Source organism: Seriola aureovittata, chromosome 3 (assembly GCF_021018895.1).
Source record: "Seriola aureovittata isolate HTS-2021-v1 ecotype China chromosome 3, ASM2101889v1, whole genome shotgun sequence".
NCBI classification, from domain to species: Eukaryota; Metazoa; Chordata; class Actinopteri; order Carangiformes; family Carangidae; genus Seriola; species Seriola aureovittata.
Genome location: NC_079366.1, coordinates 8795079 through 8856026, shown reverse-complemented (window position 1 = coordinate 8856026; position 60948 = coordinate 8795079). Strand labels below are relative to the sequence as shown.

At 45.0% G+C, this 60948-nt stretch overlaps 2 protein-coding genes across 12 annotated transcripts; one reads left to right on the top strand and one right to left on the bottom strand.

Annotated features, from left to right (window-relative positions):
• Positions 1–408: 408 nt before the first annotated feature.
• cep170ab (centrosomal protein 170Ab) lies at positions 409–15510 on the bottom strand. Of its 11 annotated transcripts, none has more exons than XM_056372178.1 (20): positions 15401–15510; positions 14080–14166; positions 13625–13770; positions 13410–13499; positions 12183–12261; positions 11913–11971; positions 11372–11534; positions 10586–10723; positions 9744–10199; positions 9236–9606; positions 8985–9113; positions 8651–8783; positions 6345–7820; positions 5965–6193; positions 5596–5704; positions 5244–5378; positions 4572–4660; positions 4090–4183; positions 2418–2469; positions 409–2278 (listed from the first exon to the last, which is right to left on the bottom strand). In XM_056372178.1, exons 3-20 carry the CDS (start codon positions 13727–13729, stop codon positions 2049–2051), a joined length of 4137 nt encoding a protein of 1378 aa, XP_056228153.1. In that variant the 5' UTR covers positions 13730–13770; positions 14080–14166; positions 15401–15510; the 3' UTR covers positions 409–2048. The 11 variants fall into 11 exon arrangements, with proteins under 11 accessions (XP_056228153.1, XP_056228156.1, XP_056228154.1 ...); XM_056372181.1 differs by having other exon boundaries at positions 13625–13767; XM_056372179.1 differs by having other exon boundaries at positions 14087–14166.
• A 4287-nt stretch (positions 15511–19797) lies between these two features.
• LOC130166518 (B-cell lymphoma/leukemia 11A-like) lies at positions 19798–54200 on the top strand. Its single transcript, XM_056372187.1, has 3 exons — positions 19798–20170; positions 22940–23332; positions 50961–54200. Exons 1-3 carry the CDS (start codon positions 20116–20118, stop codon positions 52940–52942), a joined length of 2430 nt encoding a protein of 809 aa, XP_056228162.1. The 5' UTR covers positions 19798–20115; the 3' UTR covers positions 52943–54200.
• Positions 54201–60948: the final 6748 nt, after the last annotated feature.

Here is a 60948-nt window from a genome sequence, read left to right as displayed (position 1 = left end):
GAGTTTCAGACCTACATTAAATAACAAAGAGCGTTGTTTTCATGTGTGGGTCCAAATTTTGTTTGCTCTTGTAAAAGTGCAGTAAGATGCAATGCACGGGCATGCACATGCGGGAGGCACAATACAAATATCCCACTGATAAACCTGTGGCAGTATCATATCAAAATACACAGTAATACAACAACAAAGGCAGGGAGGAAGCCTGCTAGCATGTAAACATGGATGTAAACCACGCAGCAAGTTTAAGGAAAAATCACCTTTGCAGCTGTTTTATGAGGAAAGAAATGCATTCAACATGTGGAATATGTAAAACTTGATTCTGTCATGTAGCTGGTAACTACTGTGTCAAACCTGTGAACTTGCTCTGCAGCAAAATGTATGTAATAAAAAACAAGCAAAAAAAAGAGCTCATGATTATCATGCATTTTATTGGAAATGAGACACAGGTATTGCAAGGTCAACATTTAACCCAACATCATTACTAAGAAAAAAGGAAAAAAGAAAACTTCATACAAAACATCCAAACAAAAATTTCTTCAAATGCTCAAACAGAATTAAAGACAAAGTACAATAGGCGCTGAGCACAAAATGCAGTTATTAATCTTTATTAAAGTAGTTTTGGCTAAAATGTTGTCAACAGTTCTGATCAGGTTACATTCATGTGTAAACATTGGTATGAGGCAAGACATTGGAAAACCCACAGTCATTACACCGTTCTTCCTTCCATTGCATCGTTAATGATAAAATGCAGCTGCAGGACTTGGAGGTAGCCCCTGTCTATGCTGGTTCGAACATGACATTTTGTTTGTGAGCGTAAAGAAATTGGACAAAGCGTTCGTCGACAGACAGCTGGCTTAAAACCCTGCTCTGTTTTTGGTCGAGGACATCAACACGATAAAGGAGCATCATAGGGAAAAGGTCATGTCCTGGTCCCTCACGGATGAGCATCGACATATCTCAGCGTTGTAATGTGCAAAGAAACAAATTTCACCTCTTTCGCCATCTCGTATATACTGTAGCTTCTCTCATCTCTAACTCTAATGATTGTTTGGTCCAGGGCACTTGTGACAAAATACATTTGGAAGAGGAAAACCCTTTTTTTTTCTGGGAGCTACATTTGATTTCATGGTATCTATTAACACGCAGGGTCTGTCTTTGATACACTGATTTCAAATGACATCGGCACAAGGAAAAAGAAAGAGGCATGGATGGGTGTTTTTAATTTAACTATAATAAACATTTACACAGGTACATACTGTACATACCCTTTTCTTTCCCCAGCAAAGAAGCGCTGTGGCCTTTTCTGATGGAAAATCATTACTGAGACGGGCTTGGGGATTGCAACTGCAACAGGCCAACGATATATTATTCTTTTTTAATATATAATTCTATGGCAGGATAGAAGAACAATTTTCACACACGCACATACACCTCTGCTGAATCCTTTTTTGACACCATTGCACGTTTCTAGTGTGGGTTTTCTGCACTGGCTGACTAGGTCAGCTGACTGATAAGCTTGTGACTTGTACTCGCACACATTTCAAGGCTTGTAATTAAGGAGGCAAGACTGAGTTTTATGCTCCGATTTAAGAACAAAACGCAGTCAAAGAATCAAAGAGTTTCATTTGGAAAGTTTGCCTTTAACATTATGTCCTTTCATCTTTTACATCTGTTCTTTTTTCAATTATTTTTAAGGTTAATAAGAATGAGCGGCAAAACACAAAAACACAGATGGGTTATTGTATGTTATGTCATTGCTTCTTCATAAACCCACCTGTAATGTTTTCGTATTGTATATCTGAAACCCCAAGAGCTGCTATTTGAGAGTGTAGGACTTTAACAGTCTCAACGTGATTCAGTTTGACTGACAGGTAGGACAGTCGGTCTGTCCCATGGAATAGGCATCACCTATCCTTCCTTCATCTCGCCTGAAGCCAAATACTAAAAAATAACCTGACCCCGAGGTCTGCTCCATGGGCTTCTTCAGGGTGTGTCTACAGTAAGGGATGCATTCTCAATTACTTCCATAGTGTTTCAGTTCTGGGATCCTAGCTCTGTTGAGGCCCTTGGTCTCGCTCTGCCACCTCTGCGTGGTCTGAGGATCCACGGGGTTCAGAGGTCAGTCCCTCAGGCCTGGAGGCTGAGAGCGTGCAGGATGCGGGGTGCAACGCCCCCTGCTGTGTCCCAGCGCTGATCTTCGGGTCGGCCAGAGGACTGGTGATGCCCAGGTTGGACAGGGCATCCAGGGTGCCGTCTGGGTCCACCATCATGTCGATCACTGTCAGATTGGAGCAAAAAGTAAATAAATAAATAAAGAGTTTGAAATGAGTAAGTTTAAACTAAACTATAGTCAAAAATGTTTTGTTTTCTATTCAGGAAGGTTTTGAGCCTGAATACTAAAGAGAAGTATTAGATACCAAGCAGTTGCCGTTCCACTCTCTTCAGGTCTTGAATAATGGTTGAAATCTCCTGTTAAAAGAACATAAATAAAAAATTAGGGCTGGTCTAGGAGGTGATTAAGTAAGTAAAAGTTCATACACCAAATAAATCAGCTCCATTCTGCTCTTCATTGCTGCAGGAATAAGTTTGGAGCCGTGCCGTGTACACCCAGTAATGCTTTACGAGCCCTGTGACTTGCGCCGTGAATAGACATATCTCTCTTGAGGGGTTCAAACGAGGCCAGACTGGGTTAAAGGCAGAATTTACGACCCTGCCCCTCGGAGAGGGAGAAGTTTTGTGGACTCTTAACTTTTTGCACCCACAACAACAGCACATAAGTCTTTTTTTTTTTTCTCCATCAAAACAATCATCTCTGGTGTGCTTTGCTATCCAAAAAAGGAATTTACCGGGTAATATAAATGGTATGCATAAGACTGAGGTGTCTTGGATTTGATTCCCCAGACAGCTGTAATACTGTCAGCACTCTCTATGATTGCTTCAGTAAGTAATCAGATATTGTCTGGTTTGTAGGGAAGGATTTGATACTGTGCGGCAGTACTCCAACCCAAAGAAAAGCTAATTGATTACTGACATAAATAAATTCTTAGGCAAAATATGTAGTTACTGTAGATATATCAAGTTGCCTTTCAGTTTCTGTCTCTCTCTGGATTATAATGCTAAAAAGAAAGCATTATGCTGATTAGACTTCCTGAAACCCCAGTATCTGATGACTGTATTAAGATGCCTCCCAATTTACCACAACATTCTTTGCACTTGCAAAAAGTGAGGCCGAGCAGATTTAGTATTATAAGAGTTTGCAGTAAATACCTTGTGCTGTCCTTTGGTGTTCTTCCAAAAACCTCAGCACATTATAATCAAATATATAATAGTCGTAAAATACATACAATGACACACAGTCATACACATGCAAATCCACAGGCAGACATTTATTCTCTTTTTCCTATGACCTTCTTTCTTTAGAGCTACTGCCAGCGGAGGTTAATACCACATTCAGGCAAGCATTAAAAATGAACTGTGGTTTTCAGGGAATTTTTTTTTTTCTTTTTTCAAATGAAATGTTTTAAGATTGTAGTGAAATTTTTGCCGCACACATTTTTAACTGTCTGGGAGGATGCACTTCAGAACAGCTGCTTAGCAATGAATGCTGCTGATAGCATAATAACATGGTGACAATGACAACGCTAACATGCAGGTGTAATCGTTACCATGTTCACCCATCTTGGTTCCGCATGTTAGTATGCTAATATGTCCGAATTAGCACTAAGTCCAGCTGAGGCTGATGGGAATGTACTGGACAAAGTGAGATTTAAACCTGACGATGGCGCTAGAGGAAAAGTTAAGGGATCATTGAAGTTAAAGCTTATAGTTGTTGAGACATTTCATTTATGTCAGTCTCATGGGCGTGCTAGAAAGAAACACAGGGGAACGCATTAAGATTCCCACTCTGGAAACAACAGATATAAACGTTACATCGCTGTGCGTCTAGTCCAACCAACCAAACGACAGACTACCGCTGTCACTCCTAGACCCATACTGCTAGAGCGGCTAAAAATATCACTAGCGTGTCTATTTCGCAAGTCTTTAGCAGAAAAAAACAGACAAAGTGTGAGAGGCGGACATGTTCATCACCTTGTTGGAGCTCTTGAGTAGTAATGAGTCGTGTTCCACCTGCAGTGTGTTCTCAATCTCTTCCCATTTCCGTTCTCTATCCTTGAAGAGGATCCTGGAGGCCAGGTTGTTACAAAAATAGATGAAAGTAAAAATTCATGAAAATATGCTTAATATAGCTCTTGATAGAAGTGTTAGCTGACCGTTAAAGTGATTGAATTCAGGCACTGTCTGCAGATTGTAGGAATGAAAAAGGGCCTTTGAGTTGTCATCCTGTGAGTTATAATGAATAAGATCTGTAGCAGGTTGTCAGAGTAAACCTCTGTGATGTGCCACTCAAGATTGCGCTAGTTGGCCTAGTTCCAACATAAAACCAACAGTCATTTTCAAACAACATACAGTATATTCCCATTTGCTCTTCTTCTCAGCGCAGTATGTTTTAAATTTACAGCAGACTATAACGGCGGCAGACTTCCTGTTTGGCGCTGTAGCACGATGCTCACCTGATCTTGCAGGTTGTTTTGTCAACAGACTGACGTATCCTGGCTGAGAGTTGATTCACAGATGCTAGGAGCAAACTGTCAAGCACCGCCTGATGGATGATATAAAAGTCACACATGTGGTTAACAGAGGCAGGTAAAGACCGGGTAAGGCAGATGGTGGAATTCTAGAGAGAAACTACAGAAGGTAACTCAACCTTTTTCAATGCTGTTGCTCAATTCATCCAAATTATAGCCGAGAATATTAAAATATTTTCTTTCTCTAGCTCTGGCTCCACTCAGAAGTTTGTCTGTTGAGGAGCGACTGTAGTTGGCATGTAGGGAGCGCCCTCTAGTGGCACAGACTGACATTCATAATTTACTATTACTACTCAACGAACATCCTCCAACTGTATGTCAGTGTCAGCATTAACCAATTACAGAGTTAGGGCAGAAAATGAACTTTTACGTGACCTACATTTTCAGACTTTCATTCATTTCAGATGAGCTTTAAATACTTTGCACATATCACGTTGTGTGTACTACAGTACGTTGTGTATACTATGTTCCTCTTTACTCATACTTGAAATAAAGAATTGATAGTGGAAAAACAAACTCTAGAACAGCCCTATGGTTTGCAGAATATCTGTATATTTTAATGACAGCGCAGCGTTTAATACTGAAGCACAGACTCACGTCGTCTCTGTTCCACGTCTGTCGGCGGATGGAGCGGGCGCCCTGTCCACCAGAGCCTCGGGGTCGGAGCTCCACAGACCGCTCAGTGGAGGGGCCCCCTAGGTCCAAGCTGTCATCGAATACCCTCTCCTCCAACTAAAACCCAATTAAAAGACATCAAGGAATGTTATTTCTACATATCCTATAATTTGACTTTTTAAGAATCTGTGTATCATTAAATGTAATATTTGTGGTGCCACGCTAATAAGAATGAATATATTTTATTATTATCTAATCCAGCAGATAAAGAAGCCATGTTTTAGTGTAGTGTGTAGTGTAGTGTAGTTGATTGTGTGCAATGTGTTGACGATACCAAAGCTCCAGGATCAGTGGCCGCAGGGCTGACTGAGTCGATCTCTCCTGCCACATCATGAATTTCTCTGGCGAGCATGGCGAGGTCCTTGGCGAGGTCTTGGCTGATCCTGACGAATAAATACAAATCAATAATGATATATGTGCAACAAATCTTTCATCTTGTTTTTTCTTTAGTTGTGTTTTCATATACTTCATACAGGAGATTAATGTATAACTGTCTGCAAAAGTAAATCATTCACAAACACGTATAAACAGCAGAGGCTTGGGGACACTGGCGGTTTTACCGGGGGCAGAAGAGGCGGGGGCCTGTGTGCCTCATCGCTGCTCTGCAGCTGCACTGGAGCACCTACTGTTATTTCTTACATACCTGGCTATTTCCTCGCTGTGTGCTGTCCAGTCTCTCATGTACTCGTCCTGTTCTCTGGAGTGCTGCTTCAGGGCGGCCAGGCTCGAAGGATTGGGTGTCGCCGGGGCCGAACCTCCGAGCTGGGCGGCTCGAGCGGACAGAAACGGCTTGGATATGTGGCGGTTTGAGCCGTACTCGTCTTCCGAGGTGGATGCATACTCGACAGGCACACGGCGCCACCGAGTGCCAGCTAAGGCATGAATAGAGTTGAGACGGTGCTTAAAATGTGACATGTTGATATTTTCTGGTGAAATAAGTGTGGATCAGTGAGTTGTAGAAGCAGTTAATTGTGGATGATTGCATAATGTTTAGGCCGTGAAAACAGAATTTGAAGTACTTACATGCAGATGTGATGTGTCCATGTGAGGAGGTACCTTTACTCTTGTCAGGCAGCTTGGAGGCGCTGTTAGCTCTGGCTCTGGGTCCAGACACCGAGGTCGCACTGGATCCTCTCAGTCCATGTCTGACGGCATAATCTCCCGCCACACTCCGGGCCCCCAGACCTCTACTCCTTGTCACCGTGGCCTCTGAGTCACTCTGGGCTGACGGGGAGCCCACCCTCTGCCTCCTTGGCTGTGCCAAAGCCTCTATCCTGGACATTCCCCTTCTTGCCATCCCTGTCCTGGATGTGGAACTAGCAGTGGAGGCTTCAGAGGCGACTGACATCCGGTCAAGATCAGCAGGTTCGGTGTCTGATGAATCCCCAAGCCGGGCTCGCCTCAGCAGGGATGCCCTGGTGGGCCTGGGCTTGGGGACACTGGCGGTTTTACCGGGGGCAGAAGAGGCGGGGGCCTGTGTGACCTTAGCCCGACTTGACTTGGTGCTCGCCCCCACTGTTGTGCTCCCCATTTGGGCTCTGGTATGTGAGCTTCTAGAGTCCTGTGTGGAGGTGTGCTGCGAGTCTGACAGGAGGGAGTTGGAGTTGATGTCATCATCAGTGAGGTCCAGGGAAGTCCAGGGGCGGCTGGGCTGCGGAGGACCAGATGTTCTGGTCTTGGGCCTCCTGTCCTGGGTCTCTCGGCCCCCAACAGGCCCCTTGCTGGATGAGCACACTACTGTTCTCTCCTTCTGCTGTCCTGCAAGGGTCCGGCGTTTCTGGACAACTTTCCTCGCTCCGTCAGCCTGACTGACCGTGCTCGTCGTGTCCACGTCTGACTCAGGCGACATGGAGCCCTCGATGGACTGGCTTGGCGGATCACCTTGGTCTGAAACAGTGGTCTCCAAAAAGGCTGCCACGGCTTCAGAGTCTTTCTGCAGTGTGACACTGTCGATGCCAGTCTCCCTACTCTGACTTCTGCTGCCTGTGAGCCCATCAATACGTGGGATGAGCTCGATGGGAACATTGGAGCTCGGCTTCTCCACAGTGAAACTCTCCTGCCTCAACAGTGGTTTCCCACTACTTTCACGAGCCTTCTCCTCCTCCTTTTTCCTCCTCCGCGCCTCCTCCATCCTCTTCTCCCCGCTGGTCAGGGGACGAGGAGGGAGCTTAGTCAGCAGACCTGACTGACCTGACCTCCCGCCACCACTGTCCTGCGACTTGGCTGGTGAGGAGCGACTGGGGCTCCCACCGTGACTGCCCACACCTCCTGTACTGTGACCAGGCCGAGTCTTCCCCCTGGCTGTCTTCTCCTCCTGGTTCTCCTTCTCCTGTAGCTCGGTGTCCTGTTTCTCCCCCATATCTGTACGCAGGCCCGAGCCCGGAGTCCTTCTTCCCAGGGCGAGCTCCTCTCCAGGCAGCTGGGGCAGGGTTCTCCTCTTGCGCTCTGTGTAGCCTGAGGAGGCAAAGGAGGCTGAGTGGCTGGACTCACTTATTTCAGCTGAAAGGAAAGAAAATCTATTAATAGTAAAGTGAGTTGAGATGAATGTATTACATATCAGTGGTGGGTGGTGTGCCAGTAGAATTGACGCACTAGTAGCAATCTGTGCTGTGGTTTCCATTCAGCCATTCTCTGTCTACCAGATGAACCATGAAATGTCACTTTTATTCCTCATACGCTAATGAACTGTCAAACAGCCTGTCATTTTACTGGAGCTGAAAAATGTCTGTAAGGATCATTTACAGAAAGCACCGATGTGAATCTCTTCATTTGTTCAAGAACTTTGTAGCGATAGGACGTTAATGGGCGCACGCTCGGAGAAGGAAAGCCAGCAGACCAAAGATAAAGAAATAACTTTCTACTGAAAGGGGGAATAAAATGTGGTTATAAAAACAAAACAAAAAAAACTATCTTCTATAAGCTTTGAATGAAAAGGGCCTCAGGGGTAGAGAAATGTTCCGTGTATAATATGCTACAATTCTTTAATGTGAAACCTCTGCTGAAAGTGAGACTATATAACTTTTGCTGAACAGTGGCCTCATGCCATAAAGTCAGTTATATAGCAATCTATCTAGAATTTACTAATATTAGCCACTTTATGCCATTTTTCATACCAGTCCCTGAGTGTATTGAATTAAACAATGGTGTGTTTTATTTGCAAGAGGTCAACTGTGTTATTTCTTCTTTCAAAAGCTACACAGTGCAGCTTTAAAGCCGAGCTATGTTACACTACCAGTAAAATGAAAAGCTGAATTCAATCAGTAAAATGCATCCTTGCTCAGTTAAATTCATTTTGCAGCTACTGTTCACGTGAGAGTTTCTGTAAGCACCTCTGTCCTCTGTGACCATGATGTGACACTCCCCTCCTGAGCCCTCAGGGTCCGTCCTAATGTGACTTGCAGCCAGAGTAGCCCACTGCGAGACCCAGCGAGGACCACCCACCACCAGTTCCTCAGATAGTACCTGGACACAGACAGCATGAAAGACGCAAGAGAGAAAAAATGACAGTATTTCAACAGAGTATCAGAAGCTGTTTGCCGGTTTTATCTTAGTTAAACTTACAATAAAAGACATGAGACACTTGAGACAATTTTTTTGACAGTAAGTTTAGACTGCAGATGACTTTTTGACTTGATATTAAAAGGATGCGTTTGTTTTTTTCACCTCTGTCTCCATGCGTCCAGGCTTCCCTCTGTCTCCGGTTGCAGACCTCTGGGAGGTGAGCCTCTCTCTTTGGTCAGCACCACCCAACCTCGACACACACACAGCCTCCTGCGCATCCACACCAAACACCTTAAAACATACACACACAAGTGTACAAGCATACACACAAATGTATGAAAATAGTTCTGTGATATAATCAGAGGCTAAGTAGATATAGGAGATGGGTATTTTACAACTTCCTTCTTCCCCACCTTGTCGATCATCTTCCTGGCCTCTTCCTCTTCATGATCTCCATTCTCCAGCTCAATGGTGTACGTCCCTCTGTCGCTATAATCATCTCCATGGTGATGGCACTCGTCACGTCCATTCTGCTGGTGTGGTGCTGAGCCACGTCGCTTCTCCACCAATCCACTTGCCGCTTTGGAAGTTGAGGACTTGCGACGGCGCGCAGGACTGTCCTCCTCTGCGAAGAGCCCCTCCGGTACGTTCGCACGGCCCTCTCTAATCTTCATCCCCGCACCGCCCCAAAGGCCCCATGAGCGTTCCTCAAGTGCTGCAGCCCTGCGCTGCTCGCCAAGTGCGTTCTCTGAGTCACTCTGTGTGCCGTCCTCATGTTTACTGCCTAGCATGGGGGGGGGGGTAATGGATCAGAGGGTAAAGACAGAGAGCAAAGTTAAACTAAATAAGCAAGACGCTATACATGCCACGGTACAGTGAAGCAGGTGAGCTGCTCAGACTAACTGCTGCAGAAACACACACCTTTAAGACTCCTCAGTTGCACCGGAACATCACTCTTCACACTCTCCCCGTCATCCTCTGCAACCGTCTCTTTGAGAGCCAATGGCAGCTCATTCTGGGCCAGCCAATCAGCAACTTTGACCTCCGCTGCAACCATGGCTGTCTGAAGTGGACTCAGCTCCTCCCCAACAGGCCGTTTGGGACGTGGCCTGGTCTCCGGCCCGGCCTTCGCCACTCGGTCTTTGCCGGTGACTTTGCCTGTCGCTCCGGGGTCGAACTCAATCGTGAAGGAGGCGTGGCCATGAACGGACTCTGCAGCAGCAGCAGAAGCAGCAGCCTCTTGTTCTCGTGAGGGGACCCCACCACCCACTTTACCCGCTGACGTAGTATCCTTGGTCGGGATCTCGAAGTAACTGGGCTCCTGATTGGAGGGTGTTTGTTGGGCGGACTTTGGGCCTTCAGCACTTTTCTTGGTGTCTGTCAGAATGAACGCAGAGATATCTAAGCAAAGTGATAACTGATATTTATAAAAACAGAAGCTATTCAAAACTGCTTATTTACGATAACACAATCCTCTCTAATTACCTCCTCAACTACACCATGAGATCTTGTACAGAAGGCTCTTTCTTGTAATCTTTTTTATATATATTTTTTTGGGCTTTTGTGCCTTTATTGGACAGGATAGTAGAGAGAGACAGGAAGTGGGGAGGCAGAGAGAGGGGGAATGACATGCAGCTAAGGGCTGTCCGATGTGGGACTCGACCAACTGCAGCGAGGACTGCACTGCACATGGGGCGCCTGCTTAGACCACTACGCCACATGACGCCCCATTTCTTGTAATCTTTATGCAACATTGTTAATACCTGTTTCAGGTTTTTCACGCTTCCTGTCTGAGCTCTTCTCCTCAGGCCTCCCTGGTTGTTGCCCATCAGTGTCTCCATCTCCCCACCAGGCAGGCTGTCCATAAAGGGGCGTGCCCCTGTGCAGAACTGCTACATCCCCTGGCAAAAACAACCAGTCAGTTAGTTTTACAAGAGAAGACATGCCTGCATTTGCCAGAACTAAGAAATTTGGCTTGGCCTAGGGACTAAGGAGTCGTTTGAGCATGAACCGCAACGTCCACAGTTCACATTCCAGCCTTTGTCCAACCTTTGTTGTGTGTCATCTGCCATCTACTTTTCCTGTCATCACTCTACTGTCTGCTGTCTAATAAATGCATTAAATACCCAGAGGATCATTTAAAAGAATTTGAAAGAATGATAGACACTACCATCAACGCAGGTGTAATTGGTACCTTTACAACATGGTTCAGGGCTGCAACTAATAACTATTTTATTTGTTGCCTAATTTTATTATAACGTATTGATTAATTCTTTAATCTATTTTGTACTTTTGTTACCAAACAGAAAATTCACTTTACAAAGACGCAGCAAATCCCTGATATTTTAGAAGCAAGAACCAGCAAATGTTTGGCATTTTTAATGGATAAACAAGTTTGACATTTATTAAATTATCAAAACTGTTGTTGAGGACATCAATATATTATCCTTAAATTCAGGCAGCTGAAGATTGAGCTCTTCGTTGCGTTGCTGTGACCTGTAGAGGAACAGTTCGCCAGTGTCACTGTATCTCTGGACATCCAGGCTCACCTTGGGTCTTGTCCTCTGGCCTGCTAACCTCTGGGGGCTTAGCGGCGGCCCCCTCCCACACTGGTGCCGCTGCAGCCTCGGAGGATTTCACCTCTGATTTAGATGAATCCCCCTCCGCTCGCTTCTTCTGGTTCAGCTGAAGCTGGCTGCTGTATTTCTCATGCTGATAGATTAGGACAAGAGCAAGGAGAGTTTACACAGACGGAGGCAAAACCTGACGGTCAAACGCTGCTAAATATGGGATATACCGAACATGTTCTTTCTTTTTTTTGATCTCACTCATTGCTGAGAATTGAGGAGACAATCTGAATATTAACGCTGAACTTTCATGCAGCTCATTTAGATGAGATCCTGTCGATGAAACAAGCAGAATCATCAAGCCTGAAAACTATTTTTTCCCAGTTCAGCAGAACTCTTTGCCCTTTGACTACCTCTGTAACGTAACAATTTATATATATATTTTTTTTTACCCTGTCAGTTAACATATGAACCCACCACATGCAGAAAGTTTTCTCACTACATGCACAATGTAGCGTCTAACCTTGAGGGCCTCCTCGGGAATATGCAGCTCTCCTCGGACCACAGTGAACAGGTTGGTATGTGAGGCGGGTTAAGGTAAAAGACAGTGAGCTCTTTGCAGGGGTGGGAAGCATGCACTGATAGCCTTATGTATTATGCAGCAGGCGGAGTGCAGTGAGCATTCACAGCTACCCCTGAACAGATACAGTTACTGTGTTGTCCGTGTTCACTGACCTTGTGCTGTGTGTCACACGGTTTTCACAGATAATACAAGACCATATTCAAAGGATATCGTACCCAAACCTCAGTTTGTCATCAATTTTCAGCGTGACATATATCTGCTCCTGTATTCTGACGTCATTGACAAACGTCTGCAAACAAAATGAGAGTTTGGTTAAGAACAGATTAGGGACTGGTGCTGAATCTCACTAGTGTCTGTGTGATGACTGAATTAGACCTGATACTGAAAACAACCATTTACCGAAAATCTGGTCCAGATACTTGGTCTACTTTGTTTTAAACAGATACTTCCTGATTTGAATCATTATTTTGTTATTTTTTACAATTTATTTTGACAAAAGTCTGTTTGTGTAAAAATAGCATTAAACATATTTCTCCTTATTGTAACAGAATAGAGTTTTGTAGAAAAATGTACACACTCATTCAACATCATTTTACGATTGGTACCAGAACATAAGTATCACGCTGGCTCCAGTAGTTATGTCAGTTCTGTTCATTTTCTCTTGTACAGTCATTGGAGGCCAAAGAAATTAGACAAACTGTAATTTGTTTTAACAGAACAGAAAAGCTCGATTCTTGTTGCTGATTACACTGAGAACATGATCCATAGTGATGTCATGAACTATCCAGCTTTGGCTTTAAAGGATAGTTTTCTGTCGGTCTTTAAGTCACATGCCCACATGGACATTAAAACAGTCTCTGCTCCTCTTCTCCAAACTGGTCCTGAGAGGATTTAAGTGATTTCAATGTAAGTGATGAGGAACAATATCCAGACTCCTCCCTACAAAGTTCAGCAAAAGCTAATATGATGCTTCAAAATTATTTGAGAGACTTCAAAGTTACGATGTGTTAAGTTAATTATGAAAGCTCCACTTTGTGCCAGCAAGTTTGGAGGATATCCACTTGATTTGTCGGATTCTGAATGCTGAAGCCTCATATGAACTTCAGCTGAACTTATAATTTATTTTAACAGGAGGAGGACTGTAGACTTTGTTCCCCAACACTTACATTGGAATCCCTTTAGGAAGGTATCTATTAATACTCATTAAAGGCAAGGATAAATTATTTCAGCAACCAAAATCCATTTCTATCTACACATGGGCATGTGAGAATGTTGTTTTAAAACAGCCTTGATTTATTTATCATCATTTTACATCTGGACGTTTGTACAAATACATAAAGACTCTGTTTTAAAATAGAACATGTCCATTATAGGATCAGGAATAACTACTTTTCTAAGAAGTGAGAAGGTGAAGCAGTAGATACACAACACACTCACCCCATTTAAGCTGCCCAGGTCCTTAACTTTGTGTTCGTCTGTATTCGGCTCGTAGTTGATCACAGCGTGTTGTTTGTCCACACTGCGGGACTAAATCACACAAAAAGCCGTCAATCACTGTCATCCATGCTAATCTGCAGTGCTTCAGTTAATAATCCGGCCGGATGAAGAATGACAGCTCGGAGCTTGTGTCCTGTGGAGTTACAGTACTGTACCTGCAGCATGAGCTCGCAGTCGTCCCTCCCAACAAAGATCATCTCCCTGGGGAGACGATGACGTGTCCCCCCGCCACTCACCAGGAACCAGGAAGTCAGACTCATCTCTGCCTCACTTGCTGACCTTTGACCCTTAACACATCCTGCTGAAAACAGGAGCAGCATTAGACTGCACAGTTGTCTATTTATGTATATCTATCTATCTAATTATCTATCCGGCTGTTTCGTCTTATGAGTCACAGTTTGATCGGTTAAAACGATAAGTTCTTACAGCGCTAATGACGCCTACAGCTTCATACAGTTACAGTACATTACTTCAACATCTGTGCATGTGTGTGCGTGTGCATCATATGAACAGTAGCTATTTCAGGTATCACCCGAGGACACTGACATGCTTATCTCAGCCTGTAATTCAGCTAACAACATTAGAGCCATAAGTGTAGAAATCAACTAACAGCTTACAGAAGCCCAGGCATCCTACTAAACTCCCAAATTGAATTTCTCAGCAGAGTTGCCCGGTCACCAGATCCAGTGCCTCACCACTGAAAAACAGAAGAGGAGGAGTCAGATATTCTACAGGAGGAGGGACGAAGTGAGAATGACTTGGGGTAAATTATGAAAGGAAGAGAGAGAATGATTAATTTGTGATAGGACAGGTAATTTAGTTGGATGCTGTGCACAAAATCACAGCACACACACGACACATGAAACGCACACGGGCCAGAAATAGGCAGGAAGTGAGAGAAAAGGACAGAGAGGAAAAAAGAGAACAATAACATTTTTTCTTGAAAACCCTCATCACTGCTCCCCATGATTCTCTCATATGATGTTGTTGATGCAGTTGTCAGGGTTCACATGCACTTACAACAGCACAACAGCTCTTTTCAGTGGGACACACAGCTGGTCCTCCCTCTGTGGGAGCACCATCCACACACAGGCCCTGCTGACTCACGCTCTGAAGGAGCCATAGGTGAATTAGTGGGATTTAATTAGGCACACTCTGTCATATCTGGGGGCTCCTGTTTGTGCATCAACTCAATCCCCATGGGACTTGACAGCCTCCCTTCCCTCCTCTGTTGAAGGGATGGCCGTGGTTAACCCTTTCTGTGGGCCTGCCTTCCCGGCTCCTAGTGGCCCAGTTTTCCTCTTGGCCGCACACGGCCCCCTCCACTCTCAGATATGAATCTCTTCTGCAAATGACAACACATCAACTGTGCTTGCAAGCGGCGGCGGCTGATGGGTTATAGCCAATGACAGAGGCTGGAAATTAGCCCAGTTAGGCCATGTCTCGGTCCGGCGTTTATCGTGGAGCCATTTCACAATGACATCATTGTAGTGAGGAGCATTCGGTTGAAACAGAATAATGTTATAGAAATATCATGCACATTATGTTGAAAATACCTACATACCCAGCTACAGTGCGTCTGCCGTGGATGCTGATTACCGACTTGTCATCTGAAGCGTATTGATCATTAACGTTCTTCATTTACACACGCTCTGCAAAAACCAAACTACAGGCTGATTTAGACACATTTACAACAACACTTATCACGTGTTGTTGTAAATCAGGTTATGGAGGCTGTCTGCTGATGTGCAGCCAAGTCTCCCCGTTATGGACGACATACTATAGGCTAGGGTTTGTCGCACAAACACAGCGATGCTCATTTCACCGTCTCCATCTTCAGAGCCAGAGGAGGCAGCAAAAGACACCAGGGCCGACTTGTTAAAACAAACACACAGACACACAATAGGCAGAGGAACATACACGTCACCTACCAGCAGCTCTACGGTCGATCAGCATCCGATATGTGGAGGATTATGAACAGCGCTCCTGCTGCTGCTCCCCGCAGCCCGCCGCCCAGCCCAGCTCCTTCAACACTACCGTGTCTTGGTCTCACGGTGGCGCTGTGTGCTCGTGGAGGGAGAGCACACGAGGTTATGTAATAGTATAGTGACAGCAACACATATTAGATAGTAAGTGAGTGAGTGGTTGTAGATTTTGGACAGTGATCCTATAAATTATACACTGGCTAATATAGCCTGGCTATTAGCCTATAACCTAGCTGAAGAGCAGCTTGAAAGGATAGCCTGCGTCTCAAGGGGCGGATTTAAGATAGTAGGGAAGAGCAGGCATGGTTGTAACAGGGGTCACTTGTAACACTTCCAATTTCTCCAATCAGGAACAAGTTATTCTATGATGTCAGTTATTACTCACCTGATACATACTTGATTTAATCCTTATTCCACGTGAGGAAGTGGCAGTCAGTGGCAGATACAGCCAATTTTAGAAGGAAAAAATTATTTTGTGGTACGAAAGTTTTTATTTTTTATTTTTGTGATAGCAATATCCTGCTATGTAGTTAAACTCTTCAAACTTAAATCATGTTTATTGTGTGTCTGTGCAGATATCTTCCACGCAAGTTGTCAGTGCTAATGTTTTAGCTGTTATCTGTGAACTAGTTCATGTCTACAAGAGTCTGGTTTATTGTAACAACAACACACAGACATGGACAGACACACACACACACACACACACACACACACCCTGGTGTTGCCTATTTGCACATTTTTTCAGTTTTATTATTATGTTCTTATCACTACTATGACTGACAGTAACAAAGATACTTGGCTAACACCTACAACATTTCATAGCAGACACATGTCACTAGTTTGTATTACATTTTGAACGCACTGGATTTTGAAGAGCTCCAAGATACACACAGAAATGTCAAAAATGCTACAACCATCCCCTACAGTCTCCCCTCCATCTCCTTCCTCATTTACAAATCCAGAAGTCATCATCGTGTAAAGGTTGTTAGTTTCAAAACTTTTACCAATGGATGCGAGATATCTCTCACTTCACTGAAAAGTCTGTCTGAGTGTTTATACCCCGGAAGTTTCAAGAGTTCACATCATCACACACTTGAATAAGTTGCACGCTGTGTCACGATTGGCTCCGAACTTATGATGTTGCAAGTTCCTGCTCATGCAAGCACGTCTTAAACTGATTTAAGGTGAACACAAAAACCTTACCCCCTGTATTAATGTGAAAACAGACTCTGTACAGAGACCTACATCATCCTTTGCTGTAAATATAATTAGACATTTTCCAGTATTTTGCTGTTACCTAGGTTGTTTTTGTATTTCTTGTTGCCTATTGTTTTAGACAGTAATGTATTCCAGAAGAAAATAAATTTACATTTTGCAAAGTAAGGTAAAAAGGGTACTGATTTGGTACTAGGCGTGTCACAGTGTATACTGTACTGCACCTTGGTCTTGTATTATCAAATGTTCTGAAGCATGTTAGTCCATAATTCAGAGTTCTTTAGTTGGATTTGAATGACTTTGCAACTCATTCTGGGGTGATGCTTCCTGTACACTCTCAATAAGAAAAATGGAATATGAAAACGAATGGAGACGGACTGAAATGTAATAACAGTAGTGTAGCCTACTAACGTTATGAGCAGCACCCAGCTCCCATTATGAGCAAATCCTGTCATTAACCTAAACAAGCTAATGTTAGCTATGTTAGCATCAGCGTTGTGTGTGGAGCATTATCAAGATGCAGACTCTGTCACAAGTAACAACAATATTGGTAACATTTCAGGATGTGACATTGTGACGACATGTTCTCAATTTTTGATGTAAGCAACTCAAAGTCTCACCATGAATTCTGTGTAAACATCTTAGATAAGTTTGTGTTTCCTCTTTTCATTCCAAATGCTTTAAGGAATTAGCTGTTTTCATTTTAAATCATTTGGAAATTTTTGGAAAATAAGATTTTTAAAAAGAGAAACTTTGTGTATTTTGTAAAAGTGAACACTGTGTAGTATTATGTTGCAACAATTTTGCTTTCAGAGAAAAAACAATGACTTAGACCAACAACTGCAAAGCGCTGAGGTAACTTGATATTTCAACCTGACCCTAGCAGTAGGCCTATAGTAGTTGAGCCCACGTAAATGTTTGAATTAGAAAAGGTTCTGCCAACTTAACATTTTAAACGGTGTATACATTGTGTCAGCTAAATAGAAAAGTGTTATTAATCCAGCTCAGTGCTCTGTATAATAGTAATTTACCGCATATAATAAATTTAGTCAATCTGAAATTGAAACATTAGATGGCGCCAAAGCACTGAGCTGTGATGTGGGTGCGGGCACAGCTACAGTTGCTGAGCCTGATCAATTATGCTTACATGGCACCAACGTAATTACTGACACTTAAGTTAAAATAAAAATAAAAAATAAAAAAATAAAAGGAAATCAGAGCAAATTAAACCACTTGTTGGGCTACAATGTTCAGAATAGCAGCTGCACAGCGGTTTTGGTTTATGGGTTCTCGTCTTCATAATTAAGATTGTTTAGCTTGTAGCCTGCTGTATGTGACTAATCTGGCTCAGACTCAATGTGTTGTAACTTTACGTGGACGCAATATGAAAGCAAACACATATTAAAAAAAAGAAAAGAAAAAATGCCTTTGTTCAGATTACTTTTGACATAAAGCCTATAGGCTATATGATATATAATCATATAATTGCAACAATGGTGCCCAGGCCAGAGGTAGTATAGAAAGCTGGGCTTTAGGCTACCTTTAACTGACTTTCATTGTTTTAGCTGGATTCCCCGCAGAGGCTCCATTACACAGCCTATCACTTAAAGAGCCGACACACTTCACTGCTGCATTAGTCCTCAGTGGTGTTGCCTGAACGATGGAAATATATATATTTTTTTACTTAGGCTTTTATATAAAATAAACATTTGCTTTGTTGCTTTAACTAAAAGGCAGTCAGACAGTGAAGGATAAATGCAGCTCTCTTTCAAAATTATTCAAATGACTTCAAATTTTTTTGGGCTCCAAATTTCAAATATGAAATTATTTTCCTGGTTGTACTTGGCTGTAAATCTGGAGGCGTTTACTGTCTCTGCTACTGTATAGTAAAGGCGATGCCTATTAAAACACAATTGAAAAAACTGAACAGAGACGCTCTAAATAACATTAACAGGCTGGATACATTATTTAAATATCACAGTCGTATAACAGAAGAACATATAGTAACTTCTCCGCAGTGTGTTTTAATCCTCCCATGTGGTTAAGAGTGTGAATTGTGGGCTTGTGTTTTTGTTATCATAAGCCTGTTGTGTTATAGAAATGATTCCGCTTATCTGCCACACAGATGAAAACATTAAGATAAGAGCAGGAGACAAATCACCGTTTGACTTGATAGTTTTTATGTAACCACGGATGAAAACACACTCAGGCGCATTCTTCACACACAGATAGCCTAAATGCTTTGCCACCTTTAACACAATGTTTAATCAAATCAAATCAAATGATTTTGTAGCCTGTAAATAAAAAAGATATCAATTCTAAATATAGATTCAAATCGTTTCTTAATGTCTCTTCATTAGTAGCTTATAACCCCATGTCAAACAAGCACAACTTATACAGCCATATTGTAGCCTATTACATTTTTAACAGAACTGAGTTCAACTAAATATTTTTATTCCACGTTCTTGCATTTCGGCCACCATATTTCATATGTGCATTCTGCTTAACCTCTCAACAAACTGAACCAAAAGCAACGTAAGTAGATCCACTATGGTGCCTTTCACAAAGCTTGTCCCATCACTGTGAAACAAACTGAACAAAATAAGAGGAAAATAAACACTGAAAATCTGTCATCGCGGCAGATCAATACAATTTAGTAAAAAAGTAATAGGCCTGATCATAATAAAATAAAAACACCTATCAATAGTGTAAAAATAGAACCTCCAGTCTACTCTGTAAATTTACATAATCACTGCATATTCATATCCACCTGAAGATAAGCGGTGATAAATATGAATGAAACGGTGATGTTAGATTTATCCTCCACCACATCCCTGCTACACAACGCTCTTTGCTTCGTGCGCTTTTTACTGCTACTCGACTTCCTAGGATAACTCGACTCCTCTCTCTCTCTCTCTCTCTCTCTCTCTCTCTCTCTCTCTGGCTCGCTCTCTCTCCCCCTTAGCCCAGCCCCCTTGATCCCCTCTGTCCATTGGTGTCTTCAGTGTCTCTTTTCTCCTTCCACCCCCCCACCCCCCCTCCTCCTTCCATAGGTAGTCCATAATGAGTGTCCATTGGTTTTTATTATGGCTTGTCCCCCTCCCACTGGCTGCCTTCGCCCTGCCCATGTTTTGTATGTCTCAGTCCGTCCATCTCCTGACGTTCAAGTTCGCAGGAACGTCACGTCCGCACTTGAACTTGCAGCTCAGGGGGGCTTCGCCGTACCCCCATCACTCTGTCTTTGCGAAAAAGTCATGAAGAGCTCCGCACAGCCCGTAGCGCTCTACGCCTCAGCCTCTGTATGATCCGCAGTTCATTTGCTGTGTTTTTTTTTTCTTTCCTATTTGGATGTCAGACGCATCAATGAAGATATTTCGTTTGGAGTCTACCTTGTAGGAACGGATTTCCCAATGTGAACTCAGCTGAAAAGCCGCCACTAAAACAACATGTCTCGCCGCAAGCAAGGCAAACCCCAGCACTTGAGCAAACGGGAGTTTTCGCGTAAGTGGAGATAAATCGCATTTTACTTTCATTTGGCTGTTCTTCACCTCTCAGCGAGCCTCCTCTTTTTTTCTGTTTAGGGCAACTTCCTTGGGGAATTGTGATAGGTAGGATACGGACACGGACGGACTGTCCTGAGTGAAATTACAAACATATCCAAGGCTGAAGGTTATTTTAAAATGATTATGGCATCATCTGGTCAAAGTTTTGAAACAACGTGACAGCTTCAACTTGTGTTGGTTAAGGTGTTGTATAACGCAGCCTTCAAGGTTTCTTTCGCCATTAAAGGGCATGCATGGGCTCAATGGCCAGAGACCTTTGCCTATATGAAGACTGCCCATACTGCTGCTGCTGCTGCTTCTGCTGCTGCTGCTGCTGCTGCTGCCCTCCGCTGAGAAGTTTTCAGGTGCGGCCTGTAAAGCTATTCCACCACTACAACCGACCCTCTTTTACCGTTGTAAGAATGGATTTCCAGAGGTTCGGGCTGGTTTGGACACAGGGAAGTGGTGTTTACATACCCGCTTGTCCACAGCGCAGAGACCTCGTGTGCGTTGCCTAGAAGGAATACTGTCTCTGTGCAGCCGCTTGCTTAAAGACAGTGTATGTCATGTGTAGTATGTTATCTTTCACCATTAACAGATATTTGTAGCATAGATCCACGGGAATCTCCGCGAGCGTTACTACTGTTTTACGACCGCGAGAGAGGAAAACCAGGAAAGTGGTTTTTACGCGCGTGTGTGATAAAATTGCAGGGCACAGACTGAGATTGCATGGTGGGTTTTTTTTTTTTTTCTTCGGCGCTGTCGAGATACATTTGTGTTTGGAGGAGAACTATTCCCCACCATTTGTGTGATGCCAGCAGGAACTGCTTTATCAATTCACTCTTACGCGCGTCAGTGAATGAGGAGACGTCTCCAAATACACTGATTGTTTCCATTTAAGTTTTAGTCGGAGATTAGGAGCCCATGTTTTTCCTTTGTCCTAATTATTTTCATCTTAAACGTGTCTCTGCGAGGTCGTGGTTGATCCCTTTTCGATTGAAACCAATTATGCCCTCGCAACATGTATGCTTTCATTTGCCGGACAATTGTCAGAAGTTTTGCCAGTGGGGGGCGCAATATGATTGTAGTCCTGTAGACCACTGCTGAACTTGAACTTGATCCGCTTTATCTCACTGCTGCTTGACCAAGAGGATCGATTTAGTAGAAATAAGAGATTGTGGCATATATTTCATGCTCCTTGCTTTGCTGATGTGTTTGTTTTATCTAAGGGAGAAAAGAATTATGAAATAGAAATATTCAGATTATTGAAAGAGTATGCAGAGAGAAAGTGTTTACAGACAACAGCTGTGGGCCTGTTTTCAATGGAGCAATTCACAAAAATTAGACGTTTTTAAAACCTTTTTTTTTTTTTTTACCCTTAAAGATGTTTAATTTAACCTGTGTAATTTAGCATTTTGGCTCTGACCCAGATTTAGTTTAGTTTCACTTAGTTTGGAATAAAACTCATGTTTTTTATATATTCATATTATTAATTTGAACAACACAATACTTGCAACTGCATGGTCACGCTTTGCATAATTTTACTTTGGGGCCAGTGATGAGCTGTGCTGTAGCAAAGGCACACTTTATTACATATTTATACATGCAGATAGGAAATGAATGTGCTGTATATGCCTGATGCTTCCATTTGTTTTGTTTTTTTTATTCATTCATTTGAAAAGGAAAAAAAAAACATCTCAGTTTTTCCATTTTTCTGTGAGTGAGTTGGCTGAAATTATTGATCCACAGGAAGTCATAATAGTCTAAAATGGCAAACGAAGAGGCCTAATGATTTTCCTGATAGTGGAACAGACCTACCTCAGTATCCCGGTGGGAAACATTGGCCTAAACTACTTTAAATTCTGGCACAGTCAGATGTCTGAAAAAAGGATTATATTTTAGTTTTCAAAGTTATTCACATCACTCTTGCTTGGCATCAAAATGAGATTATTTGGTTTGAAGAAAATCTTTCCACCTAACCCAGCCTCACACACCTCGCCTATGTCCATGGCATAAGCTGGTTAAGATAAGCTCCAGTAAAATAGGGGCGAATTCCCTCATCTTTAATGCAGTTGAACATACAAGTAACAGGGCCTATCTTGCATAGTCCCTCACCACCTTCTCGTCTGACCCGACACGGAATTAAAGGTTGAACCAGCGGCAAGAATTCATCACATCTTATCTCAACATCCCAGTCGGGGCGCCCAGTGTCGTTTACCGTGTGGCTAGATTACTTCTTTTAAAATGCTCTCTCTCTCTCTTCTCTCTCTTCTCTCTCTTCTCTCTTCTCTCTCTCTCTCTCTCTCTCTCTGTCGGTACTTCAGGGACCTACTCCACATCCAACCCCTCAATGTCTAACCTTGGTTCACGAGATCCCAGCACTTTTAACGAAATGGGGTCCAATCATCTTGAACTCAAATTAGAATCTATTTTTTGATTCTCAGAGGTGTTAGGTTCATTAAAAAAGCGAGATTGGCAGCACAATAAAGAGGGTCAAGCAACTTAATCATTTGGCTGCTGCCTGCAAGCTGAACATGTCAGTCCTTATCGAAGTAGTCTGTGCTTTCTTTCTTTCTTTCTTTCTTTCTTTCTTTCTTTTTTTTACATTGTTTGCAACTTGACCTTATTCCTGTATATGTCTTCAAATATTGTCGTTTACAAGCACTACAGAATCCCTGCCTCTCTGTGTACTGTATCTCACATGTCTCCCTCTTGCCTGCCCATCCAGCTGAGCCGCTGTCAGGTGTTCTACCAGAAGAAGACTCTCAGGACTCCCCCAGGCTGGGAGTGGCTCAGGTTGACACCCTAAAAGGGGACCAGGACCTGCTGACCTGCGGCCAGTGCCACTCCCGCTTCCCCCTGGCTGACATCCTGCTGTTCATTGAACACAAACGGAGGCAGTGCCACGGGAGCCTCTGCACGGACAAACCTCTGGACAGGCCACCATCCTCCCCGCTCGCCTCGCCCCTCTCCACGTCCTCCACGCACTCGCGGACCCACCATCAGCACCCGCGGAGGGTGTGTCACCCGGTTGAGGTGGCTGTTCAGGTGTCGCAGCAGGATGAGGATTGTTTATCTTCACCCTTGCAAGGAATAATCCCCAAGCTGGAGAATATCACAGGTAAACACACTGGGAGCTTAAAATGGCTGCCATGCAAGAGAGAGCAAATGAGCAAGAAAAAAAAAAAATGTGGGCAGTGAGTCTTTGAGATCTGAAGGTGTGCGGAGTGGGTCACACGCTGCAAGGTTCATAGAGAGTTTATTTCAAACCAGAACAATTGACGATTTCTCTCTGGTGTTTTTCTTGCCTCTGATAGTGAGGATGTATCCAATCTGCATAACCAGGGTGTGAAATATCTGCCGCTGCATTTAGGAGCTGTGAATCTTGCTCAGCTGAGCCACGAACCCACACGAAGACAAGCCATCCTCAAAATGATTGTGAGAAATGGAAACATTCGCAGACAGTGAAAAAGACACACACGGCGACAGACAAAGACGCAGATTATGAAAGAGAGGAAGAGAGAGAGAGGGAGTAAAAAAAGAATTTCTTTTGGTTTGTTGCTGCATCACAGATGTGCTTAGATCCTGTGGCCTCCACATTCTCTCTCATGTGGTGGTGAGAGATGTATCTCCATCCCTCCCTGGCTTATTACACTGTCATATCTCCCTCTCCCTCAAATATGCGCCTGCAAAGGCTCACTATGATGCTAAAATTAAAAAGAGACAGAAAAGAATGTAATTATGCTGATCTATCAAGGAAGAAGCGTTTATTTGAGGAACCCTACAGCCACTAATTGTCAGTGTTTTTTCTTGATTTGAGTAATTAAGGACTTCTTAAGGCAGCTGCTCGGTTTGCTGGTTGTCCACCGGGGCTAAATGAGGCTGTAGTGAAAACACGAGTCGCTGTGCAAACAAGCATGAGTCCCTTATGACGGGTTTTACAGAGTGGGGTTTGATTTTGACCAGCCTATTTGAATGTTTATTCATTTCCTTTAACAGATCCGATATCGTGTGCCAGATTGGGCTGATTGTCTGGGCAGTTGTGATTTAATTTGAAGCCAATTCAGGCTAAATGCACGGAGAGTAGCACTCAACAATGTGCGCTACTGTACTGCATTAGTCAGTGCTTCAGCTTTGCAGATGGCATTGTAAAGGGACCACTGTTATCTGTTGTTAGCTAGTTATCCCTCTGTCGTACAGAATGACCACTGTTCATTAGTGTGCAGTTTGTTAAACATCTGTGCGCGCACACACACACACACACACACACACGTGGACATGTACACACACACACACACACACACACACGTGGACATGTACACACACACACACACACACACACACACACACACACACACATACACATTCGACATGCCTCTTGGCCCTGTCAGCTGTTTGACCATGTTTTTCTTTGCTCATTTAGTTCATCGTGCAGTGGAGTTCACATGATATCATAAGGTCACTAGCATTGTGAGCAGAGCTTTATTTATAGGTCTCATGTCTCTGCACATTGTGTAAGCGCCAGGATTTACTTGGGTTAATAATGAATAGATTAACTTGGTTTGTATGAGGAGTGAGATTGCTTCCTGTTGTGACACCTCATTTGATTGTGTGAGGTGAGTGCCAATGCAGATAAAGAAAAGGATAAACCAGCAACAGATCTTGGGTCAGACAGGAGATGCAGCCACCGTACGGGACAGACCACACATCAGTCACATATGCATAAAAGTCAGCCCCCCCCCCCTTCCACCTCTGTTTTCTGTTTTCCAAGATTGATGGATCCAGACTGGCAGTGCCAGCGCGCCACCCCATTCTCCATATGCTAGCTGCCATGTTCTCTCACCCTGCTCAGTTAGAGGCTGACACTGAGCTGAGGCGTCTCAATACATACTGTCCCCACACACACTGTAACTGTGCCATACTGGCTTCATGTCCAGTTCATTCCAGTGGAGTGTGTTACATGTTACAAGATTTAGTGTATGCTGCTGTGCTGCATACACTCAAATGAATGTGACCCCTCCGCTCCCCACCCTCCTCCTGAAATGTCAGTCGACACAGATAGATCTCTGTATGGAGAGCAGCTTAAACAGGCGGGGGCTTGGGTTTAGGTGCAGGAAAGAAGCTGCTGGATTTAAAGCGAGATGACACCCAGGATGGTTGAACTATGAGGTGGGTGGGTGGGGGGGTGGGTGGTGGGGGGGGTTGTCTGTGATACACCCAGCGCTGGATATTGAAGCTTTGCTTCTCACTCTCCGTCCACGGGACAGCTGAGGCCGTCTGGGAGTCTCATGGCTGCAGCTGGGGCCGGGGTCTGCAGTCTGGAGCTCTGGGCCGTTAGAAGAGGGCAGAGCAGCCTGCGTGCCATCATTTGCATGATAAACAATTTAAGATATGCATAGGGACACCGAAGCTTGTCTCCAGATTATGGATGGCCCAGAAAAAGAGCAGATGACAGTTTCTCACACAAACTATGTGACTGCAGGGTCGTGTAAAACTGGATTTATTCCACAGGATATAATAATTAATAAAGAGGAAGAGCGGCGAAGAAGATCCATAGTTTTTATTTACATTCACATTCACTAACGCACAGACTAAATGCGAAATGTTATCGTGTTTGTTTGGTCTGATTTAGGATGCACAACCACACCACTGTGTAAAGGCTTCATCATGTCCTACATACCATAATTAGTATTTTTACAAATCGTTTCTCTTCGCTACATTTTATGAGCGTGGTGCCACATTCTTGTGCTCGTATTGCTGCATTACTGTACCCTGTATTTATCCATCTCAGCATTAGCGCCTCTTGCATCCTCGCCAGTGTAGCCGCGTGTGGTAATGAGGCCATTGTAGCCGCGTAAATCGACCACCATCTCACACTTCTGCCTCTTTCCAGCACGCTGCCTCCATTGTAACCTGGACTCTGAATCGATACTGAGTTAATTATGGCAGCCACCTTTCCCCTTTTTCCCTCTATGAGAAGGAAAACATTCTTACGACGGAGCGGTATTTCTTGTAACACCTCTCTGTGGCTGTAGTGTGTCTTCTTGCAGCAGCTTGCCTGTCCTGTTTGTCCCTGTGTGTTGTGGAGACAAAGGTATTTAGCAGGCTCTGTATTGGCACTGTGCCACCTTTCTCCAAACCACCAGCCCCCCCCCCCCCCCCCCCCCATAAGCACACATATACACACTGGGTATCTGTCAGGCAGAAGTGGGGGGCTGGGCTGTGCATGGGGAGTGTGTGTATGTGTGTGTGGGTGGGTGGTGGTGGGGGGTGTAAGAGGCTCCTTGGTAGTGATGTCTTTTTTTTCCTGTGTCCAGTATGTCTGTGCGTGCATATGGGTCGCTGTGCAAGTTCACATGTGGCGTGTGCCTTTGTTTCGGTGATCACTTTAATTGATACTGAAAAGGCACAGATGCATGCTATTGTAATTATTGGATACCAGCTAATATTTTCAACATAAACTCCATTGTCTGTAAAAACTGAATCTAATTTGATCCTACAGCTGCTCCGGGCTCTGATAAAATCAGTCCTATTTTTGGCTGTGGGCTCCACTAAGTTTTAATGAAGGTGAACAGGAATGGTTTTTAGGATGAATTTTTCATAGAGGACATTTTTGTATTCCGAAGCCAAGCTCTAAACACCCACAAATGTTGTCGGCGGAGATTCGTCAGCCTTTGTTGTTGGATTGAGTGTTAGTGGCCTTGGCTGCATTCAAGTGCTGAGGTCTAGCGGATGTTTACATCTCGAGTGTGGATGCAGTGTTAAACTAATGTATGTGCATATGTGTGCATGTGTGTGTGGGTTTTGACCACTTAAGCTGTTTATAGCTTTCCATGTGTGTGTGTGTGTGTGAGAAAGAAAGGGTGTGTGTGTCGGGCTGTTTGTTAAGGCTTTACTACCCTGGGCGTGCAGGCTGAACATGAAAGGGTCTTTGACTTGGCAAGCCTCGCCTGAGGACACCCCTCTGTGGACCATGCCAGGCCAGACTTGGCACAGAGCGCTGGGCCCGAGGGACGGGCTGGGCCTAAATATGTGTGTGTAAGAGGGAGGTAGAGGAGGTGTATCTGTGTGTTAAAATGATGTTTTGTGGGTTTAGGAAGCAGGACTTATGGTGAGGTGGCGGGTATGTGTGTGACTGACAGCGGGAGTGTGTGTGTACTTAAGGGTAGGTATGCAGGAGACTGTGGGTTTGTGTGTGTGTGTGTGTGTGTGTGTGTGTGTGTGTGTGTGTGTGTGTGTGCTGTCCCCAGGGCTCCTAGCTTGGGCTTCCTGTGTCTCTGTTTGTCTTCTAACAACCCCAGTACGACAGCCTCAGGCCATTCAGGTGGAGGCTAGTTGAAGTATGCACAAACACACACACACACACACACACACACACACACACATACGGACCCACACAAACACACACATGCACACATAAGCACAAAAAGAGGCTTAAACAAATGCATGCACCTATCCACAAATGTACACACACCTGTTTTATGAACACAACAATGCCCCCCTCCCGACACACACACACACACACACACACACACACATGCAGACTGTCACACACATGTACAGTGTAAACCCCCTCCTGTGAAACTGTGTTGTGTCTGTAATAAATGTGTTGTGGCAGAGGCCCCATGATGTGTTTTGAGTTGATGAGATCTGTCAGAAACGTATGATCCTTATTTTGCCCCCTCCAATCATACCCCCCCCAGCCCCCTCGTTCTCTGTCTGTGCTTCCTCGGTCTCTCTATCTCTCTCTATCTCTCTCTCTCTCTTGCTCACACTCTCTCTCCACGCATCGCTCCAGTAGTTTGTCTCGAGGGACTGGAAACTCTAAGTTTTGGCTACATTAGCGTGTCTGCACCTCTTAAAGGCTTCCAACATCCACTCTAGACCTCATTCTCACTCTCGCAGATTTGGCTGCAGAGCAAGCCAGAGGACACACACACACATACACACACACACTCGCGCGTATACACTTTTACACACACATACACTGCCTCTTTCTATCCCCTCTACCTACTGTCAAGCAAAGCTATACGACAGAAACAACCTTGTTTGTCCACAGACGCGTCACGCGGGATGAAAAAGTATCCTCAGAAATAAGCGTGTCCTGCCGCTGTCCTGTCAATAGCGTGGCAGGCAGTCACATCACAGGGTCAGGGGTCATCTGACAGCGTCAGGGCCTGTCACGCCAGCCGCCGGCTTCACCACCTGCAGGTTAATGACTTTATTTTTAGACAGAACAGAAACAGAGAAGAAAAAGTGTCTTTGATACAGCTGTAGCTCAGGAAGTGGCGGATGAGAGCAAAAAGGACAGAAGAGGTATTTTAGGAAGGCAGGTTAGTTTAGGGTGAGAATAGGAAGAGAGATTTGAACAAGGTAATTTTCTAAAAAACTTCCCCTTTTTTTTTTTTTTCTTTTAAGTCTGATTTAGCTCACTGATTGAAACTGATCCAGATTTTATTGTTTAGTACCTTGGAGAGTCTGTGTCACACTATCATAACCTGTATCACTTCTCAGTATGTCACCTCAACCTCTTGTGTTCCTATTATGACTGTAGTGTTTATAGATGTGGTGCTGCAGGGCTGTTGCTTTGTCTTTCTCACACCCATGGTGATAATGCTGAGGCCATGGGAGAGCCACACAGACCAGGGCCTCATGTTAGTCTGAACCCACTGATCCTGGTCACTATCTGTCTCGCTAGTGTTTCTTCCTCCACTATCTGTCCCACTGCAGGTCCCAGTGCTGGGCTTGGCCTGTGTATGGGTGTGTGCGAGTCTATTTGTACCTTTTGTATGTTGGTGGGTGGTCGTCTACAGCTGTGTCTCGCCAGCGTTATCTCCACCAGAGAGATACGGCACAGAGAGGGCCCCTGTGTCTGACGTTACACTTGTGAAAACTCACAGTCCTCTGTTTGTATGCGTGTGTTTGTGTGTGTGTGTGTGTGCGTGTGTGTGTGTACGTGTGTGTGTGTGTGTGTGTGTGTGAGAGAGTCTTAGAGTGCTTTAGCGTGTACATGTTCATGCAAACCATGTCTGCAGCAGCACTTTTTCATGAATGTATACTAATAGGTTGCTGTGTTCCTCAGGGGGTTTTGTATTCAAAAGCTCGTTGCCTCCTAATAGCTCAAGTTAACTGTACATTTGATCTTAGATTCAAATCCCACGTCTTATAAATGATGATCAGAAGATAGGGCCTTCATTCATTTTTAAGAGAGTGTTAATTTGGTTATTAGAAGCACTTTAGGCTATATGCTGGTTTCCGTGTACTGCAGTTTGCTTTGCACTAAATGCATGCAGGCACGATTTGGCACTCCAATGAGACTGACACACACCGTCATCACGGATGCATGCACGCACACACATACTTACACCTCCACTCCATCCCCCACACCAAACTGACCCCCAACCCTCATCACACACAGACACACACACACACACACGCACACACACACACACACACATACACACACACTCATAAATGCACACTCCTGTCCCAGGCACCCTTTACTTTTGCAGGCTGAATCTCACTGATAACATGCTGGCGCCCTCATTTAAATTTGAAGCGCTTCTTTAATCTTCAAAGGCCTGATTGCTTTATGAATATGCATGGACTGAGCTGACTCTCAGTTCATTACCTTGTTGTAAATTCTAATGACCATTAGGGCCCCGCGCGGTAATTGCCAATTGTTTTGCATTTTTGATTAGCCCATTACCGGAGCGCATTCTGAACATGTCTGCCCTGCCTGCCTGCCAGGCCACGGCAAGAAGCAGAGGGAGGGAGGGAGAGATGAAGAGGAGAGGAAAAAGGGAGAGCGTGCGAGGGAAGCTAGTGTGAGGGCATGGAGACACGGTTTAGGTAGCATAAATTTCGAGGCTTGGCTCAAAATGTTAGTTGTGTTTAGGAAGGAAAAAAGGGATGAAAGACACGAGGCAAGAAATGTAGAACTGGATGTTCCGTAAACAAGCGCCGTCCAGGTTGTTTCTGTAGAGCTTGAGTGCAAGAGCGTGTACCTGGCTGCATTTACGTCAGCCTGTGTATTTGTTGACTGTGTCCGCCTTTCTGTGTGTACATGTCCAAGTTTGCGTGCAGTTCGTCGAGCTGGATGGGGTGGGCGGTGTGCCGGGAGTGGTGGGGAGGGGTCTGGTAGTGCATCCCAATCCACGCCGTGCCTAGGACTTATGAAAGATTGATGGCTCCTAGCAGAATGGCATCACCCTGCTACAACTTGATAACATCTAATGGATAATTTAGCGCTCTAAAACCGGCAGGCTGCTCCCACTCTATGGCAGGCTGGAGAGGACAGCAGCTGCTGGGCTTTTGGGGCCGCGGCCATGGCTGTTTGTCGGAGAGAGAGGCATGAAAGAGGGAGGAAGAGAGATGGAAAATGTGTGTGTGTGTGTGTGTTTGTGTGACCTAGTCCTAGTCCACAACCCATACCAGGAGTCAAGAGTTGATTAGCCAGCTCTTGTCACAATTGTTAGCCAGAAAACTCTCTCTATTTCTCTGTCTCTCTCTTTCTCTCTGGCCCAATATGCACCTGAACTTGTAAATACTCCTGCAATAGTCCTTGTCAGCATTATGTGGGAGCAGGAGCTGGAGTTGTTTCATTGTGTAAGAACCTCTGTCAGGATCTAGCAGGATTTCAGGAAATCTTACAGTGTAGGTTTGGTGCAATCAATAAAATAAATGAAGAACGGCAAAGGCTACAACATTTTGTTTGCTTTATGTAGCCACCAGAGGAGCCATACATTGCACTGAAGAGCATGTTATCTCCATATAGAAGTTGTCTTGTGATGCCTAAAATGCCATGAATCCAGACACTTAGCTTGACCCGTAAGAATACGACACAATCTGTCGTAAACTGCAATCATGCAAAAACACACTGGACATTTACCACACTCTTGTTGATGTAAATGGACTGGACTCAATATTAGAAACACCTCTCAGTACAACCCATCACAATTCAAATTAGAGCCTTCAAAGCGAGCGTGTTGAATTAACGGCTCTCTAAATGAGATTCAGCTGAGTCTAAGTTTTGAAATGAATCATTTAGTTCGCCGGCGTGGCAATTCACAGCGCTCATCCTCTGTGGTGTCCTTATTTTCCCACTTGCGGCCCAATGCTTGAACACAGAAAACTGCCACCCAGATAATTGAATCCATAAATGTTTGCAGGATCTTTGTGTGAATGGGGCTTCTCCCTGTTTCTTCTCTTTCTCTCTTTCTCTCATGTACGGTTCATAATCTCCATCGTGTTTACACACACAGCACCGAGGCCTACTGTCAGTCTCTTATTCCCACACTATTAAGCTGTTGACAGTTTGGTTAATCGTCCCGCAGTTTGACTTCAGGGGAATCGGAGAGGGGTCAGCGGAGTCCGTCTCCGAGGTGTGGAGAGAAAGTGGCCTACGTGTGCATGCTGTTCTTCACTCTGTGGCATGCCTCCGTGTCTTGAGTTTGTCTCGTTTTAACAGGAGAGGGGGGGGGTGCATTGGCAGGAGAGGAGGAGGAGGAGGAGTGGGGGGGGTCTGTCTTTGCTCTTGGTCTTGAAGGGTCCAGGAGGGGCCACAAACACAATGGGGAAATTGTCCAGCTCGGGATCAGCCAGAGCGAGTAGCTAGTCGGGGTTTGCAGGCTGGCTGGTTGGTCTATGTCCAGCCTGTGTGTGTTCACGCTCACACACATACAGACGGAGAGAGAGAGAGAGAGAGAGAGAGAGAGAGAGAGATGTAGCAGCAGAGTCCGCTATGGCCAAAGGAGTCTCAGGCAGACAGCATGATAGATGGCTTTGTTAAAGGGTCCCAGGGTGTCCCCTGAACTTGAAGCACTCTGTTTATCTTGAATAGGAGAAGCACAGAGTGTTGGGGGGCAGTGAGGAGGAGGAGGTGGTGGAGGAGGAGGAGGAGGAGGAGGAGGAGGAGGAGGAGGAGAAAGCGAATGATATAGCTTTCAGGGGAAGGGAGAGAAAGGGAGTGGAGGAGGAGGGAGAGGGAGAGTGAGGGCCTGTATCTGGGCAGGCCTGGCTGGGGGTTGGGGAGGTTAAGGGGGGTCGTGAGCAGGCACGGCTGCTGGAGACACAGAGCGGAGGGAAAGAGGGGGATGGGGCAGCTCTCCTAGTAGCTGTCCATTAACAGATGAACTTGGCAATGGTCCAGGCCTCAAAGGTCTTGGGAGACAGACACACACACACACACACACACACACACAGACTCACACACACGGATGGATACTTCCCTGGTACCTGCTGACCATGGATGGAATGCCACCATGGTTCTTTTTTGTCCAGAGGCGAAAGAGGACACGTCTCTGGTTCACCTATGTCAGAACCAGTTCAGACCGGTTAGCCAGCCAGGCCGAAGGAGGCAGACGGACAGGCCTCATTGCTCGGCCCTCCTCTCTCTCTCTCTCTCTCTCTCTTCTCTCTCTCTCTCTCTCTCTCTCTCTCTCTCTCTGCAGCTCTCCTCCTCTCGTCCTCCTCCTCTGTTTTCCAGGCTTTAGAGGAGGAAACAGAGAGAACCTCTAACCTGAGGGCACAGGACAATGCAGAGGAGAGAAAAAAGAAGGGAGGGAGCGTGGGAAACAAAGTGAGAGACGAATGGATCTGGTCGTAAACAGGGTGGGAAGAGGAGGGAAAAGTGTTTGGTTGTTGTTGGTGCTCTCCTCTTGATGGGGCAACATGAGCTTAACACCACCGCTGCTATTGTGTACTGAAAACAGTACAGCAAACGTGAGAGTGGTGAAAAGTGGGGGAGAGAATTTGATATGGAAGATGTACATAATGGACTGTTGTGCTGTGTGGGCAAGAATCTGTGTCAGCTTTAACATGCAAAAATACATCCACGGATCCATATTTCACATATGTACACACAGAGGAAATCGTGTCTTTGAATGTGTTTGTGTCTGTGAACGCCATAAAATATGGACGCAGCTCCTCTCCTAATTACGACTCGGATGTGTCCCTCGAGTTTTGAGAGCAGGCTGTTCACTATTCCACTTCAAATGCTTTCAGCTCGCACACAAACCCTGCCTCAAGATGGCAGATCAGAAGGCTCTGTCACATCATCAACATCTAAGGAATTCAAGGAACCGAGAGTTTATTGCTGTAGGACTGTACGATTTATTAATTTGAGTCCTTCTTTAGGCTGCAGCTATCGTTTGTCTATCATCTTGATTAAACTGTTTCTGCGACTGATTTTAACATTTACAGTTTTGAAAATATCAAGTAAAAAAATCAGATTGGGGTGGGGGGGTGGGGGGGTGATCATGGCAAAAGTGCAAAGCAAAAGTGAGAGCTATTGAGGTGAGAAAAGCGATTTGTTAAAAAGGGGGGAAATTAGTGTGAAAGGTTGTGTGTGAAGACAGGATGAGGTTTATGTAACAAGAGGAGCGGGTTAGGTGTCTCCTTTCCGGCTAGCTTTGCAGGTGTCCCTCTCTCTCTCTCTCTCTCTCTCTCTCTCTCTATCTTTCTGTATGCCTGCCTTTCTCTTCCTCGCTCCGTCTTTTGCTGTCCACATTCAGGGCCTTGTGGTTTTTGATTATGACAAATGGACACTAGACAAAAGACTCCCAAGTTCAAGTGCAGCCGCGTAGAACTTGATTCATCTCGTATCAGATACCTCCATATCATTCATTTTCTTTCATTCTTTGAAATGTGTTATGCGTTCATGACGACTGTATAAACGTCCTCTCGTTTGTACACCGGAGCTGAATGCTCGGTCCAACGCGGTGTGGGATGTTGTGGGACACTTGTGTTACATCTTGTGTCAATTGACAGAGTGAGTTTCCATGTATAAATTCATCAGATGCATGCTGCAGGGCAAACATGGATAATATATGTTTGCGTGTCTGTTGTGTGCATGTGTTTATGTGTGTCTCCATGTAAATGCATGCAATCCCATTTGCATGTATTTCACACATGCTCACATTAATTTGTTATTTATAAAGAAGGTTCTTCTTTTCATCTCTTCTCTTTCTTGCAGCCTTCCAGCTCTTGCTCCATTTCTCAGAAACATGTTTTCTTTTCCAGGACTCTTGCGTGGCTACTTTGGTGCCGAAGCCAACTAAATATCTCACTTCTGTGTGTGTGTGTGTGTGTGATGATGGCTGTTTTTATAATGCCCCCCTGCAAATTTGCATATGTATATGCACAGATTGTATGAGAAGAGCTCTCACACTTTGAGCAGTTGGATAGGGAGGGCGATGGGGGCCATTGCAAGGGTTGTGTGTATAGTTTATGTGTGCGTGAGTGTGTGTGTGTTTGTGTTGAAGGGGGGGTCGTGTTGGCGTTTTCACCCCCCCTCCAGACAAAGCCGGCCACTACTTCCAGATGGTAGTCTGCTCTCTTCGGCCATGTGTCTGCTGTGTGTGTGTGTGTGTGTGTGTAAGAGAGAGTGAGGGAGAAATTTGCAAGCGAGAGTGTGTGTGCATGAGATACAGGCAGAGGTGATGCTGATGGAGGAACATGGTGTGTGTGTGTGTGTGTGTGTGTGTGTGTGTGTGTGTGTGTGCATACACACATGGGCATATATGTGCAGAATGTGAGATTTATACACTTTAATGTATCATCTCTCAATTGGCTTTGCATGGTGTAATTAAAAGCAACCCAGCGTGGTCTGCCATGTTTGTCTGTGCCTTGTTTTACATGCATTAGAATACACAATGCAAGGCAGATAGACAAAGAGAGAGATAGATCGAAAAGGGGAAGGTGTGGAGAGAGAGAGAGAGAGTTTTTTTTTGGGGGGGGGTCAAAGGACTGGTGATTCTTTGTCTTAGCCGTGTTGACCTACTGTCGAGATGTCCATGGACGTCTAGCTAATGGGGTCAGCATTAAAGACCAGGCGTCAGGATTACGTTTACATCAACTGTCTTCTGGATAGTGAGAATGAGATGTTTGTCACTGAGTGTAGATAAAAAATTTAAAAAAAAGTTTGCACCGTGATATATATATCCTGTGTATGTGCAAGAAAGTTCTATTTCAGATCAGATTTAGTACTTCCTTTTTACTGTGACATCATTCATGCTGTTCACTTACAAGTGTCTTTCAGATGTCAGGTGAGAAGTCTGCAGCTTGGGCAGCAGCTCTAAGAGTGTAAGAGTCCTGATATTCAATATGAAATCCTGCCTAAGGGTTCTGTCTAAATCCTGGTGTCCCCCTGGGGCTGTATGTTAAAACAGGCCTGCAGCCCTGTTAAGAAAGGGCTATCTATTGCTTGGACAGACTCCAGCTTCTCTGACCTTGATGTTTGTTTTTCTTGTATCCCCAGACATAAACATGGCTCTCGCATCCAGACACACAGACAGACAGGAAGTCATCCTCTCTGATGTCTTTTTCTTACATCTGGCTCCTTGGTGAACACCGGGGCAGATGTTTTGGGTTTGAAAATGGGTGTGTGCATGAGTACATATCATGCGAACCCAAATGATGTGTGAATTTTTCAGTGTGTATTTCTTCACCCTCACACCTCCCTCCGGCCCTTCCCCTCTCTCATACCTGTCAGACTGGTTCTCTCTCTCTTTCATTAAAGCAAAGCCCTTCTCCTTTTTCTTGACCAGGTAGTATTTTGTTATCAGACGTGAAACCAGACTCCCTTATGACAACCCTTTACCCCGTAGTTCAAAGTGCCAAGATAACCATTCTCTATTTATACCTTTATTGAGGCAAGCCCTTCTCTGCCAGCAAGCGGTCTGGCAGGGAATGCTTTCCATGCTGGACATGCCCTGTTCTCCCCAGGCTCTGGTACTGCTGTGGTCTGCCAAGTTGCAGGGCCAGATTGCCTGTAATAGGCCTGCCATTTCCCTCTCATCATCTGTCAGCACTCTGGATCCAACTGCAGGGTCCAAAGAGGGCTACCACTCTCCAATTAAAAAGGTTAATTTGCCCTCGCCCATCTCTTCCGCCTTCTCCCCTCTACAGCTTGCTATGTCTTCATTAGCACTCATTTGTCTGTTTAGCTTTTCCCTTTGCTTTCTTTTTTATTTCATCTTTTAGTTTCTTTTTGTAAACACTGCTTTACATGAAAGAGGTAAAGATGAATGTCCATTGTCATATTTTTTCTAAGCCGGCAATTTAAAAAAAAAAATTGTAAGTGCTGTTTTTTTTACAGCCTCCTCCGAGCAGTTCAAGTTAAAATCAGCTCAATTTCTTTGCACGCTACGCCCTAATGTCACTTTGATTAAACTGACCAGTGCCAGTGGACGATGGAGGAGATAACAGGAATGGTTCGACATTTTGGGAAATATACTTACTCGCTTTCTTGGTGAGAGGACTGATACCACTTTCATGTCTGTACTTAAAATATTAAGCTTCCGGCAGCAGCATAAAGACTTGAAACAGCTAACCTGGAGTCCTGTTGTCACGGTGAGGTTGCCAGGAGACTCCATTAAAAACACACTGTGTCGTTCTTTTGAATGGATTAAACAAACATACAAAGTGTTAATCAGTGAACTTTAGAGGCGCTAGTTGGTGTATTTTGTCTGATTTTTGAACAGAGCCAGGCTAACTGTTTCCCTGATTTCCAGTCTTTATGCTAAGCTAAGCTAATCACCTGCTGGTTGGAGCTTCACCTTGAAGTGACATAAGACTGGTATCAATCTTCTCTTGTCAAGAAAGCGAATAAAGTTTTTTTTTAAGTTAGGTGACATCATTCAGTTGCTCACAGCCACAGAGTTACTACTAGTACCTCAATTCTAACTAGCAGCTGTAGCAGTTGTAACAATATGTAGTAAAACTCATAGCGGCCATCACCTCTCCAAACTTTTTTGCTTTGTAAAAATGTCATTAACTCAGAATGCTCAACAGATAGCAGAAAGATACTAGACATTAGAATAATGCTTTGTTGTGGTGTCAGTCCCTTAAGCTTGAGCCAAATCTGAGAGGATGAGCGGTGTGCAAGTGAGACCTGCTCCTGTGGGATACAGAGACACAAGCTTTACTTTCGTCATCTGTGATCTGCTGCATTCAAACAGAACAAGAGGAGATCTTGCCCAGACGGACTGCTTTAACTCCTTCTGCCTCTATCTCTGCTGACGGCCTTTTCCTGTATCCTCTCAGTTCCCTCCTTCTCTCCCCCCCTCACGCCACTAGTTCTCCTCGCTCTATCATCTTTTTATCTGAGAGGCCAAAAGGGGGAAAGGCCTTTGCATCTCCCCTTCCTCCTCTTCTTCTTCCTCTCAATTTATCTGAACAAAATGTATATGGACGTATGTGGACATGTCGCTTTGTGAACCCAAAGCCCAGGAAGGAAGCTGCCCCTAACCGCTGCCTGTGCTGCTGCTTTCTGTCAGTTACCGCTGCTGTCAAAGCTCCATCCCTGTGTCGAGCTAACACAGCCAGCAAAGTGTTGTGTGGCTTTTTTTGTGTTTACTTTTGGCTATCTGGGTCTTTGGGAGCAGGATATTGACCAGGCAATTGAGATATAGCATTTGTTTTTAAAGGATAATGTGGTCATTTCCACTTTTTGGCTCATTTTGTTCTTAGCTTGTTTAATTATGGTTTAGATCCTGTTAGACTTTGGACCATTTTATAGTTTTTGGCAAAAGTAATTTGGCAAACCTTCATCCAGAGTTTACAGGGTGAAGATATTTTTCTTACCAAGCAGTGAAACAAAGTTATTGTCAGTAAGTAAAAGAGCATGAATGGATCTATCTAATTATTTTTAATTAAGGAGCTTTGTTTTTTTTTTCAACAAAAAAAAAAAAAACTGAATGAGGATTAAGTTTTGTCTGATCACACACAAATAGCAGAAAATATAGGCTCAGACTTACAGTTATTTTACCTTAATAAATCAGTTGTAGCAGCTGTGTCGTCATCTGCTGTTAAGTGTAGTGGCATACTAAATGAAATTGGGGGTCAGTCTTGGTAGTTTTAGTGATTAACATAAGCTAATGACTTGGAAGGATGAACAGGAGGTGGAGATAAAGGGGGAGAGGGGGTGGGGGGGGGAGAGAAGGGGGACGTTGTCTGGCTCCCTCACCGGCCATTAAAGGCCTGCCCCTGGACTGCGAGAGCGGGCCAGTTTCCCATGCACCGGCGGCACAGGCGAGCCCTCTTTGGTTACACAAAATGTCTGCCTGTATGGCCACGGAGAGAGATATTATTAGTGTTATTTCGCCTCCGTCATCTGAGAGCATAGTGCTTTTAGGCCCCCTTGTTTGAGTGGCTGACAGACACTTGAGTTTCTGCAGCAGATTAAATGAAATTTTAGCAGCTTTTTCTTGGGGCCAGGCCATAAAACCGCACAAAGGAAGCAGCTGCCACTAATGTAATCTAGAATGGGGTGCTGCAGTGTAAAGCTGTCCACCACTCTTTTGTTTTTCCCTTCTTCTCCTCTCCACAGCTTTTTACACCATTCTTGACACCCTGCAACTACACCCCTTTCCTCTTCAGATAATATCCTTGTTCTTTCACTGCCCTTAATTCCTCTTTTCATCAGCCACCCCTCTGTGTAACGCAAAGGTGAGGGAACCGGACGAGAACAATAAAGACCATGTGTTTTAAAATCAAACATATCTTTTTATGTCTTAATATATCTATACTGCAGTGTCAAAGGTACAGCAGATAGACTTTGGGCTGGGTCATTCTCAGGCACTTTCCCCTCCGCCGTATCAGCCGGACATGTATGGAATGAGCGTAGAAGATCTTTACAGTTTGACCTTCCGCAAATTCTCAAAGTTCATTTCTCAGAATGCAACACAAGCAGTCCAATGGGGTCAATGCCCCCGCGACCCCAGTGTCAGTCAGAGGTTGTCAGCCCCTCTCAAATTGACAGGGTGGATCTTGAGAACCTGAGTTCATGTTGGCAGTGAGTGGAGTTACATTCCTGTCAGGGCTGTCATTGTCCAAGTGACACGAGAGAGAGAGAGAGAGAGACAGAGAGAGAGAGAGAGAGAGAAAGAGAGCAAAAAGAGAGAGGGAAAGAGGAACTGCAGGGGTGTACAAGAATTCCCAGTAATGAAAGCTGTTTGTTAATTACATTCTTTAATTATTTGGAGTTGACATTTGCATCAGCGCAGCAACATTTTAGCATGTTGGCGGCGCTTTACATTGAGACTCGACTGTTGCCTTCTGTAAATGAAGTTTTATAGTCCGTTAGAGAAGCAATGGCACAAACATCTGGCCCATAAATCTCAGGTGGTGCTGCAGAGTGCAGCCTGAGAAACCAACTCTACCCATCCCCTGATCAGCCATTAATCCAAATTTCCGCACTTCCACACTGACTTATTTATATACGGTTGGTTAGCTGGTAAGCTCTCCAGGAGTGTCGGCATCGCACTGGAAAGTGCTGCTGCACTTATTTAATGCACATGAAAATAAACTACAGTGTTTGTGTGATTAAGTTCTCGTGAGTGTGAAACGTGTGCTGTGTATTGGTTTTGTGTGTGTGTGTGTGTGTGTGTGTGTGTGTGTGTGTGTGTGTGTGTAAGTGTGTCTTGCCACTGCCTGTTGTGGAATGTCTGAATTCATGGAGGAGCCTCTCTGTGCAGAGGCAGTGGCTTGGAGATGGACTCAGCCTGCTGTTTAACCAGTCAGCCAGTCAGTCAGTCAGTCTGTACATGCGTGTGTCCTGTCCTGCAGCTGTCTGTGAATAAATCCTTCTGTCACCAAAGGAACACAGGCTTTCTTCACGTATCCTGCTCATGAACGCTTTCTCAGGTCCTGCTGCTCTGTTTTACAGTTTCTCTCAGACGTTTAATAACTATATCTTGAGCGTAAGAAAAGGAATTTATTGCTGCGTTTTTTTTCTGCTGATGATTCTTCGACCTTTGCTCATACACTGGAGTAGTTTGTACCTCGCTGTCTCTTATTAGCTCCGTCTGTGTTATTATTCTAACTTGCTTATCTTTGCTTTTTATGCAGCATCCTCTTAAAGACAGGAGAATTTGTTGTGGCGTAGAACATGTGTATGCTCGCACACATACACACACATGTTTACTTAAACCTGATGACCCAATAGAAATAGCTCATGCCCCCCTTTTGCCACCCGCCTTTTCTGCTCCTCTGCTCTGCCCTCCCTCCTTCCCTCCCCAGGGTAGGTCGCTATAGCCCCCCTTATAAACATAGTGATCTATAGGAGCCCTAGACCCAGACAGATTTTTGGCATGAATGTGCAGGTAGCATTCCAGCACGGTTTGAGATCTTAGGGCCCTAGCCTCGTTAAAAGCCTGATTTATGCTCTACAGCTGGGCACAAAGGAACCTACAGGTTGGCTACCTTAATTAATATCACGCTCGCTACTGCGTGGACCTATGCATGTTCCTGACACACCTCTAGGGAGAATAAGCGGAAGGGTCCGCATGCTGTATTTTTAACAAGCCAGTGACGTAGTGTGTGTGTGTGTGTGTGTGTGTGTGTGTGTGTGAGGAAGATGGAACTGAAAAGACACAGGTAGCTGTGTTGGATATAATGTCAAATGATTCTTACAAGGTGCCACGAAGTTAAACTGATATAATGCAGATTTTGTCTTCTAGGGATTTGGGGTGTTCAACCTCTGGGCGGCACTAGGTCCTATTGTCCACCATTTTACCCGCCTCTCATGCGTCGCTATGGTGGCTGATCAGACCACATGTCTTCAATTAGTAAGCAGGAATCTGGTACGGCGAGCCTCGGAGATGAAGAATTGTGTGGAGCGTGGCCTGCCATTGCCAAGCATATGGCCCATCCATCTTATGGACTGTTACTGATGGTAAACGTTACATATAGGTATTAGCTGGCTGCCTTCACCCTGCTCTAAACCTACAGTCTTTTCTCTGGCAGATACAGTACAGACTTGTGCCACTGGGAAAGAATACTGTGCCCTGTAATGTACAATCCAAACTTGACCCATGTGATTTGTGTGGGGTATTTGTCCAAAATAAGGTATGGCACTTGTTGGGATGAAGCTGCTAGGGTCGTCCTGGCAGCTTTTGTGTCAAGTTCTACACTTCCTCGCTCTGCCGTGTCACTTCCTGCTTCTGTCAGAATGTCTTGAAGGGGCTGAAATAGGGCTGAACAGGAGGCCATTTTGCAATTTTAATCAGGATTTGGAAAGAGTCTGAGTTGAGAAGTGGCCCAGCACTGTTTTCTCCTCCATGAATTAATAATGGCGCAGGAAATGGAGGGCTGGTTGAACGGATAGTGGTCGGCCGGAGCATTGAGGTTCCACTGTTAGTGGCCGTGTCCATGTTACAGGATCAGTGAACTTCATATCTTTGCTTTTACTAGCGATGACACTGCAGTGAATATAACTTGGTGAAATGAGGATGTGTGATACGAACATAAAAAATAAATAAATAAATAAAAAAAAGATACACTGAACTTTTGAGAGAATTTTCAGCCACACTTCCACACTTCAGTTCTGCGGTCACCACATGTACACGCAGAACTCTCTCCGCCTCCAAGTTGTACATTTTCTAAGGAAAAAAGGATTTGCGAGCTACATCTGACCTGAGATACCCTTCGATCTAAAGAGTCCGGCTATTGATGCTTCTTTAACCACTCGACCACCGTGTGCGCAGTCACACACACCAGATGGGACGCGTGTTAAACCCTCAGCCTCCACAGCTCCGGGCCACGGGACACTCCAACACACTGGCCCTCTTGTTTTAAAGTGCCATGTCCCTCCACAATGCCTTGAGGCTCATATGCATAACGAGCTGCTATGGTTGGCCCAAGCTCACATGCCCCGGTCCTCTCACCCTGAGGTGGTAGGACAGGGTGAAAAATAACTGCATGTTTAAAACGGCCCTTGTTCACTGGTATCTAAATGATGGCCCGTGCTTGAGAGCTTCTGGGCCTACTCTCTGTGTGTGTGTGTGTGTGTGTGTGTGTGTGTGTGTGTGTGTGTGTGTGTGTGCAGGAACAAACAACTGAGGTCAACATTAGTCATAACTTTGTCTTTCCTAACTACTTCACACTTCTGCTTAAAAACCAGGGAACCCCAAAGGTGCACAGACCCTCAAACTGCTCCGCCTGTAGTGCTGTTCCCGCAGAGATTGAGATAACGATGAGTATCCGCATCGGTCTCGCCTCTTTTTCCTTTCCCCGTTCTATGCGTCTCATTTTCTCAGGAAATATTATTTACAGTGACAGAACACCTCAGGCAAAAGGTAGGAGGAAAAAAAAAAAGACTGGCCTGATGGATGGATTTTGAGATCAGCCCACCACTAAATGAGTGGGTGGAGAAGATGAGAGGTGTATCGTGGCACAGGTGTTTTATGGCCAAAGCTAGCGTCCCTTTGAGCTTCAGAGAAGAACGATTTAGAGAAACTATGTGAGTGTGTTTTGTGTATTATAGGCCAAGCATAGAGATTTTAGAGGTAAAAGAAAAAGGGTGAGGGAGATACTGTTTTCATGTGTGTGTGTGTGTGGTGTGTGTGTGTGTGTGTGTGTGTGTGTGTGTACGTGTGTGATTGTGAAAGACAGACCCACTTTAACCTCTCTCAGTGCTGTCATCAGAGCATGTTAAGGAAATAGCATGATGGAAGGAGTGACGAAGGAGCATGCAGGCTGCATGAGGGACGGAGAGCAAGAGGGAGAGGCAATGACTCTGTGCTCTAGACACTGAAGTGTTTACTCAGTCCACATAGACTGTGTGTGTGTGTGTGTGTGTGTGTGTGTGTGTGTGTGTGTGTGTGCGCGCGCGCATATGTGTGTGTATGTGTGTTACATCAGCTCAGATACCCTGACTGCAGGTCTGTGCCTGTAGATCAGGCGAAGTCTCTAACCCTCACTGCCCACTCTTCCTCTTCAACTTTTCCTCACTCTCTCCTACTCTCTCTCTCTCTCTCTCTCTCTTTCTTCCCCACTCACTCTCACATTACCCTCCTCTCTTCCAACACTGTCTGTCATTAAATACAGCAGGTTTCATAGTGCCTTCGAGTTTCTATTCTCCCTCTGCTTCTTGTGTCACACGCACTTTTTATTTCATTACTAATGTATGGCTGTTGAACTATATTTATAGTGCATTATGCGTGTTTGTGTGTATGTACATGTTGCATTGTGCAAGTTCATCTACAGTGCACACTGTGTGTGCTGTGAGTCCTGGTTTTGCCTCATATATAACCCTTCTATTCAACTTACGTCAGTCCTTAACATGGGACTCCAGACACAGTACGTGGACAAATGAACAGAAACACCAAAATTATTTTATACTGGTGTAATGTCAAATGAAACCTTTGAGACCATTTCTCAGGAAGGAAAACCTCATGTTTTTTTTAAGTGTCAGAGAATTTGAAAAGTTGTATCACACTTGAACGGCACAGAATCTTCCATAAAAAAAATTTCATTATAATCCTGTATAATCCTGTTTAAGTGTCTTTAAACAAGTTAGTTCATTTGTACTTGATAACAAAGATGCTGCAGTTCTGCCCCTGCCAGAGGGGAAACATAGAATTATTATTTGGAGACTAAATGAAATATGTAAAGTACATACAAGGCATTCTTGTTCCTTTGTTTTGTGTAAATCTGAATTAATTGTAGGAAAAACAAATGAAGAAGCAACAAGGTTAAAACAGAACTGCAGTTTAGCAGTTTTTGCTCCAGGTCTTTGCATACAAGCGATTCAGAAATGACTGGCAGACATCAGTGTTGTTAAGCTGATGTCATGATGCAGTTTTTCTTAATTCATTTTATAAAAGTGTGAGTGTTTTTATATCTGTCTTACAGAGGTACTGAATCAGTTCTTTAGTCAGTGTTCATTCATTTTGTGACATTTAGCAAACATCTTGTGACATTTCAGTCTCCTTACTGTCTGTGAGCCTTCATTTGTCACTCCTGCTCCTTATTGTTAGTGGAGTTTGACGTATTTTGGTTCAAACTCCTCAGCTTGTCAAATGAAACGGAAACTTAAACCACTGACATGTTGGCCTCTTGTGATTTCTATTCATCTTGTTCAAATATTCACCAGTAACAGCATAGGAAAAAATCTGAGCTCTTTTTTTTGTAAGATGTGTTGTAATGTGGCTGTAATGTGTTCACTTCAGATCTTCATAGTATTTTTCCATGTGGTGTTTGTGCTGCTCTGTCCATCTCCCTGCATGTCTATGAAGACTGAAGAGGGGGAAAGCGAGGAGGTCAGATACAGGGCCCTGTATGCTCCGGTGAAGCCGAATCGCGTCCCGGCAAATGGTATGCAGGCTCATAACGCGCTCCACTCGTCCAATAGCCGGAGACGAAACAGTTTTGACAGTGTCGAATGCCCTGCCCCGGGGGCCTTATCATCCCTCGCTGCTTGCCTGCCTCCCTCCCCTGTTTCTCCTCTCCTGATGCTATCTATCTGGAGATTTATGCAGAAATGTGCAGCTAGTCGACCTCCCTGGTCCCCCTCCATCCTTTCTGCAGGGATGCCAGCCTGTCATAAGCTGAGCTATGCAGAGATAGTGAAGCTGAGGCTGCTGGCCTCGTGTCTCACCGAGGCTATCTTGTCTGTGCACTTCAAACAGGGATGATGCTTGTAAGGAAAGACAGCAGATGCTCTCATCTGAATGCTGCTGCGTTGTGAAAGTTAAAAAAGGCGAAAATGTCCACGCGTTCTGCTCTATTGTATTGTATTCCATTGAATTCGATTCTATTCTGTTAGATTCCTCATTAGCCTACTTTACTATACTCTCCTCCCCTTAAGCTGCAGTTTATTGAGACATATCTTTTCTTTGACAGAACACTTTTCACATTTCCCCTCTGAAGTGCTCAGAGACTCCTTGCCCATCTGGGATATTGCCCGAGTCCAAAAATACTCCTGCTTGATTAAGTCTTCTTATGTACCTGGATATGTGTGCTTAAACTGACACTTGGCAGTTTGCAGTTTCTTTGATTCCACTCCTTTTTTTAATACCTACTCTACTGAGCGTTGGCTTTTGTTGACGGCAGTTTGATCCTGTGAAGCGGATCCCAACTCAATAAATAATCTCTGCGGATGCTTACATAAGCGATGGTCCATTTAATTAGACTGGTTAAGCTTAGAAGCCCAGAGGTCTTTTCACTGTACCATTAGAGCTAGGATGAGAAACAACAGAGTGCGGCCTCCCACCGTCGCTGGTAAGCAGAGAGCAAATAATGATCTGCATCAGAGACACGGCTGGCCCAGCCTATTATAAGGTCTGCCGGACCCAGCCGCACCCAAGCACGAAGCTGTCCAGCTGGGCTTAGTGGGAATGGATGAATGGATGGATAGATGGAAGGATGGAGGGATAGAGAGATAGAGAGACAGACAGACGGACGGATGGACGGATGGATGGATGGGTGGGTGGATGGTCAGTTCAAATACAGTTCAACCGAGAAAAGATCAAAGGGAGTAAGGTTACTCAGGGAATCAGACAACGTAGAGCAATTCTAATTTTAAAACGATTGTGACCAATGTGTTAAACACTTACACACACACACACACACACACACACACACACACACAAGCACATGAATGCATGCAAACATGGACATGGTCATGTGGTCATCCTCGTTAACAATGGGAATGCATGCCCATTAAAGAAACACTCACACACACGCAAAAGGCGCACGCATATGAAAAAACACACTGACTTCCCTAGCATGTACACACACACACACACACACACACACACACACACACACACACAAACACACACACACACACATACACACATTTGTCTATTGTGTATGGTGCATGCATTCATTGGCCTCGGTGTGGGTACCATCTGTCCATAATGGTTTCTTAGTGGCTCAGAGACGCCCCAGTTCCACTGTTGCTCTTATCAACTTTCAGGAGAAGGAGAGACGGAAAGGAAAGGTAAGAAGTGTGAAAGTCTGATTGGAGACAAAGCCACAGCCAGCAGATTACTTTATACTGGGCACAGTCCCTCAAAGACCACCATGCATCTTTATCTGGAGATCTGCCCCCCCCCCTTCGTTGTTCATGCCAGTGAGGCTTTTCTTCTCCCGGTGTACCTCTCTCTGTCCCCATCTTTTGCTCTCTGAGCTCCCTACTCTCTCTTTTTCTCACTGCCTCTCTCTATGTCTCCCTCTTCTTTTTTTTTTCTTTCTCTCCATGTGTGATCTGTGTCGTTGTTAGTGGTCAGCTTCTCCCAATTGTGTAATGTGTGACTTCAACACCAGCCAGCATCGCAGGCCCCGGTCCACACCGGACTTGTAAAAGGCTGGGATTTAGGCCTGTTCTATTCCCCTGGCTGCCTCTCTGTTTAGTAAACCGTATTTCCTGCATCCGGCTTTGTCTCAGGGACAAGTGTTGGTCAAACAAGCCTTTTGTCTCTGGCCAGTGGCTCAGCTCACCACAACAAGTCTGGCCCAGGACAAAGAAGTGAGTGTATGAGCCCGGGTGTATGAGCCCGGGTGTGTGTGTGTGTGTGTGTGTGTGTGTGTGTGGCTGTGGCACTGAAACACAGACAAACAGAGGGAGATAGAGAAGTAAGGAGGAAGGTCAATGCCAGCCAGCTGCTCTATCAGGTATTCTCACATATGCAAATGGACCCGGAGACAGATCCACAGCATCTCTGTGTTAGACACCCCACCCAACATCCAAATATGAAAGGTGATGAATAATTACAGTTCATTTGTTTGTTCCAAAGTTTTTCCACCAAGGCCTTTGCCAGCTAAGTCAGCTGAAAGTCATGTACGAGAGGATGAAATCAGGAACTGAAGAAGAGCTCTAATGGGAGCCTCCGCTACTTCCCCATCTTCCTCCTCAGCCTCTCCTCTCCTGCCTCACCCTTCACCCCTGTCCAATCCCTGACTGTGAATACCCTAATGACATAAACAGAGTAGTAATCACATTAACGCCAGTTACGGCTGAGGCACTTTTAAGAGGTACTGTATTGACAACCCTCCGTTTTCCCAAGGCACTCACTCCAACACCTATAAACACTTATGAATATTGGCAAAGACCTGCTATTAGCATAATCACTTTTCAGGTGTGTGTGAGTGCTCCTGAGCCCAGGCGACAGATAACTTTGGGAAATGGCAGTGACACGCTGCGTCCGCTTGTGTCTCTCCGTCTCTGCGCCTTCCTCCTCCTCCTCCTCCTCCTTTTGGAAGGCCTGCGGGCTAATCCTGTTAGCTCGTTCCTCCATTAGCTAAATGACCAATATAAGTGAGAGCTGCGTGGTCACACCAGGACGGCCTGTGCCCACTATCAGGGTTGGTCAAGGACAAAACCAAAAAAAAAAAAAAAAATGGGGTCAAGCCAAGTCTGCTAACTTTTAGATGTACGGCTGGAACGGTAGATGGTTTGATTGAGTGATGGAGGGAAAAACAGACAGATGACAGTTTTTTCTTCCTTAGCGCATCATTAACCTGCCATCGCTGGGTCAAGGTCATGGTTGTGTTGGCGTGTGTTGTTTTGTTTGTTTGTGTCAGTGGCTGTGTTTGGGCTGATAGGATAAAGTCGGAAGGGGGAGGTATGGTTATTGTGTGCGTGTGCGTGTGTGTGCGTGTGTGATGACAAAGGGAGGGAGTGTGTGTGAGACTGTGTTTGGGGGTTGTGTCCCTAACAATAGAGGCAATCTGCATGAGCAAAGTGTGCATGAATCCTCAGCCTCACCATATTTGCTTGTGTGTGTGGCTTTGTGTGGTCAACACTGCTGTGTGGGACGCTGGTGTGAATATGGAGTCGGCAGCTACAGGTGAACATATCTGCTGTCTACGGTGCCATAATTTCCCCTCTGCCCTTGCGTCAGTTGGTCTTGTTCTTTTTGCATGAGCCCTGGATCATATTCTTTGCCTGATAGCAGTACACTATGTCCGTTAGACACCGTAATAGCTTCCCCCTGCTTTGTGTTGCAATGTGCTGAAATGGCTTTGAAGGAGTTGTTTAAGCCCCCACCCCTTCTACGTCTCTCCTCTGTGCTCTGCCTCTATAGTTCTTACAGTATAGTTCTGCCTCTTTTTTTTTCTGGTTATCGTTCTCCTACTTTTCTGCCCCTGATCCCCCTGCTCCCTCTCACTCTACGCTTTCTGTCTTCTCTCCCCCAAAGTCCCCTCTTTCAGCCCCTGCCATGAAATGGCAGCTAAGGGGTTGTCAGTGTGATTCCTCCTCTCTGCTGATCCTATTTCAAAGGAACCAGGAGATCCAGTATTAGCCTCAGCTCTCCTGCTCTCCAGCCCTAACTCACCACAGACTTGGAGTTACTGGAAGGAGAGAAGCAGACGGAGAGAGCGAGAGGGAGCTCTCCTTTATTCCATTAGAGGACAGACTCGTTTATAAGATCATCCTTCCTCCCTCGCACAGTTCTCTGCTCTTCTATATTAGCAAAAAAAGCCTGCAAGGCCATCAAACGCCTTGTCAAAATGTCTTTTCTGCTTTTGAATAACTGTCCCTTTGAGGACAGCTATTAAGGACAATGGTGGCCTTATTTAGGTATCTCTCCTGTCACTGTTGTGTATCTGGGCATGCGTTGGTCTGGCTTGCTGATGCCCATCAATGTGTCCACTGCCTGCATGGGCATAACAATTATCGTCGCTGCTTGTGGCATGAGCACTGTTTGTCAAATGCCCATAGATGGGCTTGTGATTGCATAGCACACGACACGCCGTTTTTGATACATAAGAAAATGAATTGACTGCTGCCTTTGAAGTGCTGTGTTGTGGCTCTCGTGTCCTTCAGAAATGTGGTGGGTTGTCATTAGGAATGTCCCCTTCACGCCACAGTTCTCTCCCTCCTTCACTCCCTTCCTTTTTCCCTGCCGCCTTACTTCTCTCCCTCGGCACTTTTTTTCCTCTGACGGACGCGGGCTGTGTCTCGGAGGAGAAGACGACATTCGAGCCAACCCCCCCCCTTACAACCCCACCACCACCGCCACCACCACCACCATCTCTCTATCTAGTCCTTCACAACAACAGAAAATTCATTTTCCTCCCCATGCATACACACTGTCTGCTCACACATTAGCAGAGGGAAGTGTGTATAGGCTGCAAATCAAAGGAAAGTGAACAGGAGAAGCCAGGTTATTACAACCGTTTTACGAGTGATATGGGGCTTTCTATTTAAAGCCATAAAAACACACATAATCAGGAAACATGCATATAGCCAAACCAATGTAATGGGCACATTTTATTTGTGCTTATGAGAGAGGGAGCAAAAACGTGTATGGGCAAATGGCTTTTTTATGATGGAAAAATTCCATAGTGGGTCAAAGCCCCTTGCAGGTGGCAGCAATTAACTGTAATTTTTGCAGATTGTAATGATCCATAATTTACCAGTATACCCCCCTTCCAACTCTTTTCAGTCAAGAGAAAAAGGTTTGCGTGTAGGTCTGATTGGGTGCACATTTTATGCCGTGTTCTGGTCTTTAAGTGAGATTGTTCAGCGGGGGCACGGTGGCCGTGGACACATGAGATAGAAAGAGGAACCACAAAACACCAATCTGCTCCCTCTATTGCTCATCCACAACATCCCTCTTTTCTCTCCGCGGCCATCCTCTCTTTCTGGCCCTTCTTCACCCCTTTGTCTCTGAGCCACAGCAGGCTTAAAACATGCAAGACTGTCCATCCACCATCTTAGGAATCTCATAGTCGCAACCACACACACACACACACACACACACACACACACACACACACACACACACACACACACACTCGTCCCTCTCCCTTGTTCTCTCTCTCCAGCACAGTATGGCCATGGTTTTTGGGTTCAGTGTCTGCAAATGACTTCAGAAAAATGCCCTCCAGTGAAAAAAGAAAAAAGAGAAGAAAGGATAAGAAAGCCAAAAGATGAAAGAGGGAGCACATTTGCAAGTGGCGGATGCTTCTTATTTTGCATATCTCTCACTTCTGCTTTCCCCTTCTTCTCCTTTTCTATTCACCTGAGAGGATTTAAATAAATCCATAAAGCATGAAATATCAGAAATAGAAAAGTAATGCATGAAATGCATTTTCATAGACGCCTCCCCACCCACACACAAACACACATACACAATTTTCCCCTTTGCTTCTTTTCTCTGTGAATGTGTGTTTTTTGTGATAAACGCTGGTACAATTTATTAACATGTGACCTCTTATTTGTATTCAGCATTAATATGCAGCATCAGATACATGTCCCACTTTAGCCTTGCTAATTCTGTAAACAAGGCATTGGAGGGGCGATGAGTGTGTTTAACGAGATTAGGCGTGCATTGTCAGGCAAATCTCAGGTCAGCGTGCAAGTGCTATTGAAAGTCAATTATTGTTTGAAATATTCCTGTCTTCTCAACTGTGTAAATTGTGTATTTGCTGCCTGAGATACCTCTCATGATTGTTTTATTCATTCTTTTGTTGAGTGTACACCCACTGCAACGTAATGTTGCTTTGATGAAATATAAAAATGCATATTTAATCTTTCACATATGTTATAGTGCAGGATCTCAGGTTTTTGTAATAGCATCTTATAAACAGCATTGTGCAGCGTGTTAAGATTCTTACTCACAAAATTAAAAAGGGAGCTTTATTTAGTGTTAATATTATTTTCATCCAATTATGCCATTTCAAGATTATTAAAATCTTTGAAAGCTTCTATCTGATCACAGTCATTTCGGTTTGAAAGAACCGGTGATGTAACGCACGTCAGGGTGTATCAAAATTAACAATGAACCCCTCAAATGAAATGAGCTTGCTGTTAAATTGTGCCACATTTTTTCACTTGTTGATGATCATATTGGACATTTTACATATTTTAAAAACTCACATGCATCATTTTATTTGATGATGGTTCGCAATGATGGTGTTAATCACTTCTTCTGTTATCAGGAAATCTTTTTATGATTTTATCAGGTTGATTAAAATTTTTGTTTCTCTCTGCTTGTCCCTTTCTTTGTCAGATAAAGATGAGCCCAGCAGCTACACCTGCACCACGTGCAAGCAGCCCTTCACCAGTGCCTGGTTCCTGCTCCAGCACGCCCAGAACACCCACGGCTTCCGCATCTATCTGGAGAGCGAGCCTGGCAGCCCCCTCACCCCCCGCGTCGCTGCAGCTCCTGGGATGGGTGGTGACTGTGCCTCCTCCCAGCCTCCCCTCCATGCCGTCCACTTAGCTGAAGGCAGTCCTTACAGCCTCCTGAGGATGCCGGGCTCCGGGTCTGGTCGGGATTCAGCGTCCACACCTCGTGAGGGTCGCTACCCCCGGACCCCGCCGCTGTTCAGCCCTCCACCACGACACCACCTCAGCCCCGATGACTTGGCCCTGGCAACTCACCATCCCAGCGCCTTTGACAGGGTGATGAGGCTCAACTCAGTGCCACTAGAACCGCCTCCGACCATGGACTTCTCCAGACGTCTACGTGAGCTGGCTGGGAACGCCACCGGCGCTTCCCCACCTCTCTCCCCTAACAGGCCCAACCCTATGCAACGGCTGCTGCAGCCATTCCAGCCAGGTTCTAAGCCTCCATTTTCAGCTACACCCCCCCTCTCCACCTCTCAGTCACCTTCTGGCTCACGTTCCACCCCCAACGCCGTATCCAATGCAGCGCAGCCGGGCACACCTCTCAAGGCAAAGTCTTGCGAGTTCTGCGGGAAGACCTTCAAGTTCCAGAGCAACCTAATCGTTCACCGGCGTAGCCACACGGGGGAAAAGCCATTCAAGTGTCACCTCTGTAACCACGCCTGCACCCAGGCCAGCAAACTGAAACGACACATGAAGACGCACTGTCAGAGCAAGTCGTCGGCGCTTAACGCCAAGTCAGATGACGGCCTCTCGACCGCCAGCTCCCCTGAACCTGGCACAAGCGATCTGATGGGCAGCGCCACAGACGCCCTCAAGTCAGTGGTGGCCAAGTTCAAGAGTGAGAACAATGGCCTGATGCCCGAAAATGGAGAAGAGGAGGAGGAGGAGGAGGAGGAAGAGGAAGAGGAGGAAGAGGAGGAGGAGGAAGAGGAGGAGGAAGAAGAGGAGGAGGAGGAGGAAATTGAGAGTAAGCCTGGAGTGGAAGAAGAAGAGGGAAGGAATGACTATCGTTTCAGCCTGCGGCTAGAAGGTGCTCGCCACCACCAGAACAGCGAGGCCCTGCACCCACGCCGCCGGAGCTCGTCCCGGGAACCCGCTGATGAGGAGTCGGCCATGGAGTCAGACCGGGCAGAGGACGGAAGCACCACTACCGTCAATGGCCTGGGACCTCTATCCACTGACAACCTGTCCCGGAAGCTTCTGGGTGGAGGTGTCAGTCCCGGCTCCCTCAGTCCCCTGTCCAAGCGCATCAAGGTGGAGAAGGACCTCGACCCCCCCACGCCCACCATCCCAAACACAGAGAACGTCTACTCCCAGTGGCTCGCCGGCTACGCTGCCTCACGACAACTCAAGGACCCCTTCATCAACTTTACAAGTGGGGACTCCAGACAATCGCCCTTCGCCTCCTCATCTGAGCACTCGTCAGAAAACGGCAGCCTGCGCTTCTCCACCCCACCCGGCGAGCTGGACGGGGAGCGGGCCGCTTCAGGACGCAGCGGCACCGGCAGTGGGGCCAGCACCCCCCACGGCGGCAGCGGGAATGGCAGGCCGAGCTCCAAGGACGGCCGCCGGAGTGACACTTGTGAGTTTTGTGGAAAGGTGTTCAAGAACTGCAGCAACTTGACAGTGCACCGACGCAGTCACACTGGAGAGCGGCCCTACAAGTGTGAGCTGTGCAGCTATGCATGCGCCCAGAGCTCAAAGCTCACCCGCCACATGAAGACCCACGGACAGATGGGCAAGGACGTGTACAAATGTGAAATCTGCCACATGCCTTTCAGTGTATACAGCACTCTGGAGAAACACATGAAGAAGTGGCACAGCGACCGCCCTCTGGCTAATGACATTAAGACTGAGTAGGCAAAGAGCGGCGTGCTGGCAGCTCTCTCTCTCTCTCTCAGCTCCACTGGCTAAAAAGCGACCCTGGCTAACTAGCTGATAAGTGAGGGGAAAGGACAACAGGGTTAGACACCAGTACACAGTACAGCCCTGTTATGATCCCCGACTGGAAAAAGCTGAATGCATGATCCATCATTGGGGCAATACTATTGCATCAAACGCAAAACTTTTTGAGCCTTTCTATTGTGCAATAATTTCCACGTTTTGTATTTTTTGTAACTGGACAGCATGCTCGGTGTGTTTTGGCTACTTAGAGAGAAAATTGTCCTCGGCTGGTGGGTTTGGTTGTACATGTGTTGCTGTTGATACTTTTGATTTCTTCAACATAGAAAAAAAAAAAACGTTAGTTATGAGAACCCATGCTGCATACAGTACCTACTGTTTTACATATCATGTACAGTTTTGTGTTGGAACATAGTTGGACAGTGTCATATTATCAAAACATCAAGACAAGCAGGGTCACACGTAAAACTGATCTTTGTGAAAGATTTTCCATGCAAGATTGAGATAAGAGATATATATATAAAAAAATTGGGCTGCCTATGAAAAGCTGGGCACTGGCGCCATTAAATATTTCTTTTACAAACAGCAATGAAATTAACAATATGGTGTGAAATGACAACAAAGAGTGCCTTGGATATTTTACCTGCATTAGTTAATCCTCCTTTTTGCTATAAGCTCGGAGTTTCAGCTATCGAAGATTACAGGACATTTTTGTGCACATATGGAATAAGCAGGTACTTGCATCAAGCGCCTGTATGACCCTGTCGTTTTGTGATTTAGCAGAGCATAAGGAACCAGCTGAAACAAAAACGAAAAAAGAAAAAAAAGATGATGTGTATCTCTGGTAAATCATTTATCTGCCTGACTCATGTATATTGTTATTCTCCAGATTATGATTCTGTTTACTGGCATGTTACATGCTAAAAGAGGAGTAGGAGTTTGGTGTGTAGAGTTTTTGATTTAGGTGTTTATTATTTTCTGGTACATGTGTACCGTACTGAGAGGGTACTCTGACGAGTCGTTTTAACCAACTTAAAGCTCTTAATTTTCCAGAGTGTTTATTTTCTTTGAAAATTAAAAGTTTGCAGGTTTTTTTTTTTTTTTTTTTTTTGTAAGTAGCACAGAATTATGTTTCTTCGGTGTCAGCCAGGCAGGCAGTGTAGCCAGCAGCCACTTGAAGACCACAGAGTGGGTTTTAGTTGTTCTAAGCCAGACAGATTTTGGGTGTGGGTGGGGTGGGGGTTTCGGCTGGGTGTATGAGGGTAAGGGGTGGGTGGAGGGTCAGAGTAGTGGGTGGGGAGTGGGTTGACCAGGTGTCTCTACAATTCAAATGTTTATGTCCTTATAGCGCTTATTCTCTTTACTGCATTAGATCTTAGAAACCCTTAAGTAATCTGAAAACTTTTTTTATTAACTCACATTGGAAATTATCTTAAATCAAAAGTCAAGAATCAGAATTTAGCAAAAGAAAAAAAAGAACTTTTTTTTTATCAACAAAGTACCCCTTCCACACACGTTTTTAAGAGTAAAATGTTCACGCTTTGTGTTCTTTTGCGTTAACATGCTCTAGACCTCATTGTGGTAGTTGTATCTTTATCTCCATCCCCTGTCGTTGTTGATGATATAGCACTTGTCACTCTGCCTTGGATTCTGTATCTGTCTCTCTAATCGGAGGTACAGTGGTTGAGTATAAAATAAGGACCGGATTTCAGATCTGGTACTACCTACGTGCACTGCTCAATTTTCCCAGTTTACAGTTGGACGCTCAAGGGAAAACTTGCTCTTATGCTGACAGATTAGTGTGGTGTCATTGCTTTGCATTAAAAACAGAACAGAAAAAAAAAAGAGAAAAAAAAAAGAAAAAAAGAGTCGAACTAGAAACTGTCGCCAGCCATGTGTCCTCCTGAGAGCTGAACATCAGTTTGGCCTCTCGGGGGTATCAATGCAGGAACCGCCATAGAAATATCCTGCTTCATACCAACTATAGAAATATACTGCTCATTACAGAAAGATAAAAATTCTACAAATTTGATTTAAAAAGATAAGTAAATTGTGTTGTTGATTTTTTAAAGTAACAGGTCGATATCTTTTGGGGAGAACCTTATTTAAATTTTGTTTAAATTTTTTATTGTTTATTGTTGTTTCTCTTTTCTGTCTTGGTGACATCCGGCACTTGATCACTATGTAATGAATTGTGATGAACATGTCTCTCATCTTTTTTGCCTTTACTATACACAAGTCTTCAGGTTGAACAAAAATTTGCATTGGGGAGAGATTTATGATATATAAATATATAGAGAGAACTTAAAACACATAGGAAAATGCACACTCATGTAAGTTCCTATGTTCAAAACACATTTATGGTCTACTTTTTTCCTGTATTTAGAATGGTATTTGAAATTAATGTTCACTTAGTGTAGGCACTTATAGTATTTATGTTGGAGCCTGTATTTTTAACTGTTTTGCCTGTACTCTTTAAAGGTTTCAATGTACCCTTTTTTTCTGTAGTGAAAAAAATCCCAACAAGCTGCCACCGTATATTTTCTTAATTTGGCAGGATAATATAGTGTGAATAATTTGTATGCTTGAAAATAAAATGTTGTGGTGTTCCCCAAGGGTGAGAGGTCATGTAATGGCCTTTTCAGGCAGTCCCGCTGGAGTGACCACAATGAGGTAAAAACAGGTGGTTGTACATATCTTTTTAGTTTGTTTTATATATTTTTCTCTCCTGCCATTTTATATGCAGTAATACAAGCTATTGTTGGGTTTTCTCGGTAGCCAAATTTTTACTGTCCTTGAACATGTACCACCTGATAACATTCCAGCCGTTTTTGAAAAAGACCTTTTGTCATATGCAATCAATCCAACATCAATCTGAAAAGCATTTTTTTTTTTTTTGCTACAGGTTTTTTTTTTTTTTTTTTGTTATCTTGAATTTTGTTTTGTCATTGCCAAAAGAGCCATGGTGCTTTGTAATTTAAATATGGTACATGTCATATGCAAGGCATATTCTAAATATAAGTGAAATCATAGAAAGAAAAAGGTTTGGTACATGTTATCATTGCTGATGGTATTGAGGTACATTTAGGTCTTCAGCCTGATTTCATCCTGTGTTCTGTATTTACTCTCAAGCTATTTGTTCTGAACTGAACTTGAAGTTGACCTACGGCATTGGTCGACATTATTTATTATGACTATACACACACACACTCTGTTCAGAACAGAGTCACTGCAAAACAAATCAGTTCATTTTCCTCCCTCCTGATGAATTGTGATGGCTTAATTTCTCTGTTTGATGACCAAAGGTCATTGACCAACATTTATGAGTTCTTGCTCGACTTACAGATTTTGTTGTTGTTATTTTTCAGTTACGGAGATGCCACTCTATTTTCAGCTGTTGTCTGCATTATTCTCTTCACTTGGCCATTTTGTCTTGAAAAAAATAAAAAGTATTACATACATATCTGAATGTGGTGCTCTTCTTTCTTTATTGTGATCTGTATACTCACGGTGTCAGTGGAAATGTAACACTATATATGAGACTATTCAGTGTAGAATGAACCAGCACAACACACACTTAACACATGCTACATTGTGCTTAAGCACACTGTGAGTATATTTGTTTGGATGTATGGCGCCCAGGTGTGTTTGCATGGCTCAGCCTGAGTCACCCGTCATGGGGGTGGAAGTTCACCACCATATCTCTGGTCTGTGGCCTTGTCAGGTCAGCTAAGTGTCTGTGTTATATCTCAAACAACCCTCCCACCCCCCCCTTCCCCCCTCCCCCCCGTCTTGCCCCCGTCTCCTTTTTTTTTTTTTTCTTACCATACCACCCTCTCAGCCTTTGCTCTGCCTTCGTGTCTCTTTTTCTCCTTTTCTCTTTTTTTTTTTCATCACGCTGTATCTAACTTTATATATCCTCCCCGGTCCCGGTCTCTCTCTTTTCTTCCGACCTCTCCCTTCCCTGTTTCCTCCTCTCCCCGCTGAAGCACTGGAGGGCAACGTGACAGACTAATCGCTCTCCTTGTCCGAGCCTGGCGCTGTTTGCCTAGCAGGGCCAGATTAAAGTTCACAGATAGAGAGAGGTTCCTGCTTAGGCCAGGTGTTGACAGTTAAGATAAAGCAGAGTTGCAAGGAAGTGGGGGTGGCTGGGTGGGTGTTGTGAGTGAGAAATGTGTTAGCCTGTGTGTGTTCTCGCACATATACGCACTTACGATGTTTAGGAGGGTGGATACCCCTACCCCCCTTGTCTCTCCCAAGTTCAATGTCAAGAGAGCAACAATGCTCTGGCCCACAAATCCCGCCACCAAACAACCCATGCATAGCAGACATACTTTTCCCATAGCAGACTCTTGGCCCTTGCCTACCATCCCCTGCCCCCTCCTCTTCCTCCTCATGTAGACATATGTCCTTAACTCGTAACTCGTGGTGTCTGATTGAAAGGAGAGTTTTCAAAAAGTTGTCCGTGCAGGGAATAATGCCCACAGTCCCGCTTGAATAGCTTTCTTCGTCAAACTTTGTTTTTCATTTGCAAAACAAGATGTTAGAGAAAATGAAAAGTGGTATTTTTGTTACACTAATTTCTAGCAAATCTTCGGGGGATACACTGATTCTCTGTTGAAGGGCAAGAATTTATTAGTTCATTATGCTAATCGAAAGTAGTTCACAAACACTCATGAAAAGATAAAGATCCCCCCCCCCCCGCCTCTCTCCTCTCTCTCTTTTGCTTTTCCGTTCCTCCCCTACTTCACCTCTCTCTCTGTCCTGACTTGCCTGTGTGTTTAAAGCAGGGGAGGCCTCCCAGGCATAGCTGGGGAAATCCTGTCCAGGAGAGTCGGCTCGTTGAATCGACTCTCTAATCCTCCTAATATGCCACTTCTCCCTGTCCGCTGCTTCTCCCTCTATTCCTCTGCCTTCCTCCTCTTTGTCGCTACTGTCTCCTCCTCGCGTCAACTGTCAGCGGATCATGTCTCTTCATCTCTCCTATCCCTCCGTGTCTCCTGCATTCTGTCCCGCTCCATTTCTTTGTCCATTCCACTTCTTCTAGTTCTTGCCTCTGTTTCAGGCTCATTTTTTCTTGGGTCCGAGCCCGTCTCACGAGTGTCAGTGAGTAGAGGAAGGCTGAAGAGCAGAGATGGAGAGGCAGACTGCAGCTGTGCTGTGGTGCAGTGAAGAGGGGGCCTCGTCCGGGCTCCTTGGAACAATATAAAAGCACTAATCACCCAGGACAGCTGACACCCAGTGCCTCACACATATACACACTGTGCCTCTCACACACACACACACACACACACACACACACACACATACACACACACACAAAGATCTGAGGATTGTCAGTACAGGGTGGAAGGCGAGGAGCTCTGCCCAGACAAGACTTACAGGTCTGGCCCGGCTAGAAAACAAAGTCTGTGTTTTGTCTATGGGCAGTGACGCTTCGGGGCTGAAAGTGATTTCTCACAAACATGCACATACGCACATATAGTGTGCCTATGCATACACACACTCATAGCTACTGTACAACAGACATGCATGCATGCACACACATGAAAACTTAAAAGGCCTCTGAGCACACAAGAGTATACAGGCAAACTTCCCCTCATGCACGTTTGTACGCAGACACAGAATCAAACACACATGCTGATGCTGGAAACCACATAATGGATTGGGTGCATGCACGCTCACACACACACACACACACACACACACACACACACACACACACACACACACATAGACACACACGTGCATACACAAAAGTGTCTTCGGGAATGTGACCTTTTCCCAAAAGCCTCCCTTTCCTGCCCCGGCTCCCCTCCCCCTCTGGCTGTGTGAAGACTGAAGGGGTCAAGGGTCAGGTTTTGGGGGGCTGGAGATTAGGTTTCACATGACTGAGCACCTTTGTTGGGGCAGGCCGGCAGAAAGGAAACGTCCAGGAGGGTAGCTGTGTCTGTCTGAGGAGAGAGCGAGAGAGAGGGGGAGGGGGGGGAGAAAAAGGGGGACAGAGGGATGGATGGAGGGATGAGGCTTAAGTTGAAGTTTGGTCAGGCAGAGGCGGCTGAAGTTGAAGTGCAAGAGCGAGCAGGAAGTTTTTTAAGGAGCAGCGAGGGAGAGGAAGAAGAGACAGGGAGTGAGAAAATGTGAGAACATGAAAGAGAAAACCAGAATAACCTCACCCGCATTCCTCACCCTATAGCTCTGCTAGCCTTTCTCCTTACACCTCTCCCTCTTTTAACTCGGTCTCCTTCTCTTTCTCTCTCTGACCATGTGGCTTCTGTGTCGGGCTGCGGCCAGCCAGTGTCCTCATGCAGTGCCTGCTGGCTGTGCCGATCTCCCCCATGACCACACAGCGAGAAGAAAGCCCCAGCCAAAATAGTAAACTGGATCACAGCAGAATCCAACCCCTCCTTCTCCTCCTCCTTCCCCTTCACAACATCTGAGTCGTAGTCTGCCCGCTAGACAATATGTGCTGTAACTGGCAGTGAAAATCTTGGCAGAGACCTGGATTACCTCGCTTGTGAAGTATTGCTTTAAATGTCTGTGTGCGATCTTTTTTTTTTTTTTCCTACTTCTCAGACATAGAAAGAAGGATTTTAACGACATGCAACAGTTTCAACTAAATGAGTCACAGAGGTGGGATTGGTACTGCTGATGGCTTCCAGATAAGGTGAAAACTTTGACCCTGGAGTGAAAAAGAAGGACAGGGGGTGAGGGGTGAGGGGGAAGGAATGTCTTGAATACAGCGGCGACCATAATTGAGTGGCCTCTTTTTTGTTTCATGGTGCACAATCAGATATGAGCCCTAAGGTATTGCCTTTATTACTGACCTCTTGGACGTCTGACATTCCTTCACACTCCCTCTCCAGTGTCACAAGTGTTTGTACAGCTCTGTGTGTGTACAGTGTGTGCGCACTAATACATAAGGGCCAGCCTTGTGCGGGTCAGCGCTATTTCAGTCAAAGCTGCACTGTACAGTATCAGTATGTGGTTGGTCTAATCGCTGAAGGGGTTTCCTTTGGCACGCTGCAGGGGTGGCTCATTCCAGAGCATGGGTGTTGGGGGAGAGGGGAGGGTCAGGGGGTGAGGGAGGTGGGGCAGGGGCAGGGGCAGGAGATTCCACAGGCCGACTGATCTGACCTTGAACCGCGGGGGTGTGGAACTCAGAGTGGCACCATGTTCTTACTGTGACAGCCTCGGTGCTCGGCCACGAACAGAACACACCGTGTTTACACCTGTGTGTTAAATGTGGATAAACGTGTGCACAGGGGTGGTGTGCACTCACATGCATGCACATGGCGGCGTTAGTGTATGCTTCTGGTCATATTTGAGTGTGTGTGTGTGTGTGTGTGTTCTCCAGGTGCAACGCCGCTGGCAGAATTTATATGACCAGTAAAACAGGGTCATATTATCAGTACCCTCTGACTTGTGTGTGCTTTTCAACGTACCTGCATGTGTGTCTATGTGTGTGTGAGCTGTATGCTGTGTGCGCAGTGGGAGACAGTAGGGCGCCTGTTTACTGTCCTGTGAATAAAGAGGCAAAGTTCATCATCTGGCCTCTTTATGCCACTATATTTCAGCGTCAGTGAAGGCTGGACACTAACTCAGCAAATACATCATTTATAGCTTGTAAACTATGTCACGCATGACAGTTGGGATTCTCAGAGTGATTGACTTCAGCTGACACGTAACTGCACTATATAGGAACTGTCTTTTTTTGGTATGTATTGCTATTTTTATTCCAGTCTTTGAGGCCTTGCATCCAGGGTTGTAGCTGCCACTGAGGACATAAAGGTCATGTTGGATTTTTATAAAGGCTGAATCTTTTTAAAACAATGGTTCAGGTTCAAGATGATAGATGAGCAAACAAAAGAGATATAATATGTTCATTTGTGGTGGTAGTGGAATTTTGTTACCTTCGGACGGTGACAGAATAGCTGTTGGCTGCTCATTTCCTTACTTTATGC

What these genes read in the sequence shown, in the direction of transcription:
- LOC130166518 (XM_056372187.1), top strand. Translation starts at nt 20,116, where the DNA reads ATGTCTCGCCGCAAGCAAGGCAAACCCCAGCACTTGAGCAAACGGGAG. An exon ending in GAGCAAACGGGAGTTTTCGC is followed by an intron (nt 20,171 to 22,939) that starts GTAAGTGGAGAT and finishes CTGCCCATCCAG; the next exon opens with CTGAGCCGCTGTCAGGTGTT. An exon ending in CAAGCTGGAGAATATCACAG is followed by an intron (nt 23,333 to 50,960) that starts GTAAACACACTG and finishes TTTCTTTGTCAG; the next exon opens with ATAAAGATGAGCCCAGCAGC.
- cep170ab (XM_056372173.1), bottom strand. Translation starts at nt 15,425, where the DNA reads ATGCTGATCGACCGTAGAGCTGCTG. An exon ending in ACTGCGAGCTCATGCTGCAG is followed by an intron (nt 13,500 to 13,624) that starts GTACAGTACTGT and finishes TGTGTGATTTAG; the next exon opens with TCCCGCAGTGTGGACAAACA. An exon ending in GCCAGAGGACAAGACCCAAG is followed by an intron (nt 10,724 to 11,371) that starts GTGAGCCTGGAT and finishes TGTTTTTGCCAG; the next exon opens with GGGATGTAGCAGTTCTGCAC.